Here is a 71,547-nt window from a genome sequence, read left to right as displayed (position 1 = left end):
TATTAATATATCCATAATATGATAATATAACTCAAAATTTACAATTAAAACGTTGAAAATAAGGTGTCTTCAGAGACACTCTCTAAGATGTTTGAGTTAAAATATTTTGATGGTTTATCATGGATAACTCCATTTTGTTTTAGTTTTTTTTATTTAGGTCCATGTCACGTTTTCTTTCTTGTCTTCTGGTCAATGCCAATCATCTCATTAAATAAATTCTCGCCACATATATAATGTATTAATTTCTATTGCTAGGATAATTGATCTTTATAAAACCAAGTGGTTTTCAACAAAGGCTTGTTCAGGGACAGCAAGTCTAAGCGGTACACTGCGTAAAATACCACACTATATCACAATTCTTATAAACAGGGGCGTGTCAAACTTTTCTACTGTCCGGGGCGTGTTTCCAATAATGATGTCCTTTATCCCTAACTTCAGTAATAATTCGGGGGATAAACAGATTATAGATGTCGTTATACATGACAATAAATCAATTAGAAGTCACGTAAGATAGAAAAGTTTGTTTTATTAAATAAATATTAAAACTAAGCAACAAGCTCACATGTATAAGTTCAAACTCATTTATCAAAAAAAAATAAAGTCACTTATTGCTACGTCCAATCCCTACTTTGCTGGCAATAAATTGAGTAGCCGATTGTGAGTAATAAACAGTATGCAATGCACAAAGTTTGCATGGTTGTAGACATTACCTCGTTTTCCTATATTTGTTGGTTTTTGGTTGTGTTTTGGAAATTTCAGAACGAATCAAAGAACTCGATAATTAGGTGATAGCACACTTGCACCCTTGTACTTTTGTACCCTCGGACATTTGCACATTGGATATTTTTACTCACAGACATTTGCACCCGCGGGTATTTGCACCAACAGACATTTGCACCCTGGTACAGTTGCACCCACGTACATTTGTACCCTGGACGTTTTTACCCATAGACATTTGTCCTTATTTCGGCTCAGATGGCAATAGAACCTATTTCACTTCAATGACGGGTATCAAAGGGTGTAACTGTTTACGGGCGCAAAATTCCATTGATGCAAGTGTCCATAGATGCGAATATCCGTGGGTACAAAAGTTCATGAGTGCAAAGGTACGTGAGTGCAAATGCAAGCGGGTGCAAATATACTGGTCGTAAATGTCCGTAGGTTCAAATGTATTTGGGTTCAAAAGAACTGGGCGCAAATGTCCGTAGATTTAAACGTATTTGGGTTCAAATGTACGTGGATTTAAACGTATTTGGGTTCAAATGTACGTGAATTTAAATGTCGTGGGTGCAAATATCCATGGGTGCTTATGTTCATGAGTGCAATCTGTATGTGGGTGCTAAAATCTACGGGAGCAATTGTTCATAGTTGCAAATGTCCGTAGCTTGAAAAGTACGTGGGTGCAAAGATAATGAATAGAACTCAATGATTATACTGTCTTCTCATATGGTTTAATTACAGTAGTCAAAAAATAACTGTGATAGACAAAAACTTTTCTACCGGTACTTTCAAATAACAGGGTTGAATTTTTTGAATTAAAAGATTGTTTAAAACATATAAACTAGTTTTTAGGCGCTAACACGCGAAACCACCCTTAAAATAAGCACCAAAATGTTACAATTGTAAAATAGGATAATAAGGATTTTTCTGGGGTCAATTGTCAGAGAAACATCCATTCTTGACTCACATTCACCAAAGTCAGTTACCAAGACTAAACACATAATGCAAGCTTTCAAATAAATAAAAACACATCGAGAAAAACATATGTAATAACGCCAACTATACAGCTTGGTTCTGCTACCCCCTACATCGTGCCCCACCTGTTTCGTCTCCTATAGGCACACCCCTGCCTATAAAGTATTGTATTTGAAGGGATGAGGGATACTTATGTACACTTCTTGCCGTTGTAAGGTGTTTCAAGTAACCGTCGGTTGGTTACAGCCTCCTCCAGCATCAAGTCTATGTATCCGAATCAAACAACTGTATGATTAACTATTTACATACTCTACGCAGACTGATAACCTTGAAACCATTGAGCCCTGGGCGACACCAATGCGGCTAATTGATTGATCGAGCTGAATTGGATTAATTAAATGCTTTTATTTTAATAGGGTGGCGAAAGGAGAAAAATTAACATTTCTTTTTCGTCTCCAGATAGCAATAATGTAAAATTCACACTAGATTTAGTATCTAAAAAAATAAGCAATTTTTGTGGTACTTAACAAGTAACATAAAGTGAACTGCAAGTAGCTTCAAAGCATATAAAATAGTTTAATAACTGTATACCTACTCTTGGGCCACCACCTACTTTTGGGCAGATATATATTTATATTTTATATATATATATATTTATGCAGTAAAGTTTGGTGATATACTAATATAACCAAATTGCACCTATAGCAATCTTGTAGCAAAAATGCTACAGCGACACTGACAGCGGGTCAGAGTTCACAGCTAACCTGAAAATATGACGTGACTTCACGCGAGTGTGTAAAATGACAAGACGGCAGATAATCGGAAGTCATTTACCAAAAGTCCGATATCAAAAATCAGAATGGAGAAAAGGAATATGTTCTAACTGAATTCACGGAATTAGTACCACCAGAGAATGGAAACGAAATATCAAAGACTAACAAAACAATCCATAGATAAATAGTGAATGAGAAAAAGTTTCTAAATTTATTGAATTGTTCTGAATTGTTTCTCTAAAAATTTTTCAATCTGGAGGAAAATTATAAACAAAAACAAAAAAAACTTTTCAGAGTTTGAGGCAATTTCTACCAAAGTATGAATCAATTTTGAAATAGCCCCCAATTATGAGACTCGCTTGGAGTCTTGATATGATAAGATGTAATTCTGTGAAAATTATGAAGCTAGTTGGTTAAAAATTGTCACCGACTTTGGTTAAAAATAAAATTTAATTTTTCATTCCTAAAATTTTTATTCCATAATTTACATATTACTGGATTGATTCTGATTTATAATAATTTCGGAGCATACGAAGTCATTCATATTCGGCGATAAAATGAAACCATGGGACATCAGTTAGATAACATCTGTATCAATAATTTCAGTCAACACGGACAGCAATGAAATCTTCAACCGTCCATTGTTCCATCAAGCAATCTTGGAGAACTATGGAACGAAAAAAGAATTTGATTTCAAAGCGATATTTCACAACGAGAGTTAGAAACACTTATAATTTTTTACGAGTATTAAAATAGATTTTAGGAGGAGCTTGTGGCCTTTCTTTGAGCAAAGTCACATCACTTCAGGTTATTTTTAAATAAACCGAGAATGATATTCACATTTTTATTTTGAATGTTGCTATTGTGTGATTTTGTAAACTTGGTTAAATGACCTAGCTTACGTGAAAATTATTGTTGATTTCATTAACTCGACTAGCGAGATTTGAATTTATAATATTAAGGTTGACACCGTGTTAGAAAAAAAATTGGGGCATTATGTGGATATGTGATAATTGGTAGAAAAACAAATTTTGAAAATAACCAATTTTTGTAACCATAAACCAATATTAACTGCTTCAAAAAGATATGATAATGTAGCAAAATTGTTTCAAACTCTTAAAACTAATTTTTAAAATCATTGTTCCAAAACAAAAAAAAGTTCGAAACAACTGGACACAGAAAATTATACTGACTGTCCTTGTTATCGCCAAATTACTGTAACGTGATACTTTTAAGCAGAAGATTGGCCCATAAAAATGATGAAACAATATCAAGGTAATTCCTTCACCGAGTATTATGAAGTTGGCGAAGCTGAATACAAGAAAATTCGTTTTATATTCCTCTTTACTTTTTAAAGTTGTCGACATAATGGACAAAGCCTATACACAATTGGATTACCATTTCTATTCTTCAGAGTATTAGGTTGGTTACCTGGCCGATGTTATTCGGCTCAATATTTGATTGAACATATATTTATTGGGGACGAAATCCGTGTGAAAAACGTGGAAACTGTAAGGTAGGCTGCTACCGATTAAAGTCACAGATGAACAACAAATCAATAATATTTACTGGGGTCTAATTAAATTTTTTATCCTTCACAACTTTTGAATATTTTTGCACAGATTTACAATAACAGTCTACATCGATTTCGGTATTATGGAATTATGATCATTTTTCAAACGATCACGGTACTTTCGTGTGTTGCACTTTTTTCGTGACTATGAAATAATCAAGACAGCAGGCGATCGGGAGTCATTTACCAGAAGTGCAATACTAAGAATCAAAATGGAAACAAGAATGTATGTCGAAAATCAATTGAAGAAATTAGTAACACCTATTAAAAATGGAAACGAAATATCAAAAACAATAAAAACAATCCCGCAAAATTATACCTGATAAAACTTTTTAAAATTTTACACAGCTTTCTGTAAATATTGCTGTGCCCAAACGTCTTGACTTTTTTCTGAATTTCTTCCTCTTTTTCAAAGAAAAATAATGAGAAAAATCATCACACTTTTCACAAAATTTGATGCAATTTTCATCAACGTACAAATCAATTATAAAATAGCCCAATAACTATAAGTTTTGGGCTCTTGGTGGACCCACTTGCAATTCATTTATTTCTAATATTTTAGGCTTTACGTGGGAATTTGCGACACAGTTACATTACTTAAGGTTGTTTGTGAATGAACCAACAATGTGATTGAAATTTCGATTTTGGTATTCACTATTTTTTGATCAAGTACGTAATTGTAGACACCCACCAATCCGCAGGTCATATCCTCCGAAAATCCCTTCATCGAATGTATGATAATAAAACCGGCCAAATTCTTCATCATTATGAATCGTGATCTAACTGGTAAATCTGATCAAATGAACGTAATAATAGCTGTAGCTAATCCGCGCAAAGATAAAAAGGCGTTTTCTATATAGATAAAATTACTCCTGCGAGTAGAACTGCATCAGGCCCCGGGCCATTTACATGCCAAACGTAAATCCCCTTTATGGACGTAATTTTCACTGTTTGGAAATTATAAAAAAAATATGTTTGTAAGTAAAATTATAAACAGGTTGACCATACACGAGCGAATGCATAGAATTTATTATTACAATAATATAATATTTCAGACTATATTCCGAAGTAAAATGATAGCAAATTTCATACTAGAAATAGCAAATATTCCATCATCGGTGCAGTTGAAAATCGCTCAATTTCGTTGTTAATTACAATAGTGTGCTCATTAATTTATTTTTCCACGACGCCAGTATCTTTTCAATAAACTAAGGAGATATATTGCCGCGGATATCTGCCTGTAGGCTACTTTGTAATTTGTTCCGAACAATTGACTGGTCATTATTATCCAGCGGGCGATACAACAAATAATTTAGTACAGGCAGTGAATCGTTAGAAAAGGATAGTAAAATATTTAGTTACCGTTGTTGTTGTAAGATTGTAAATATCCACCATCATGACGAGTATAGAAGCTTATTGATAAAAAATTGATGTAATTGAAAATTTATTTTTACCAAATAAGCCGAAATTATTAAATTAATGGTGACATTACATTATTAATCAATGACTGATGCTTCATCTTTGATTTTATTTTTTTTCACTGAAATTTTTTTTCTGCGGCTTGACGGTAAAGTTTACTTTCTACTTTCCCGATCCCTAACAAGGTATTGGCGTCGGTTGTTTTTTAATTAGATTCGCGGTTCGCTGTTTTTTTATTCAAATATGCAACGGACATTATTTGGATCGTCAACTCCGCGTTGCATCAGCAACATATTCCTAAAGAAAAGGGACAAAACAGGAGTTTTAGTGGTACAAACAAGAGAACCATTGCAATTTATTTAAAACTTACCATTAACTAAATCATTTACCTTTGATTCGTCATAATTTTTCACGTATTTTTTTTTCTAATTTTATGTATAATTACCGCGCGTGTTGACAGAGGAAGTTGAAGACGAGTCATTAGTGAGTATAATCATCGCAACAGCTCATGGTGTTATATTTCATAATATATATTTTTATTATAACCTACATATATTAAAGTTCAAAACTTGACACTATATCAACAGGATGACAAAAGTAACATACAAGCTACTGATTAAGGTGAGTTATAATTTCTAAGTCAACAATATTTAATTTATCAGAAGTGTTAATTGAAAAGACGCTTTGAATTTATGTTGAGCTTTCAGGTATTATGTCACGATATTTTTTCATCCCCTTTTTTATTTGTCCAATCTTAATTCCGAAGCTGGTTCTTAGAATTTTCTTCCATTTGCTTCTACTCCCAATCTTATGGTGACGACTATTGCTTGTGACTGGTCGATGTTCCCACCTACCGTATCAACTTCAATATAACTATTGATTTAAAAAAACGCGAGAATTTTGCGAAACTAATAAATGCTATGATTGGATCATATTCTCGACGCTTAAACATTTGTTTAACGTATGAATACTATGACTTTGACGTTATATGACTATATATATGTGAATTGTTTTCAACAACCGTCTCTTCAACAATTAGTACATAAGGCGAAAGCGTGGTGAAATGATTTGAACCGATCAAAGCAGAAAGTTGCCTGTACTTGATAAATAATAGTTTAAACTTAGCTGTTACAGAGATTTCCAATTTTAACAAAATAATTTGTATTTATATTGACGGACTTTATTTTACTTCTTCAACTCACTTCAGACATCAAAGTTGTATGCAGAAGGTGCGACAGATTCAACTGTCTCTGTTCAACTAGTTGGCGAAAATAAATCTCATACAGATTGGCACGCGCTTGACAAATTTTGGCGAGATGATTTTGAACAAGGGAGAACAGATGAATTCACGATAGAAGACAAAGAAGTGGGGAGAGTCTTGTTTGTACGATTTCGTGAGTAATCCAACATATTTGAACGTACAGAAAATATTGAAATATATTATATAAATCATTTAAAACTGGTAAGTCCAGGAATATTCTGAAATTTCCAATGTGATAAAACTTCTGCTGGTCAATTTTACTTTCGAGAAGGTTAAGGTGCGCGCAACTAGCATATAGCGACTTCAATAGAAAGATGAGATCGTTCACTTTCTGCACCCGCTGATTAGGATAGAGCAGAGAAACTAAATACATCCATAAGGCCATGACTTCTTGCCAGATTTGTGACTACTGTTATTCAGAAATGTTATAATCTGCAAAACAATGGTAGCCATAATACTGTAATATCCGTCCTTATCACATTTGAAATTGTATTTTATCATAAAATCATAAAAATAAAATAGTACTACAAATAAAAAATAAAAACATTACGGTCGTGTTGAATTCTACTTTGCGGGATATTGTTGATTTCATCATTCCATGATAAATGATATGTTTTGTTTTGTATTCAGATCTGAAACACACTAATAAAGAAAAGGATTTGTGGGCATGTGATAACGTAATAATCCATCATGGTAATTACGTTGATGAGTTTCCGCTGTACGATTGGGTTGTTGATAACTCTGTAATTGTAAGAGGTGAAGGTGAGTGCCAGTGCTACAAATATCAACCAAGTATTCATGGTATGCCTACAGGACCTGATTCGATGTGTCAGTACTATTGTGGCTTTCTCTTTCCTTAGCAGAGTTAGAATTCCATATTTCTTAGTAATTTCTTATTTATGACGGGATAAATGTGGCAGTGAATAATTATGACATTAATTACAATATTCAACGTTATATGAAGAAATCTATGGATTTCAATCACTCTATTGGAAATTGAGTTGAGAGTCTATTGTTTTCATTTATGGCATAGCTTCAAGGAAAAACTGTACGCTATGACGAGCATGATGGGATTGCTCCATGATATTGGCCTTTGTTTTCAGGACTGATTCCTCAAAAAATAAGGTCTGATGAACTGCTAAAGACTATTAAAGAAGAACGAGAAAATAATCTACAAAGATTTGCGTGGATTGAAAAGGCAAAACCAGGAGACCCCGGGTGGATGTTGCCTAGATTTCCACCTGCAAAAAATCTCCACAACGTGCCTCATCAATTGAAAATGGACGACGCAAGATTTGAACACATGTCTGAAATGAGGAACGTTGTGAAGTTTAACGCTCTTGTCGAAAAGTTACAAAGTAATCCATTCACATATTTATGTTTACTTTCATAATTCATCTCGAATCAGAAATGTCAAAAAATAAATTCACCAATGAGCATGATATTTTTGGAGATTCATAGGATAACGTATAGCTTTCGAGTTTCGACTACTCAGCATAATACAACGCTCCAAAACAAAACAACAATCATTGAAAATCTGTATATGATGTGCTTATTTAGTAATGTAAATTCTATTTATTCAGGTTATTTGTTCCCGATCAAAGAGTTGGAAGATTACAAGACTCTTTTCAGTGGATTCAGAATCTCTGGAGATTTGCTCCCATGTATGGAAAGGTAATATAAGATTGTTGAATTCGCTCTGTATTATGTTTCGACTACTTTTGTGACACACGATCAGCAATGTCCGAATCTCATTATCACTATTTTTATTATAATCTTCTCAAATCATAATTTAATGTATCACAAACTGGACACATCCATGTTTTCTAGTCAAAATGCCTCACTTTCTTCTTGGTATAGAAGTCAGAATAATATTTCAAACTATAATAAAATTCGCCAAGAGATTTGAAATTGAGACCTGCAAAATTTGTCTAACACCACGGAGTCGTTGCATAACAGGATTCTGGTACCACATGGTTAAAATTCTGTTTCTGTTTTCTTTGTTTAAAGATGGGAAGAAGATGAAGAACAAGGGCGACAGATGTTAAATGGTGCAAGCCCTTTTGCAATCAGTCGTTGTGGAAGGTTACCAGATTATTGTAAAATTACAAATTCTCATGTACAATCATTTTTAAATGAAGGAAAGTCGTTGGAAGACGAAATTAAAGTGAGTACATATGAATTTGATTAAAGGTTAAAGTTAAGAGTGATATTTGTTCTAAACACAATCTTCATAACTTACTGTCAGATATGTAAGGTGAGCTGTGATTTACAGTCCAATTTTTTTAATGATCATAAATAGCGAATAGATGTGTGTTTCTGAATTATTGACTATGGCGACATAAAACCATTAATATGTCATTATTCTCCCGCGCTCCTTACTTTCAGTTGCAACTCGTAAATAATCTAATTCGTTTTGTAATACATTTCTCTTTCAGCATAATTTACAATTCATTTATTTGCATTTATATAGGAAGGACGAATTTACATCGCCGACTACTCATACATGACTAAGGGTCTGCCAAGAAACAAGCAATATAAAACTGGAGATCCTCTCTATTGTGCGGATGTCACAGCGCTGTTCTATTCACCGGGCGACGGCAAATTTCGCCCAATCGCGATCCAGTTAGAACCAGATAATGCAGATTCCATTTTTACTCCAAAGGATGAGAGATATGACTGGATGTTGGCCAAAATGTACTTCCGATGCGCCGATACCATTGTGCACCAGGTTATATGATTATAAATTACTTTTTCATTCAAATAAACTTGCATATATATGCCAAATGATTTATCCAACATTTACACTCTTTAGTTTTATTGTGTGAAGTTGTTTCCCGCAACGACAGCGATCAAATAGCATTTTTTTTTCCAGTGGATATACCATTTCTTGTGGGGACATGCGTTGCCAGAAACAGCCGCTGTTGCAATGTTCCGAAATCTATCACGAACTCATCCAATCTACAAGCTTGTTCGTCCACATCTTCAGCATGTTGTTGTGATTAATCAATTCGCAAGAGATATTCTTATCTTTGATAACAGCACTTCAAACTATACCAGATCCATAAGTAAGTTAAATGATCCTGTTAGACGTTAGCTTACCTGATTTAAAGTTTATGTTATAGGCTGTTATTTTAGAGTCATACTTTTTAATCTGAACAAAAAATAGAAAAGTCTGTTTATGGAATCATTTTGTCAAATATTTAGTATCATATGTAAAATGAAACAAATTTATTTTTGTATCACAGATGGTTCTGCATTGGCGAGGCATGTTTTCAAAGATTTCGACTTTGACGACTTTGCCCTCCCGAAGTTGCTCAAGAAAAAAGGTTTGTCGATTTTTATTTAACAGTTAAAAAATTTCCATTAGCTTGTTCTGAAGTCAATATCCAAGAATTGATTGGATCCTAACTCATACCAAACATTCAATTTTATTTACTACCTCACTTTAAAATTGGAATTATTCTCTATTGATACACGCGCTTTTAAAAGTTAGTACCCTCTTTTATTCATCCGTTATAGTTTAAATATATAGTTCAAAATTTCATTTAGGTCTTGATGACTACAATCTTCTACAGAACTACCATTACAGAGATGACGCTACCGCTTTATGGAATGCAATTAAAAAGTATCTTTTGAAAGTCATCAAAATATATTACAAGACAGATGAGGTATTGTATTGTATTGCGTGGTCAATCATGAAAATCGATACTTGGGATGCGCAATGTTTAAAAATAGGATTTAAATAGTCTGAGTGAAGAAATAACGACACCTCATATTGTGAATGGAACTGAAGGAGGGGCATCATACTTCATTGTTTTAAATCATTTTTAACGTTTGTGACAGGAAGTGCTTGATGACGAACAAATACAATCGTGGATTGATGACTTCGCAACTGAAGGATTAGCATGGCCAGATGGGAATACGAGAGGGTGTCCGACCTGTCTTAACAGTGTTGATGAACTGGTTAGAGAACGCATTTTTTTCATTGCATCTCTGTTATCTTGCATATATATCTGTTATATTTTTTTGGTAACTCAGATCCACTGATATGAAACATAGAGTAACAGACAACAACCACTAATAGCCAAATAGCGTTAAAAGATGTAGATGTCGAAATAAGTTATCTTTGCAAGTTATGCACATAACTGCCTAGTCACTAGGCTATTAACCTATATGCCCCTAGCTGTGCGAAAGCGCTATAACGCATTCTATGACCGCCAATCGTACGTTTTTGTATTCGATCCCCTAAGCCTAATGGATTGACACGTAAAATCGTCACAGGTACAATTCTGCACAATCGTTGTCTTCAATAGTGCTGTTCAACATTCAGCAACACACAATGCTATGTTTGATTTGTACAAATTCATTCCAAATGCACCTGGCGGAATGAGGCTTCCTATACATAAAAGAGGCGAGGTGAATATATAATGTTTGTACTTTTGTAAACTTGAATGAATTATTGAAGTTGAAAAGGATAATAATCACAGAAATTTCATATAAACTTCATTCGAATCTAAACACTGAATTTCTACCTACACGCAGGCAACACTTCAGCGAGTGCTAGATTCTCTTCCTGATGTTACAATGGCAACGATTTTGTTTGGAAGTGCCTTCGTTTTGACAGAATTACCAGAAGAAGAGGTGGGTCTATCTTATGCTAACTGGAATGAAAATATTTTCATGCAGTTTATTTATGACTCCTGTATTTATGACTTCTTGCATTATTGATTCGTTAGGATGCATCATTGAATTAAAAATATGGAGAATTAGTTGTCAAGATTTCTTGTCATTCTTGTATATTATTCGGATTTCAAATAGCACTTTTGTCTTTTTAACAGCTGCAGTCTTTTATCAAATTAGAATAGCACGGCTATCAGCTAAAATACAGAATATAAAACCTTTGTTCATGTTGAAAAAAGAGTTCATGTCTTTGTGAAATTGATAGTTCACTATATACTAAGCCGACATTCCTCTGCATGTGATTAATCTAAGGTGTAACCGTAATCTCAAATTTTTATTTTATATATTATAGCATTGAAAAAGTGAATACTCCGATAATCTTCTTCTTTGGTGTATTTTTCAAATCGAATAATAATAATACAGTTTACGTACTAATTTGAATGAATAAGCTGAATTATATAATAATTGAAACAGGTTTATCTTGGAGAATTTCCAATGAATCTTTTTATTGAAGAAGAGCCAAAGAAAGTCTTGAAAGAGTTTGCAGATGATCTCAAAGTGGTTGGTGATAAAATGAAAGAACGAAACAAGAAATTGGAATACCCATACGAATATCTTTTGCCAGAAAATGTACCTACCGGCACTACGGCTTGAGTAGAACGACATGTGATTTTTTAAATACTAAAAATTGAAGGAGTGATGTACATATTTATATGGCTAAGGAAAAAACTGAAATTGTATGCCCTGAACTTGAATTTTTATTAACTCTATATTAAAAAGTATAAGAAATATTGAACTAGGAACTATAATATTTTATCTTCAAATATCCAACTAACCGTATGCTAAAATTGTCAGCTCATCTTTTATTTGTTTTCTGTTAATTATGTATCATGTATTATAACATTATGTAGTAGAGATTGGTGTGTTTTATGATTTACTGACATCACCAAATCGCGCCAATTTAAAAATTTAGAAAGAAATGATACGGCAGATGACAGCGCTAACTTTACCTCATTATTGCGCATTCTTTCACACAGAAAATCATCCATGTCTGTACCAGCGTACCGCCATTAACACCGTGAGATAGTTACAGACTAGAGTTAATTACGTTTTGTTGATTCATTTTTCGATATTGAATTTGATATAAATTTTTAACATTAACGCAATTTTATATGTTGTCACATTATTAGAGAAAATATAATAAAATGAGATTGCATCAAAATGTTTCAAACTATCATTTAAAATCATCGATTAAAAATTGGTAATCAACTAAGCATGCCATTTGTTCTTCTGCCACCAAATTACTGTAATGCGGTTTAAGTCGTACATCGCCACGAGAACCAAACGATAATCAGTTAATTCGCAAATCGAACGGTATGAATTTTATGACGCTAACTATGTCTCATTTCATATTCAGTATTCCTTTTAATGGTAGTCGACAGAAATAACAAAGCCTGAGCTATTGGAGTAACAATTCTAGCTTTCAGACTATTAGTTTCGCTAACTGACCCAATGTTGTACGGATCAATTAATTATTGATATAACGTGTATTTATTGGGGACAAAATCCTGGAAGAGAACGTGGGAATTATCAGGTAGGCCACCGAATAAAAGTCTGCAATAACAGACGATGTGAAATAATAATCACGTTTCGAACGATCACATTGGGTACGTGCGTTGCACTTTTGTTTTCGACAAAACGTGAAAATATAACGGAGAAGACGGTAGATCGGTAGTCATTTACCAAAAGTCTGATGTTAAAAATCAGCATGAAGGAGAGGAATTTTGTAAGTTCGGGCAATACGGACTTGCTCACGGTACACTCTTAATATCTCATAATGACATTCCCAAGATCAATCCTGTTGTGTCCTACCACAAAACAAGAGAGAAAAGCTCAAATATATGGACACTAAGCCAAAACGATGTACTATCAAATCTTTTAATGTAAAAGATAATATTCCTGTATAAGCACGCGTTTCAATGAATCGACAACAAAACTAGACTATCGCTGCAGATATGGTCCTCCCTGTGAGCAGTTTCGATCCTACTTTTGTGGTTTAATGTATTTGTTGCCTTCTTGAGCCTGGTATACGCCAATTTGCCAATAGCTGGTACCAATACAATCACTGATACCGTTACAACTCTAGGCGTAATCAGAGAAAAGGAAACAGTACCGGTAGATGAGAGAAGCGAAGTCTGCAAAAGCTTCAAACTACTCTTCAATGTGTCACGTTTTAATTAAGAAATGAGCATGTTCACCCGCATCTTCTGTGGATTAACTTTTTTTCAATTTTATTCCTTAATGTTTACATGTCCTAATGCAGCATTGAAAACAAAGAATTGTTTGTTCATTTGCTTCATAAAATTATGTCTCTATATAAAGACACCTAGCTCTGGATCGTACCCCTACACCATCACTGAGAACTCTCCAATAATTACGTCAATTTCCCATCCATTTGTTGGCTACTGTCTCCAAATTTTACCCCATGATAAACGTGGGTAAATTGGAAAATGAATTGCGATGTATATACACCAATCAAACTTTTTTGAACATCACATCAACTTGCGCGCTCTATGGGTTCCTCATAGATAACACTCTAGTAACTACCTTTGCGGCGTCTGCAAAATTTCTGGACATCATTTTGACGACGCCTATTTTTTCCGCCGACGCAGAGCGAACATTCAGCACGCTGAAGCGTATTAAAACGTATATCAGAAACACAATGAAGCACGATAGATTAAATTCCTTGGCTGTTTTATCCATTCACAGAGACGTTATTTCTGGGATGCATGACTTTAATCAGCGCGTTATTGAGCATTTTGCTTCCAAGAAACCGCGGCGTGTTGCATATATGTTCAAGCAGTAAAAGTCTAGCAGCATATATATCTATGAGTGAGCGACGCATATCCTTATCTTTGCATTAACTTTCCTTTCATTCATAGTAACGTTTTAAACCTTATTTTAGGTTTTGTCTACTTTCCCGAAGTTTCTGTTAATATGTCATTGTATTTATCTGGGTAAATATTGCCTTTCCTTTTGAAAGAGGTTTCAAAATAAACTATGTCTATATTTATTAATCCCTTGATTTTAACCGGTTGGACCGGTTTTAAAGACATTTTCTTATCGTTAAAAATTGTCGCTTTTGCCGATTGGTTGTTACCGATGGAATGATTTTTATACTCATAAAATGATGGGAGAACTTACAGCGCTCATCCTGTCCCCGTAGATGGGGGTGACTTGGTCCCGCAGTAGCTTGCCCCGGTTGTCAAAATGACCACGCGCCGCCACTGGATATTATAAATATATGTCCCATTATTACTGCATTGTGAGAAGGCTGTCCACGCTATCAAGTCTATAAGGTTTTAGCGTCTTCCAATGTGTCAGATGAAAACTTCAGTCTTCATTTCGCATATTCTTTTCATTAATGCCATTAGCATTTGAAGCTTGACTGATTCCAATGTATCTTTTCCATTGTTGTTTAATGTAATATCCTAAACGTGACTTCAAATTTTTTTCTCACTTCAATCATCACATGTTTGAATACCCGAGCTCACTTCTACTGATTTGTTATTAATTTACAATTTTTTTTTTTATAAATTTCCTGTCGTACTTGCTAAGTGTCCACTAAGTGAAAATCTACAAAAAAAGCAGTGTTTAATAATGGACTACATTTTTAACCGAATCCAAAAATATTCCGTAACTTAGTCAACCATTCCTCCGAGGAGTTTTTGTTAAAACATCTTAATTAACTGTTAATCTTGATAGCAAACATGGGGGGCAGGGGGTGTGATGGTCGTATCGCTCCCCAGTCTATACCGAATAACTGTGTGTTTTGTATATGATTTTTATTGATTCAATGCTTGTATTTTGGTTGACAAAATAAATCTCCCTCTCGTATTCGATCATGTTTTTAACCTAGTTACGAGACCGGTATTGTACCATTATAGGTTGGAGATATTCATCTTTTTTTGTATACCGGTACCGTACAACTTGTCCTGCCTATTGGCAAAATGGCCAACATTTTTGTTCGTAGGCCTATTTCATTATTTACTAAATAATTTAGTTTTCACTTCTTGCAGCCTTGGTACGGTACCGGTAGTTCAAATAACACGTCAGCATGCCTTCAGTAAATGATTGCTAGCTGTACAGGTTTAAATGCGTAAAACCAGTAAACAAACGTGATAGAAATGGTACGGGCTATAGATTGTCAATGTTAAACGCTTCCAGTACCGAACGGACACGGACCCAAAGCGACATTAGCGCCGCATTTGCAGCGCATATCCTACAGAGCACGGCGCGTTGGCAGAATCTCATGGTCTAGTGAGAATGACGTCATCGGAAACACCGCTCATTAAAATTTTTATGAACGATTATCAAAAATCTTGACCATGTTTATTATGATAAAAATATCAAAAAAGATGTAAAAAATATTCTATCCTCAAAACTGCTCACGTATACAATGAAAGATATCTAGGAAATTACAAAAAATGCAAATTTCTGCTCTGGTGATCACATTTCCCATAAGAGCTAATGTTAATAAAAAAAAATTTTTACATCACTTTTATTTTTTTGCGCGTAGGATGGGTTTTTAATGAATAAGGTCTATTACAGGACCCACCGACTTCAAATATTTTAGTTCAACGATATTTGATCCAAAATGTTGCTGTTTTCTACATAGTTATTGGATGCACACTTCCGTGACAATGTGTGCACGTGAATTTATTTAATGTGCCTGTTTTTATTTGTATTTATCCATTTAACCGTGTTTTTGATATAGATAGTAAGACTCTGAAGTGATTAACAAATTGAATTTAAATCTAAGACCCACTTCTCCCCACCTGCAAAATCGTACCTTTCCGAAAACATCCTGGCAAGAGCTGTAATAATTATATTATTGAATTTTCTCAAGCTGAATCGCACTTCGTTATGTGACAAACAAGAAGTGCAACCGCTGACGAAGCTCTCAAGGTGTCGCTGCATGACTGAATCCAGTAAATAAGTCCGTCTTCTTCTCGTCCGACTATATGTCGAAAATGAATTGAAAGAATTAGCAACATCTACAAAAGATGGTAACTTCTCATATTATAAATAACGTTTTTAAATTTGATAGGTAACTATAGAAATATTTCCGTAGCAAAATGTATCAACCTTTCTCGGAATTTCTTATTCTCCATTAGATAGGAAATGAAAAAAAAATGAAAAAAACCAATTCCATTACGCTTTACCAAAGTTTGAAGCAAAATTTTATTGAAATACCCCCAAAAATTGTCTCGAATCAGTTGTGTGTTTTGCAACAAGAAGAATACAGTACTTTACATGCTCAAAATACAATATATACATACGGTATTTTTGAGTCTAGGCAATCCCGATAAAGCATATTATCATTTAACAAATGCAAATTTTTTCGCTGCCAAGGTTTAAACATGAAGTGCCGAATATCGCATGTCTAGGAAAGCGTTGCCATATTGGCTTTTTAACGTCAAATTTCACGATTTTGGCTTTTTTGAAACACGTTTAGCGTCAGAATTTCCGTTTGGCCTTTTTATGTCCATTCTACTGTCTATTATTAAAATCATTTAAATTACAATACCGGTATTTAAGGTGCAACAATAGCAAGCTCATCTACTCAATATTTAGATTTTCCCTTGACCCCAATCAATCAAAAAGAAGCCAACAATGACATAACATGTGCTATCGATTAGGTTGAACTATGAGGAAGTCTGACCTTGGTCAGACGAAACGTTACAGAAATATAAATGTGTTGGTGTGCAGAAGGCTATTGAATCACTTAAAATGACATAACAATTGTAGTTTTTGCAGCCGCTCAGACAGATGTTCAAGCAGGCTTCGTTTTTATAGTTTTGCGTATTACAGTGTTATTTGTCAGTTTTTAGTTATGTTTCCAAAAAATAGTTGTATGCCTTAATTCAGTAATTGTCATTTTGCCTTCCGAGGAGCTTTAGTGGGGTTGCGGTAATCAAAATTCTCGCAAACGACGTGATTATCTAGGCTATAATCGTAAGTTATTGTAGGATCGTTTGTCAGACTAGACACGCGATATTTGGCACTTCATTTTTAAACCTTGGCAGCGGAAAAACTTGCATTTGTTACGTGTTCATATGCTTTATCGGCTTGTTGGCCACCTCGTTTTATACTTAGACATGACATTCAAGAGCGTGATTCATCATCATTGTTCGCATTTTATCTTCTAATTTTTAAAAAGGCGCAGTTGACGTTAAGTTGAGTTCTTTTTAAATAATCTTCGGAGATTGAAGTTCAAAACTTGACACGTATATCAGCAAGATGACAAAAGTGACATACAAGCTACTGATTAAGGTTAGTTATAATTTCTTGGTTGACAAATTTTAATTTGTCAGAGATGTTAATTTGCGTTGAATTTAATTTCAAATAGTCTATATCAATATATCTTCTCATCTCTGGTGTCTTATTGTAAAATCTGGATTTCCAGGCTGGTTCTTTGAATTTACTTCAAAGGCTAATTTTTCCGTGACGGCTATTGTACGGCATAAATTAACTTAAAAATATAACTAAAAATATTACGAGAATTCTTCTGGTCACGCTGTCATTTTAGTGTCAACCACACAGTTAGGTGTTCATCCTTTGCAATTGCCGTTATTGTTGGCATACTTTTATGCGCATCAAATGATGAATTCGAACTTCGGTCAAATGATCTTCGAATATTTTCTATTTTGAGTGTAGATATTCAGATCAAATTTTATTTGTTCAATCTTCTCCGTTATTTAGATGCATAAAACACCGCCTAAAAGTTTCATTCTTTGTCTGTGGCCTCTACGGTGTGGCTCACTTTTTGAATAAAATTTTATTAACACTCAATTTAATTATTTGTTCCATCTTCAACGGCCAGTAATGGAATGACCACCTAGAGGCGACTGGTAGATGTTCCGTACGTATTACCGTAAATAACGAGGCAACGGTCCTATAAACTTAATCTTTGCTATTGATTCAAGAAAGATGCGAGATTTTTATTGATAGAAAAAAAAAAACGAATTAGATAATATTTCCGACAGTTAAACTTTTTTAAATGCATGAATACCTTGACTTCTGGACTTGAAGTTGTCCAAGGCAACCGTAACTTTAATTATTAGTACAGACGGCATACACGTAATAAAATGATTTGAATCGACTAACTTCAGGTTTGTACTCTGACAAGCATTTAACCATCCCAATTCTACAACAATTATTTAAATTGAAAATGTCAGTTATTTAATGACTTAACACTAATGCCGCAACTCATTCCAGACATCAAAACTGTATGCAGAAGGTGCAACAGATTCAAATGTCTCTGTTCAACTAGTTGGCGAAAATAAATCTCATACAGATTGGCACACGCTTGACAAATTTTGGCGAGATGATTTTGAACAAGGAAGAACAGATGAATTCACGATAAACGACAAGAAAGTGGGAAGAGTCTTGTTTGTAAGATTCCGTAAGTAATTCATTTTTTTTTTCAATTCTTAATGACATTCTTAACATAAAAATCACACATCTTCAAATAACAGAAGCTGTTCCACAAAATCGAATTCAAAGCTCAAAAATAAAAAAATAGACCCATTTCGATCATCGAATACGATCTTTGAAATATGTCAAAATTTTCCATAAGTATACAAAACATGTATGTTTCGATAAAGCAAAAGTTAATGTATAGATACGCCCAACTTGCTTGAAATTGTATTTCATCATAAAAACGTAGTTACAAAATACTACACCCTAGCCAAAATAAAAGAGAGAATATTGAATACTACTTTGTGTGAGGTTTTGTTGATTTCATCATCTCATTTTAAATGAAACAATTCGTATTCAGTTGTAAATTGTATTCAGATCTGAAGCATGGTAGCAAAGAAAAGGATTTGTGGGCATGTGACAACGTAATAATCCATCATGACAACTACGTTGATGAGTTTCCCCTGTACGATTGGGTTGTTGATAACTCTGTAATTGTACGAGGTGAAGGTGAGTGCTCTTCAAAAAAATACCAACTAAATATTCATGGGCGTTATTTGTGGAAATTTGCAATCTACTTTATGGAAGCTGACACACAATTGTTTTTATTCTTGACAAAACTCTAATGAATACCCGTACTATATGAAAATCATCGTATGATATATTCGTAATATTGGCGTTTTTTTAGGACTGATTCCCCAAAAAATAACGTCCGAGGAATTGCTAAAGACTATTAAAGAGGAACGAGAAAATAATCTACGTAGATTTGCTTGGATTGAAAAGGCAAAACCAGGAGACCCTGGGTGGATGATGCCTAGATTTCCACCTGCAAAAGATTTACTCAATGTGCCCCATCAATTGAAAATGGCTGACGCAAGATTTGAACACATGTCTGAAATGAGAAACGTATCGAAGTTTAACGCTCTTGTCGAAAAGTTACAAGGTATATTATTCACATATTTATGTTAACTCTACCATATTTCTTCTTTATCAAAATCATCAAAATTGCAAGTTAATTGAGCAATACGCATGGTATTACTGGAGATCATGAGGTGATATATCTATATACTGGTCTTTTGTTTGTGATTCTCAACGCTATTCCGCATTTCCAAGTAAAACAACAATTACTGAAAATCACTATTTGATGCTATGACTCATGATGTAAATATTGTTTATTCAGGTTATTTGTTTCCGATTAAAAAGCTGGATGATTACAAGAATCTCTTCAGTGGATTCAGAATTTCTGGAGATTTGCTCCCGTTCATTGAAAAGTATAACAAAATTGTTGAATTTCTTGTTGTCTTGTCTCGTTGCATCAAACAACACGGATAGTCGCATAATGTACTTCTGGTATCTCATGGTTACAATTTTTTTTTTTTTTCTCTATCTGAAGATGGGAAGAAGACGAAGAACAAGGACGACAGATGTTAAATGGTGCAAATCCTTTTGCAATGAGTCGTTGTACAAGATTACCAGAATATTGTAAAATTACAAATACTCATGTAGAACGGCTTTTAAATGACGGTAAAACTTTGAAGGACGAAATTAAAGTGAGTACATATGAATTTGATTAAAGATAACAATGAAAATCCTATTTTACAGAATGGATGCGATTAGTTTTAAACGTATGCTCCGTAAATCACTGTTAAATATATAAAGTAAACTGTGACTTTTTAGATTAATTTTTAGTAATCATAAATAGCGAATATAGATTTGTTTTTCCCATTATTGACTGTGGCGATAAAAAGCTATTTTTCGGGGTATACTCCTGGCTTGTAGAGTCATTATAAAAATTTCACTATTGTGATACATCACATAATATCATTGGCAAAGGTATTTATTTATTACCAATATGGTAAAGATATTTAAACTAATTTTTAATCTTAATCGTCGCGTGAATATAATACATTCCATTATTTTATCCTATTCAAAACAATTCATTTTAATTTCCTTTGTAGGAAGGACGAATTTACATCGCAGACTATTCGTACATGACTAAGGGTCTGCCCAGAAACAAGCAATATAATGGAGATCCTCTCTATTGTGCGGATGTTACAGCGTTGTTCTATTCATCTGGCGACGGCAAGTTTCGTCCAATCGCAATCCAGTTAGAACCAGACAATGCGGATTCCATTTTCACTCCTAAGGATGAGAGATATGACTGGATGTTGGCTAAAATGTACTTCCGATGTGCTGACACTATTGTGCATCAGGTTAAATGGTTACAAATTACTTTGTTCCTATAAGTTTCAAAGCTTCGTAAGAAAATCAAAATCAAAGTCAGCTTGATTTTGAAAAACATTGTTATTCTTGTGCCAAATACCGGTATGAAGCACAACGAAAGGCAGTTTCATATTTTTCCTTGGCTTTGTAAAAACAATAAACTCATCTTCGTTCAATCTTGCATAAGCCGTTTCAATTATCGCATCAGTCAAAAATACTTTATTATATACTGCATATTTATTGTATTACCGTACGTTGTTTTAAATTTAAATTTGTCAAGGTTGGTGCAGAGTTTATTGCAATATTAATGGATGTTGTGTACCACGTGATAACACCGCTCAAATAGCATTTTTTATTTCAGTGGATATACCATTTTTTATGGGGACATGCGTTGCCAGAAACAGGCGCTGTTGCAATGTTCCGAAATCTATCACGAACTCATCCAATCTACAAGCTTGTTCGTCCTCATCTTCAGAATATTGTTGTGATTAATCAATTCGCAAGAGACATTCTTATCTTTGATAACAGCACTTCAAACTATACAAGATCTATAAGTAACTTAAATGATGGTGTGGTTTGAAATATATGGTATAGGTTGCAATTTTAGTTTCGTGATTTTGATCTTGCGAACTGAATTAGATACGAAAATTTCACGTAGATTTCAAAGCTAAATCATAAGGAATAATAAAGTATCAAAACCCACTTAAGGCTTTACCAATAACTCTTTAACTATCTGCAAGATGTAATACATCTCGATAATAATAAGAAATGGAAATGTTTGTTTCTGGCATCATTTTGTCAAACATTTAGCAATATAGTGATGAAAAAATGAAATAAAACGAATTTATTCATTTATCACAGATGGTGCTGCTTTGGCACGGCATGTTTTCAAAGATTTCGACTTTGACAATCTTGTCCTCCCAAATTTGCTGAAGAAAAAAGGTTTATTGATTTATAAACATTTAAACTTTTGCCGTTAGTTTGAACTGAAATGTTAATATCCTAAAATTTATTGAATCTGAAATTATACTGATCTTTTGCTTTTGTTTTCGATTGATATCTGCTCCGAAGAAAAGTAGTGTCATTTGATGTCAATGCCTCTCTTCTTCGGTAATAGTTCGAATAAATTTTTAGGTCTTGATGACTACAACCTTCTGCAGAACTATCATTACAGAGATGATGCCACCGCGTTGTGGAGCACAATTGAAAAATATCTTTCAAAAGTCATCAAAATATATTACAAGGCAGATGAGGTAATGCACCACTTTTTGCTTAAATAGACGAAAAGACTTGAAAATTTAGAGAATATGCATCGTAGTGTCCAGTAATATAGATATTGCTAATGTTCACGGAATGAGAATTGTAATGGAGACCCGAAAAATAAATGGAAAACGGAAGCAAAATTTCATTCTGTCGAGAGTTTCAACTATGAACAGGTTATCTTGATTATCAATTCGATGATACATTTTATTTGATTATTTCTTGTTTTCTATTAACTTTTCGTCTTAGTCGATATCAGAAATAAACCGATTAGAAATAATAAAAAATAACCTCCGAAAACTACTGTAAATGAGGAAAAATGACACTTTATATTGTTTATTAAATTGGGTAAGTGGCGTCATTGTCATGAATTATATCATACAATACAAATACCCACATATGTAGCCTACTTTGCCTTGCTATTATTTAGTAACTGAAGCCTCTTACATTTTGAGAGATACCATTTGCAGAGATCATAATCTTATGAAAGAAGTAGATTTGTTGTAGTACAAATGCAACCCGAATATATTTTGCATGTCGCGTATAGTGATGCTTTTTTTACCAATTTATCATTTTGCTAGGACGTGCGTGATGACGAACAAATACAATCGTGGATTAATGATTTCGCAACTGAGGGATTAGCATGGCCAGATGGAAATACAAAAGGATGTCCGACCAGTCTTAAAAATATTGATGAATTGGTTAGAAACACATTTTTTTTAATTGCATTTTTTTTCTTTCATATTTTTTTGAGGCAAATTTGTTGAAAATTAGCTTCACTGAAATAAAAAAAAAGGTACTGAACGAAATATTGACCCAATAGTGGTTGGTATATAATTTCGCAATATGGTATTCTCCTGCAAGTAACATACTTGGCAATAAGTTGTTATTCATGTCTCTGTCCAGCCCTGATGATATCGCTATAGCGTATTTTAGGAATGTCATTCGTCCCCGTATATTTGTCTCTCATATGAAGGAAATAAAGCGGCACTACTAAAGTGTAGAAACCCTCCATAATACAATTATTTCTTCTTTGGAAGCATGAATAGGATGAAGGAACATCTGTCACGATGGTGCAAAATTTTTAATATATAATAGTGTAATTTATTTTTAAAGATTTCAAAAAACTATTCACAGACATCTTGAAGCCTTAAAATTAAACCTTGCCCAAATCGACCGCAAATTAGTTACTGACGTATTGCTGAGAACTCATCGCGTGATTTCGCAATATGCATTCAGTGCGCTCCTTGTGTTCATTTTCATTAGTTTGCTAGTTTATTCTATTCTGCGTTGTCTTTGGCAAACGCTGCAGTAGGTTTAAATATATAGCAATGTATTCAAATAATATCATTGCATTATTCAAAATAAATGCAAAATGGGGTCAAAATATACTTGATCTCCTTGTGGAACCATTACGAGCGACGGGATCCAAACGTTTCTCTTATCTTGAAAACTACACAAGATTGGACTGGAAATCTTATCTTCCCCTAATCATACCCAGGCCTACCTAATCATTTACAAATATGTTCTTAATAGCACTGTAAATTGGAGACATGTCGTATACAAATTAATTGATAAAATTGGCATATATATATGAGTTCAGGATTAGATTGACAGACAGATAAATAATGTTTGCATGCAACATTGTATAGTTTCATAATAATGTGAATCGAATAAAAATTCGAAAGACTGCTTCATCGAGACACCAAACCATTACTGGGTGTCCACTTTTCCCTGGTAGTGGTATCGTACACTTGGGGTAATTTACCGATTTGAACTGTCCAGTCGTTCAATGTGTAACTTCTGTCGAGTATTATTCATCGCCAGAGCTGCAATATGTTCAGTGATATATTCTGGTTCAATCATTATCTTTTCCATAACATCTTCATTGTTGCACTTCATCTCCTGCAAAGTTACGTCAGTCCAAATTTGGTTTATATAACAGTCTAAATTGACAGTTTAGATTGAAAGTGTATTGTCAGTACTGGTAGTCTATGTTTACTGCATAAAACGTCATCGCTTGATTGCCCTGATTTATTGTCTTCCTATTCCTATGCAGTTTTTTCGACATACAATATTATTTTAATCTTTACGAAACTACGCGATGGGGAATCAGAATTAAATACAGAAAACTAAGGTCGAACACTTTACTCGGAAATATACCTGAAGTTATGGCCTAACCCTAACCTGGTACACATACTACGTTCCAGTGTCCACCATCTTAGTTCACATAGTTCGGGAGTACCATTTATCAAATAAATAATTTTGGTGATAACTCACGTTCTATCGCTTAAATGCTGAATGATAGTCGTTAACTAACACAATAAAACGAGTTGACTCGTATTGAAATCTTTACAGGTACAATTATGTACAACTCTTGTCTTCAGCAGTTCTGTTCAGCATTCGGCAACACACAATGCAATATTTGACTTATATAAATTCATTCCAAACGCACCAGGTGGAATGAGACTTCCAATACATAAAAGAGGCGAGGTGATTGTATAATGTTTGTTATCTTATATATCAGTGGTTCCCAAACTTTTCAGAGTTGGGACCCACTATTTATCACAACAGGTTATAGCTACCCATCTCGTGATTTCACAATGCAATTTTATTCTTGAGAAATGAACACAAAAGACCTTCCAAAAAAAACCCATAGTGTTATTCTTCAAAAGAAAATAAATCTAAATCCTGTCTAAATTTCGGGGAAACACGGTAGGAAGTGCTGTACAGTGTACAAAACTGCTATGCGTAAAAAAGCCACATGATCATTCTTCGCATAGCAAATTTATGTTTCTTTGAGAAGATCATAAAAAGGAAACTTTAACAGATTAGAATTTAAATTCAATTTAATTTCTTTTGTTTTTTTTAAGATTTACGTATTCGAGTCATCAGCGATCCTAAAAACCAGTATAATTAGTCAAAGCTTTCTACGTCTTCACGACCCACTAAGATTCCTTTTGCGACCCATAGTGTTGGAACCGCTGTTATATATCATTGTTGAAAGTAATAATTATAGAAGTTTCATATAAGATTCATTCGTCCGTGCACACAGGCAACTCTGCAGCGAGTGCTGGATTCTCTTCCTGATATTACAATGGCCACGATTTTGCTTGGAAGTTCCTTCGTTGTGACAGAATTGCCAGAAGACGAGGTGGGTCTATCATATTATACCTGTGGTATATAACAATATTTTTATGCAGTTTATTTATGACATTTATTAATGACGGCTCATGTTCTTCAGGAATTTAGAGTCTGTTGTATATTAAAACAATATTGCCTTGCAACTTGAATCTTTAATAAATTCGTAATTGTGCGATTAAAACATTGATAAAATTGATACTTTGAATTTCTGCATTCTACCTTGGTATATTTTCAAGTCCAATAACAGAAAAAATTTGCATATTGATTTAAATAAAATATGCTTAATTATATAATATTATGTACAGGTTTATCTCGGAGAATTCCCCATGAATCTGTTTACCGAGGAAGAGCCGAAGAAAGTCTTGAAGGAGTTTGCAGATGATCTCAAAGTGGTTGGTGATAAAATGAAAGAACGAAACAAGAAATTGGAATATCCTTACGAATACCTTTTACCAGAAAAAGTACCTACCGGAACTACAGCCTGAGTAGAACTGATATATGTTCATTTGGATGAAACAAGTCTTGGTATATATAATGCTTATGGAAAAACTGAAAGCGTTTATTCTAAACTAAATTGGCTGAGAGCTTCAAAGTTGAGTCTGAATCGCAATATTTAACTGTAAATATATCAGAAGGTAAAGCAAAATATTAAATTCAGGAAATGAAATATTCCATCTTCAAATATCCTATTCACTACTAAAATTGTCAGCTTATCTTTTATTTAGAATATTCATGTTAATCAAGATATCCTATATTAACTGTTTATTTTTCTGCATCAATGAATATATATTATGCTGATATCAACAAAATTGGGCCAGTTTCGACAAAAAATGATACGGTAACACGGGTGAGAGTTCACAGCCAACCGAGTTCAGAAGAACACAGTTCATTCTAATATCTGTAAAATAAGCACAGCGACGCACCATATATATTTATTGAATTTGGGTTTTCGTGCGATCACAGGATAGCCAGCGCAAATTTTTCAGCAGTGCTCCTCCATACAGAGACGTATCAGTGATTTGTACAGGTGAAGTATGCATTAACGGGACAAGCATTCCCAGCACTGAGGTGTTTCCAAGTGAAATGCTCGGAGGTGACGAGCCCAACTAGACGAAATTCGGGTGCTTTTGTGGGAGTTACTACACGTACCTGTTTCAACTTGCAATCAACCTTCAAATCCGCGGTACAGTTAGGCTACTTGTAATCGAGAAGATAAACAAGGGTATGTATAACCAGCTTCTGACCGCTGCCACATGCCACACAAAAAAAAAATGCAGAAAAAATCAATTGGCTGCCACTGAAAATCGTAGCAACAGGTCTGAATATATTAAAAAAGTCCAAATTGGCGTGGCCAAGATCTCTTCTATGATCGAGGAGATTGTAAATAGACTTAATTAAGATATAAGAAAAACGGCATGATGATTTAGTCTACAGCCGAAAAAAACTATTTGTCTTCATTGCTGTAAATCTGCTCCAGAAACCGAGTACAATAATTTGGGCAAACTTTCCGGCAAATAAATATTTTGTTGATGGTCCATGACAAAAAGTTTTTGAACACTACTCATTTGCACTTATTCATTTTCATGGAGTGTTGGATGGTATTTTCTTGAATAGCTCATCACATTTTAACTTTTGCATGCGCATGTTTCTTACTATTTTCTTGGTGTGGGATCTTCTTATTACATATGCATGGCCTTTTTTTTTTGTATGAGTGGCTGTGTCTATGCGGGTTGCGGGATTTTTAATTTGCTGTTAGGCATATGAATTTGATGTGGTTCGATCTTTTACGTAAGCATACATGTATGATACAAAAAGTGACCATGCAGTCAAACAATTTCTTTCCTGGAGCACAGCTTCATTATCGCATTTCAAACGATTGGTTAGAGCTTGTAAAAGAGTGCGTACAAGAAACCAATGTGATACTATGGTCAATTCATTATTGTGTAACCATCCCAAACAATTCTTGTCTCGTGCTAAGCGGATCATTTTAGAGGACAATAAGAGCCCACGCTAGTGTTGGGGGTGCCACTGGACAGAATGAAATTACTAATTTGGCATATTCTCATCCAATTCCATCAGTGCTTTTATGTTTGTACATTAACACCTGTATGAATCATAGGTATATTCCAGCATCCTCCCTTTCAAGTTCAATTCAGCCTATAATTGAGAACAAAATTAGTGACATTTGTAGCGCAAGTAACTCCAGACCTATTGTAGTAGCCTCTGTCTTATCTAAGATTTTTGAAAAACACATTTTAAATAACATTGGGTCTTACTTATATCTCACAACCAGTTTGGTTTCAAGCCTGGTCACGGGACTGACATGTGCATTTTTACACTAAAACAGCTAGCTACTGATTATTCCAACAAATCATCACAAGTTTTTATAGCTTTTTTGGATGCCACTAAGCTTTTGATAAAATTATTCATTGGACTCTATTTTGTAAATTAATCAACAGGAGAATTTCGAAAATATTTTTGTCGCTGATTGTACACATGTACTGTGAAGTTAGAACGTGAATTCCAATCCACTCAACGATGTTGTAGTGGAGTCCTATTTCTGTATTTTCACCCGCACCCGTCTTGAAGAATTATGCGCAATCTCCCAGCCTCTAATAACTGCACAACCAAAGTAGTAAAGAGGCAACGGCATCCTTAGAAAACGAACTGTATTCATCAATCCCCACATATGAGTGAAATGTTAGACCAACGATAAAACTAACTTATAACGGCACGGATGCACTATTACAAATAAGCAATGAAAGAATGATAAAATACCATTCACAATAACAAGCGCCCCCCCATCTGTCCATAATGGTAACAAGCAAGATAGTATCTTAAGTTCATATTTATATTCTGTTTTCATGGATGACCTGTCAAGTTGAATCAAGAGACCATTTGATGTTTAGCAACATGACATGACATCTTGTGAACATGACATCTTGTACAACTCCAAAAAAATCTGTTTGTATGTGTATCCAGAATAAATAGTTTAAGCTGAATATTTTGCCTGATATCAAACTTTGTAATTCTGTATTGACAAATGTTTCGTCCACTAAATATCTTTGTGTTTTCCTATCCAAAGATCTTAGAGATGACCTTGACTTGAAACGTATAAATCAATTTATTTTTTAGCCCATACTATTTTTGTCAATTGTTCCACTACTGTGAAAAATCGTTTATTTAGGACGTATTGTTGTAGCATTTATAACTGCCAGCTCTGGTTGTTTTTCAATAATTATAAAGTTAAGATTTCATATATATATAATAATGCTTTTCGCGTAATTCACTGTGTTTCTAGATCTGAGAGTGTCCGTCACAAAATGGTATCTGGGAACATTCCCTCTTTCGAAGCACTCCATATAAAAAAATATGTGATTGTTTATGACGAGATGCAGTAACTCTAATAACATCCTATTACAATCATTATTAAATTCTCAGATACTGTTTGTGACAGAATTATTTTGGATTTTATACTTCACTTTGGCCTCTTAGATTACTGTATTAATTCTTTTTTACATCTAATGTGAATCTGATTGTCGTATCAGGTGTCTTTATGTATTTATTGTGTAATTTTTGTATTTGCTTATGTTTATTTGTTTGTGTTATTTTTACATGGACCGCAGCGGTCTGGAGTAATAAACGAATTGAATTGAATTTGTATTTAGGTATGATATTGATGAGGAATAGCCAAAGTGTGGGTAGTGTGATATGGTCTTTTGCGTGGTGTGATAATTTCTCCTGTGTTCCAAACAGAATTTCCTCTTGGGTCCTCCAACCAATCAGTATATAATGATATTTAATTTCATGATCAAAACCTCTTTGAATCAGTTGAAGGAATTCTTTGTCTCAAAATAACAGTTCACCATGTTCCAGTATATGCAATCATTGAAACATCTACTTGCATATCTATTTTCCAGGTTGCTTCACAACGATCAAATGAAGACTACATCAAAAACATTTACAAAGACTGATGAATAATCCATGTTATTATTAAAGTTCATTAATCGCTGAGTGGAAAAGTCTTAGTTGAAATTACTCAAAAGTCCAAGACCAACTTTATTCTTAATTCACATAAACGATATTGTCAACGCTACCAATGCCTCGATGAAACTTTTTGCAGATGGAAAATAAATCCAATGCAAACTTACTAAATATATCAAACTGGCTATCTCGAAACAAGCTTACTGTGAATTCTGGTAAGACGTAAGTCTTGTTAAATATTCGTGCCAAAATTCATAATTCTTCAAACGTAATTCATAATTTACGATGGGCAATTCTATATTGACTACCTATTATTCTGTGAAAAATCTAAGAGTCATTCTTGATTACAAACTGACCTGGCAGATACATATGCACCAACTTACTGGTACGCTGTCAAGAGCACTTGCCAGGGTGCTATGATAAAAAAGAGTTTTAAAACCTGTTTATTTTTCTCTTGTCCACTCGAATCTTCAATATGAACTGTGGCATGGGACTCTGCCTCTAAGACTTATCTATATGGAATAGGTGTTCTATAAAATCGTGCACTGAGATAAATGACTAGCACAGGTCTGCGACGAAACCTAAGTCCGATCTACAAACACATGAACATCCTCAAACTTACGACGTAAACAATTTTCAAGTTGCCAAAATCTTATTCCGACCAGAATGTCCGTAAATAATAAAAAAACCTGTTGAAACTTATCCACTTCATTAGAAAAAAAAACGCCATGCGCTGTAAATAGTATACTTGTTTAAATTTGTTTGTAATTTTACGGGCTATGATGATATATGAAGTACCGTAGTAAAACGAGCAGGAAAATTTTAAAACTACCGGTCTAGCCCAGCTTTATTTAATACACAAATACAAATATATTGGTATTTGACTCCAACAAACATCAGCTTGACGTCATCTTTATTTAAATATTTAACAAACAATTTTTCACTGTTCCTTCCTATTGACAAAATCGATGTTTAATTTAGCAACCATTATGAAATTATTAATATAACGTGGCAGGTAAATTTTCATATTTTATTATTTCTTTGTTCATCAAGTAATTTATCTACTCTACAGTTTCTCGCGTTTTTTCTGACTTTAAATCCATGTAGTTTTGTGTGAAATACTTAAAAGTTTTTTTTAGGTTGGTGAGAACGTACCGCCACCTTAAATTTTGTACGCTTCAAACTACGGGTTTCCAAAGTTTATTGGCCGCAGTCAAATTCGTAGCAGAAGGATATCCGCGGGCCAGAGAAGGGGAGAGGCCAAAACGGCGCGACGGCACAGCTGGGGTTCAGGCGCGCCCAAAATTTTTTTGGAACGTAGGCACTAAAATAGGCCGCAAGCGTGATTTTAGATACACCTAGCATCGCAGTTTGTTATGTAATAAAAATTAATAAATATAATAGTTAGGTGATATAATACCAGAGGAATAACAAGCACGATTTCAACAAGGAATTTGCAACTGATAGGGACTAATGAAGGTACTTATTCATGTGACATACGGCCTCGTATGAATGGCTACTTATAATAAGATAATTTCTGGAAACACCGGACCCAAAGAATTTTGAAGTTTTGTTTGCGGATCTTCGGTAAGTTAGTAGCCCTAATGTAGGCTACAATATAACTGGCCAATAACGTCGATTCATTTTTTGAACATGTTTGGTTGACTTTTATTTGAATTTAGCTATGAATTAAATTTTGAGATACGCCCATCCACTGATCATAATTTGAGAAATGCTTCGTCCAAATATGAAGCCTAATGTCGTATTCCTTCGGAACTAGAATAGATTGTTGACAAGGAGGACAAATCGCTGAAGATTGATTCTTTTCAATAAAAAAAAAGAATGCTGCCATTTATCTAAAAACGTTTGTTTTCAGTGTCTAGTTTTCGTTTTTTGGCATCTTTAGGCTTTCTTAATATAGGGCAGACATCTAAAATAATGTTGTATGTAATCAAGTACGTATACGTACCGGTATAATTGAATTGTCTATATATATACAGTATTTCGAACTTTTCAACCCAAGAAAGATGTTCGCACTTTTACAACATTAGCAGCTGTGAACGAAGAAAACATCGGGGGAGCGTTAACCAAAATATAGCAGTTCCAGAATATAGCGAACAAAAGCCAAAAAGACAGACCGCAAAAGGTGTGAACTTGTTACCTTATAAACATGCCAGCTTCGTTCACAAATCATCATTCAACAGTTTTCTTCTCTACAAGCTTCAAGCAGAAAAGAGAGGTAAGTAATTCAACAAAATTGGTTTTGTATTTCATTCTAACTTTTTAATGTCATTCGGCATTCCAAATATATATAAAGACTCAATTAAGAGTATCCACATCATAATTTCAGTTTCTCTTATTATTAGTGAAAGAGAAAAATTACCTATAAGAATCACTTAGTGCCTAAATTGAAAAATTACTCTTCACATCCATATTATTTTTTCAGAAAACTTTCACCGAATAAATTCGCAAATCCACAACATGGAACACGCATTTGCGAAAGAGAACGAGGAGGTTCTCGAATTCTTCAACGTTTCCGAAACAACCGGTTTAAAACCAGAACAAGTCAGAGAAAATCGAAGAAAATATGGGCCTAACGAACTTCCAGTCGAAGAAGGAAAAAGCTTGTGGGAACTTCTTGTAGAACAATTTGAAGATCTTCTCGTCCGAATCCTACTGTTGGCTGCCATTATTTCCTTTGTTCTTGCACTTTTTGAAGACGGAGAAGAAACTATCACTGCTTTTGTGGAACCATTTGTAATCCTGTTGATTCTCATCGCTAACGCCGTTGTTGGAATCTGGCAAGAGAGAAATGCAGAGAGCGCCATCGAGGCTTTGAAAGAATATGAACCAGAGATGGGAAAAGTTTTGCGTCAAGATCGTGCATCAGTTCAAAGAATTCGAGCAAGTGAGATTGTTCCTGGCGACATCGTCGAAGTGGCAGTTGGAGACAAAGTTCCAGCTGACATCCGACTTATTGCGATCAAGTCCACAACTCTTCGGGTCGATCAAGCAATTCTTACTGGTGAAAGCGTCAGCATTATCAAACATACCGATGCCGTTCCCGATCTGCGTGCAGTTAACCAAGATAAGAAAAATATGCTTTTCTCCGGAACCAACATTGCTGCTGGAAAGGCCGTAGGAATTGTTGTCGGCACTGGAAGTAACACCGAAATTGGAAAAATTAGAAACGAGATGGCCGAAACTGAAAATGAAAAGACTCCACTTCAGCAAAAACTTGATGAATTTGGAAACCAGCTATCAAAGATTATCACGATTATCTGCATCGCTGTCTGGGCAATCAACATTGGTCATTTCAACGATCCAATTCACGGTGGATCCGTCATAAAAGGAGCAGTCTACTATTTTAAAATTGCCGTCGCCTTAGCTGTTGCAGCAATTCCTGAAGGACTTCCCGCAGTCATCACAACTTGTTTGGCCCTCGGAACGCGACGTATGGCAACCAAGAACGCAATTGTCCGTAGCCTTCCATCGGTAGAAACTTTGGGATGCACGTCCGTGATCTGCTCTGATAAGACCGGTACCTTGACTACAAACCAAATGTCCGTCTGTCGCATGTTTGTCTTCAAAGCCCTCGAAGCTCAACAAGCAACTTTCAACCAATTCACAATCTCTGGATCAACCTACGAACCTGTTGGCGATGTTATGCTTGATGGAAAGAAAATCAATCCTGGCAGCTACGACTCACTCGTCGAACTCTCTACCATATGTGCACTGTGCAACGACTCATCTTTGGATTACAATGAAGGCAAAGGTATCTACGAAAAAGTCGGAGAAGCCACTGAAACTGCTCTCACTGTACTTTGTGAAAAAATGAACGTATTCAACACCGACGTGTCTAGTCTAAGCAAAGCTCAACGAGCCAACGCTTGTTGTCAAACCATTAAAAACATGATGAAGAAAGTGTTTACTCTTGAATTCTCCAGAGATCGCAAATCGATGAGTGCTTATTGCACACCAGCCAACTTAGATTCTCCAATTGGACCGAAAATGTTTGTCAAGGGAGCACCAGAAGGTATTTTAGATAGATGCACTTACGTTCGAGTAGGAAACCAAAAGATGATGATGACACCCGCTATTCGTGAACAAATCATGTCTGTTGTAAAAGAATACGGAACTGGAAAAGATACTCTCCGATGCATCGCACTAGGAACCATTGATAATCCAGCCAATCCTTCAAGCATGGATTTGACAGAATCAACTAAATTTGCCAGTTACGAAACAGAAATCACATTTGTCGGAGTTGTAGGCATGCTTGACCCACCTCGTACTGAAGTCTACCAAGCGATCCAAGAATGCAAAGCTGCAGGAATTCGAGTTATCGTCATCACTGGAGATAACAAAGCAACCGCTGAAGCCATTTGCCGCCGCATTGGAGTTTTTGGCGAGGACGAGTGTACTGAAGGATTGGCTTACACAGGTCGTGAATTTGACGATTTGTCCAAACATGAACAATTTAAAGCTTGCCTTCGCGCACGACTTTTTGCTCGCGTTGAACCATCACATAAAAGCAAAATCGTCGAATACCTTCAAGCGAATGGAGACGTTACTGCAATGACTGGCGACGGTGTTAACGACGCCCCAGCTCTTAAAAAAGCTGAAATCGGAATTGCTATGGGAAGCGGAACTGCAGTCGCTAAAACCGCTGCAGAAATGGTTCTTGCTGACGACAACTTTACTTCAATCGTAGCAGCTGTTGAAGAAGGACGTGCAATCTACAACAATATGAAACAATTCATCCGGTATCTAATTTCATCTAACATTGGCGAAGTTGTTTGTATTTTCCTCGCCGCCGCTCTCGGCGTTCCTGAAGCTCTCATTCCAGTTCAACTTCTCTGGGTCAACTTGGTTACCGATGGTCTTCCAGCCACTGCTCTCAGCTTCAACCCACCAGATTTGGACATCATGGACAAGAAGCCACGATCCACTAAAGACACCCTTATCAACGGCTGGTTGTTGTGCAGATATTGCGTTATTGGAGTTTACGTCGGAGCTGCAACTGTAGGAGCATCCACATGGTGGTTTCTCTACTCCGAAACAGGTCCACAAATGTCTTGGTGGCAAGTAACTCACTATATGTCGTGCCATTCAAGCCCAGAATTATTCGAAGGAATCACTTGCAAGATCTTCGAAGATCCTCATCCAATGACCATGGCTTTGTCTGTCCTCGTCATCATCGAGTTGTGCAACGCTCTTAACTCCGTTTCTGAAAACCAATCGCTTCTCGTCATGCCACCATGGCAAAACCTTTGGCTGATCGGTGCTATCCTTCTCTCACTATCTCTTCATTTCGTTATCCTGTATGTCGACCCTCTTCCAATGGTGTTCCAGATTTGCCCACTGAGCTTTGCAGAATGGATGATGGTTCTCAAGATCTCTCTTCCAGTCATTATCATCGACGAAGGACTGAAATACGTTGCTCGCAACTACGTTGAGGTTGAAAATAAGAAGAAAACTGATTAATTTCTCAAAAAACTAATAATATACCTGTATTATGATAATATAACTCGAAATTTACAAATAAAACGGCCAGAAGTGGGTGTCTTCAGAGACACTCTTAAAAATGTTTGAGTTAAAAATATTTTGATGGTTTATCATGGATAACTCCATTTTGTTTTAGTTTTTTTATTGAGGTGCATGTCACATTTTTTCCTTGACTTCTTGTCAATGCAATCATCTTATTGAATAAATGCTTGTCACATATATTGTATTAATTTATATTGCTATGGAATTTGAATCTTTATAAAGACTCGAATGGTTCCCTACAGAGACTTGTTCAGAGACTGTAAGTCTAACCGGTACACTGTGTAAAATACTACACTATCATAATTCCTATACGAGTATTAGGTATTCTACATCTCCACAACAAATAAAATCAACTGCTACTAATTTCAAAGTTTTTATGTCAATTTCAGTACATATATATACGACATTGGGGGTCTAGAAACTGATAAGTCCGGTTGTCGATCAACGGTTTGAATTTTACTAGTTTTTTAGGATATAGTAATTCAATGTTATATTTGACGTTCCTTTTTGTGGTTTCACGAGTAATTATGCTCCCCCAAGTCTGTTAAACACTCGATGATTTTGTTTATACGATTCTGACTTATAGCATTGAAATATTGAATATTCAAATGTCGATGTTTCAATAATATTGAATATAATAGCCTATAGAAAGAATTGTACCGAATTTTAAAGTTTTCGTGATTTAGTGCTTTTCCTATGACTGTTTTAATGTTATTCGATTGATTGAAAAAATTGTAAGAACTATATCCCATGTCATATTAGCTACAGTAATCGTCTAGTCGTAAACAGATTGTGTCTGATATGTGTGACATCATTTTGCATTGGACAAATGTTTATCGGTGAAGTAAGAACCTACGTTGTAGGTGTCAACTTGGAAAATATATGCCCGTTGTGGAACTGGAATGAGCTACTTTGAGAGTTTGTGGTAATCGAGAAATATCAGTCTACAGTTTCTTTCAGTTATCCTGATTTCTTTTCATTCTGGCTAGTGGCTAACTTTTTACAATACGATCTATAGAAAGTCTGATAGTGTAAGAGTCCTGAGAGTTTAAAAAAGGGAAGTTAGCAGGAAATGCGGACTAATATCTATGGATATTCAGCAGATTTGGACGGATTGGCGCATCGTATTTAGATCATGTTTGTCATTGTACCGCTGATAAACTGCGCGGGATGGGGGATAGTTATGTTCACTTCTCGCCGTGGTAAGATGTTTCAAGTAACCGTTGGTGGTTAGAGTCTCTTCCAGCCTCAAGTCTATGCATCTGAAAAGAATAACTGGTTAACTAATAACCACTGAGGGGCCGTGATTTGTCATATATATGAATAAGCACGAGCCCTCCCCAGAAGAAATAGACGCATCCTATCATAATATTTCACGTTGACAGTACATTATCGAATAAAAGTTCGATTTCTCACCCGTCTAAATTTAAGCTATCTAAATTTAAGCATCTGCCTGCACATGGACCTTCTAACATTTTTAAGAAGTGACAAAATATAAATACCACGTGATATTTTTTGTTGAGCATGATATCATAAATACATTCAAGCTGAATAATAGATTAGAAAAATGTCGGATTATTGTTTAACAATGCTTATGACTGGAGTAGTTTTGTGAACTTCGCATTGGCGCTTATTAAAGGAGTAAATATGTTGAAATAGTATTGGACTCTTGTTTTAGTCGAAGTTGGCAAATGGAATAAATACTTAATCTTCTAAATTCGAGAAACGCCAGTACCCTTTGTGATGTATTTGCATCAAATTAACCTTAGTATTAACTCTTTACCGCTCGACCATTAAAAAAAAACGAGTTACCGTAATGATGTGTTTGGTGTTCTGGTTGTTTAATGTCAATATGCACTCGAGTAAAATAGTTGTTATAGCTTCGAAACTTTACCCCAATGTAAAATTTTGCGTACTGTCATATTTTATGTACTATGTCGCTACTTTGCCCAAAACGTGTGTGTCTTTTGAGTTTGTTTTATGTGCGAGAATATTGTCGTCGCCTAGTTGGGATTGATGTTGACACGGAATAGTTCTGGAGAATTCGGACATTGCATATTTTGTTATTTACAGTTTGGAATTTAAATGTAGTTTAAAGTAAAATACCTTGAAATGTGAAAACAATACATATATGAAGTAAACTTATGGCATGTTTTGTATTGTCATGTTATTGAGTAAGACATATATTTGTGTAGAAATGGTTTTAATCGAGAAAAGAGGATATTTAACTGCGGGTGGCTCGGCGAATGGTGAAGAGTGCTTTTGGATACTTGTCAATCAATGGATGGCGTTACATACGGAACACTTTAGCAATGCAGATGGGATGGTAAGGGCTGCTTCTCGCGATGGAGATAAATACAGACTGGTAGAGATTTTTTCAATATATATAATTTAATATATAATTTTAAAACAAGTTTTTTTGGCCGTTTTGTTTTAAATGGCTGTATTATTTCATTTTTTGTATTGAATATGTTGAAACTAAAACAAGAAAAATGGATGTTGAAACTTGGCATTTACTTGCCAGTGGCTTTTTATTCGCAATAAGAAAAAATTCGAAATGCAACAAATATCGATGACTTGCCCAACTTGTTGCGACCCGGCAGGTGGTCACGGGACAAGCAACAAAAAGCATGGGCCATTGAGATCTTTCCCATGTAATGCACAGCAGGATTTTGAGCCTGGTACCAAGTTAGCAAGGACTTTATCACTGTAATATAAATTCATTTTGAGGTGTTGATCAACTGCAGAGAGATGATATGATGAACCCAATGAAACCTTTACTTTACAGTCCAGATTTATGTTAGAATTACTCTCACACTTCATTCTTGTGCCCTGTTGATAACGAATACCCGTCGCTAAGTAATCAAACTGTTGTCCGAATTTGCAACTAGTTACTTCTAGCTTTAATTAAAACGAAGCAAATGAATCGACTATGAGCCGCTGTAGAGCTACGTGATGCAAAACCTTTTTTGATGTCTCGTTTGCAATCCTGTATTAGAAACGAAACAGTAGCAAAATTCTCATTTGAGTTAACTGTGTTTGTACATTATTTGGCATGTACATGTTTTTTATGTGATATGTGTGCCTTTTTTACGCATAATGGGTGCCCAGCACTGCATTTTATTACCCAAATATATGTTATTAATATTTTATGTTCCACCCATTTCAATTTTTGTCCGGTACATTATTTGATAGTTTTACCTCATGTGATCGGTTTTTAAGTGTGCCTTTTTTTTCTCAAAGCATAGTGATTGCCCGACATTACGCAAACATATGTTATTATTTTCTGCTCCACTCATTTTAATTTTCACCGGTCCGCCAGGGTAGAAAGGTTGGGTGGGAACCACTGCACTAAATGAATACAGAATGTGAATAAAAAAGCAAAAACGGTAATTAGGGGTGAAAGGAGTCGTGAGAAACCAATATAGTACTGGTTATCGAGCGGAGACGCCTGCGTTAAAGTCGAACAGTAGTTAAAATACAATGAAAAGTTAACCACACAACTGGTTTCCTGCTTTTGGTGCCAAAAGTGCAGTACGGAGCATGTCCTAAATTTGCATCTGATTGTAAAATTACTTTTGACCTTATAATACTGAAGCATTTTTGCATAAACTTGCTTTGATGATGCCCGAAATTGTTATGGTTGCTCACTCTTGTAGGAAATATATTTTAACTAATTTGATTCTTTTTATTCAAAAATTAAATAAGAAGAATGCCACGATCTTTATATGACACAAATGCATGAATGAACATATAGACTAACTCATTCCAACCTAATGACAAAATACTACGTTATATAGAAGTTAATCAGAAAAGACAAATTCCATACAACAATTTCGCATATTTCATCTCCCACAGTCTACACCATAAATTTCAATCCAGAAAAACCAAAGTAAACCATGTACATATAACCATGTACTCTCAGTATGGCCAACACTGATGTGAACATATTTCCATTTTCGAAGAGGTATTATCTTCTGCCCTTCATGGGTTTATTTGGAAAAACGAGTGGCAGTTGCAAAATAGCAATAGTTCTTTTCATCCCTTCTTGCATATCTACTTTGATTTTTCCACCCAAAGCACGCACAATTAACGACAATCTGAAAGAAAAATAAATCTCAAAAGATATGCCAGAAAGCCCTGAATCACTAAATTATTAGTTCCAGTGATTGTAGCATTCCAAGATTTCAATGTTCAGCCCGGTCGAATAGTTTATTCTATCACAAACTCACGTTCTCTCAGAAATTCCAAATCCATCTGCCAACATTTGAATGTCGAAACTAAATGAATTAAGATGCCAAGCCAGCACAATAGAGTATGATAATATCTTGTCCTTTACTGCACCAGCCAGTCTCCTGATAAAACATATGATGAAAATAGTTTGGCAAAGAAATTGACAGAAAATAACCTTAATACAAGGAATATAACTTTATAGTGCATAAATAACAAATGGGAGATAATTGTACTTTGAGAAAATGGTTTGAAATGATGAATGATTGGGTTTTACTATTAGAATTAAATTTACCCTGATTAAATATCCCACAATTTACTTGTATAAATACCCTTACATGTTGAGGATAAGCTGAGAGTAGAGAAAAAGCTAAGAGGAACCTAAATAATGGAGAATAGAAATTTTCTTGCAAAGAATAGATAATTTATAAATTGTAAAATAATTTAGCACTTTGACTTTGAGCGATTTTTCTTCAGGCTTAAAAATACCCTGATTTAAACATACGACAATCTAGTTGTAAAAAGCATAATGCTTGACCAGTTGTATTATATTGTACTGTCTAGTTTGAAACGAAGGTGATAAGCCCACCATGAAAATTACGGTAAGATTATTTAAAGCAAATTTTCTGACAGGCAAATCTCATTCTTTTTTATAAAGCATTTACCAAATGGCATGTCTAAAATATTAAGAGTGATAATGATTGCAGTTTAAAGACTTGAAACTATAATATTATGAACCATACTTCTTTAAAGTAAGGGCTTTTTCCAGCGGCATGAATTCACGAATAATCCATGATTTGATTGTCTCATTTATATTCGCTAGATACGTAACTGAAAAATAAGAAATAACCATTTAAAGGAGTACACATGTACAAAAACATAGATTTGGAGAAAAGGCACTAAAATAATAAAAATGCTCAAATAATAGGAAAGGAAATGTCCTTTATTGCCAAATTGTAACAGAATACCAAGAATTTCCTAAACTGGTCCAACAGTAGACCAAGGATCAAATACACAGCGAAAATGGTACCAATGGTCCAACATCAGTGAACATTTATTGTTCATCGACCACTTGTTTCACAGTATCAATTGCTGGAAAACCCTTGTATTACAAAAATTTCAAAATCAGCTGAATTTAGGGTAAACAACCCTCCCAATAGCCTTCTATGAGGTACTTCTATCTTTCTCTACTGAAAATATGAATGAAATTTGTTCAATAGTTAAAAGCAACAGAATTATGTTGTTCCAGAAATAGGTGTAGAAGACTGAACGGCCTTTGGAGTGCCAAAAGCTACTACTCAAACCCTGAATACTGGACTATTAATCTAAATAATGTAATCAATGTATCTTACGTTTCTCTGGACCAGAACCAGTAGGATTGTAGACTTTCATAAAATAAGCAAGAATTTGTAAATTACAAACATAATCCTGCCATGCTTCAACATCATTCCTTATACTGGGATGTAAATTTCGTGCTCGCCAGGCTATGTAGCGACATCCTAGAGGACTGAAAACGTAATAAACATAATATTTATCTTTACAAGTATTCAGAACTTGAAATAAAAAAAATCAAAATTTTCAAAATTAAAATGGAGAGAAAACTGGCACTAACGGAAATTAAGTCTCATCATGATCGTTTATGTGCCAGAAAAAAAATTATACCTTGTCGTTATTTTATGTTGAAAATCCAATTTTTTCCCATTGAAGCACGATTTGTATCGCAGGAAGCAAATGCTTCGATTTTGAAAAGATTGGAAATATCCAATCTGTTGGGCTATTTCCACCCATAAATAGGTGAATATTTTCGAATCTATACAAAAGCAATTTTTTGTTCCTATACATCCTCCAGACCTAAATCTTCAGTATTTACAATGAAACTATAATTTACATACTTTTTCTCTTCTCTCCAAGATTTGATTTTATCGGCAGTCGGTGTCAATAATTCCTGAAGAAATTCCAATCAAGTTATTAAAGACAGCAATGATTACAACAAGATGGAAGAACTTTTTTGTTGAAATCATTCTAAATACCTATTTTCCTGATACTAACAGTGCATTGTTGCTGGCTAGTACATGAGTGAGAGTTCGATAATAATAGATGTTCAAGAGATCTGCTTTCACAAAACCGGTATAAGATGCCAAGGCTGTATTAAGTAAGACAATTTTGAACTAAATATGCGACAGCGTACTAAGGTGGGAACTAGTAACATACGGTACTGCATTAACCAAGACATTAAGTAATATATATTGCACTATTGGAGTCATTTATACGAATGTCCATGCTTTGATTTAGATTTTAACATTGGCTGTATCATTTTTTCTTACAGTGTGTTAATTTATACCTTTGCTGACTCTAATGCAGCTGTTCTGATATGCTGTGGAATAAAGTTATTAAGTGGATAAACATCTTCTTCTGAAGTTGCTTCTTTGTCGTATGGTAGAATTGACAAATTAACATTTTCGGATTGACTTTGACCTGCCATAGAATACAAGATAATTGCATTTAATAACAATATAAAATGCTCATATTGTTGTGTAAACTAATATTTCTATTAATATATTTTTTTCTGGTTTTCAGTAACTAAAATATTTTCTTTATATTCCAGCGCAAAATACCATATTTGCCAATTTTTAGCACTAAAATGAGGGTTTTCCTCTAGTAGCCCCACAAGCAGAGGCAGATTTTCTCTGATCTCATAAAAAAGCAAAGAAGCCGAGCTGCTCAAGTAGCGACATCAGAAAATTATGCCAGAAAATCGGGTTATTAGCAAATATGGTATACGCAATACTCCTATATGCCTATTTCAATCAGATTCTCATAATAAAATATATCTACAGAGTGAATTCAGTATAGTGGATTATTAGTTTTGGCCATTCCTGTCCCAAAGCTGGAATTTTATGCATAAATAACGATGATAGATGAAATGTATATACAAATGATTTAATTTTTCTACCAGATATTCCCTCTGCTTCCACAAGATTAGAAACTGCCTCTCTCACAACTTCAGTTGTGTCAGATACTTTGTTACGTTGCCGCGCATTCATTGCTTGTACTTTGATTTTGCTACCAAACTCCCCAGTAAGATCATCTAATCTTTCATCAAACGTTCTGAGAATCAAAATATATTTCTTATAATTTTAATCAACGTTCAACTATTCGCTAAACAGCTAGAGAAATTTTGTGACATTAATTTGTCTTTTGTGACTTCAGAAAATTTGTTAAATGCAGAATAATATCAAAACCTCATTTTTTGTTACTTTTTTTATATGATGTATTTATACGCATTTTACTCTAAACATGGCTCTGCACACATAGTCACTAATATATATAGAGGTACTTTATTTTTGAACGACCAGAATCCAGTATGGCATTTCCTACCCAACTTATTACACCCCTAATGAGATCAGAACGTAGTTGAGTCTAACATTTTAACTACTCTGACCACGATTAATTAGCAGTTCATATCTGTCTTCAAGATTTAAGCATTAATCGTATTATAGGTACTCTTCTAGTATGTGTACCAGGTTAGGGTTAGGCCATAATTTTATTCCGATCTTTCTTATTTTAGTTCTATTACGAGTTCGGGGACTGTCTGTGTTAGCCAAATGAATACCTCCCTGCCCATAGGTTTCAGTCCCTTCACACAACTTGATGTAAAACAGGCGAACAAAATAAGTTACCTCCATATTGGTACACATAATGAAGCGCCGTGTTTTTTATAATATTATACAATTCCAACAATGCTATTCTTTATCAGACTAGTTTGCGCCATTCATCAAAGATACAAAGAGTGTATTGAAATCAGAGAGTAGTTGAACATCACCTTGTTTCATTTTGTACTTTATCTATTGCCTGTCTCCTTTCGTCATCACTGTCAATTTCATTGTCTCTTTTCACTATTGGATATACCTGAAAATTTTATTAGACAGGATTATTCGATAAGAGTACTGGCTGAACAATTGTCGAAATTGCCTTCAATGATTTATTTCTGGTTCATTTTTATTCCAAATATTCAAATCTGATCTTCTATGCAGCAAAATTGTGGAAATTCGACACAAGTATTGATCTCAATGATATATAAATCACCAACTGCTACAGAAAACTTGATAGGGTGGGGATGGAGAACTTTGTATATTTGGGAAAGGAAAGCCTATCGGGCAAATAGATTATACGGCAAACAACGACCTCTAGTCCAGTCTGATAACAACATCATATTTTTTAAATTTCTGATTTATATGTAAAATTATTACCTTGTAATTCTCTGTCAGAAATATTTTTTTTTCTCCTGTTTTTTTATTCTTTAGAACAATATAATGATTAAGGTAATCACGAGATGGATTGTATCCAAAGTTGCTACCAATATGTTGCATCCCATCGGGTGTATCACAAACCTGAAAAAATAAAAGTTTGTTTTCTATTAAAGATGAAGAACTTTAGAATAGGGACCTTTAAGTGACTGTATATGTATAAAAAAAATCTCAAGAAACAATATGAGTAGATGTTCTAATTTGGTGGAAAAGTTGAAAAAATTATTGAAAATCACCATATGCTCCATCAACAGCCGCTATACTAATGATAAGATGTATCAATTTGAACTTTCCATAAAAAATAGAAATAAAACATACCATCTTTTTCTTATTTTCATCTTCATCGCTCGTGTACCAAGTGACATTCACTTTTGTTCCATCTTTCACTCGACCATGGCTGAATTCAACTGGAAAAATAGGTTCACTGATTAACAATATCCTTTGATCTATACGTCTGTATGTTAAAAATCAGTGGTTCGAAGCAGCAAAGCGCACGCCCAACACATAACAGGTCCTTTAAAAAAAATTGGCTTCTCATGATCAGTGACTGCATATACAGAGGCTTTTTCTGAGTGAAATTGTAAAATTTTTGTTTTCACTGATGTTGTTCAACAGTGTCTGTCCTTCCATCCACATATCATACCGGTACTCCACACCTACGGTAACCCATAATGTAATATATCTGTATCAAAGTATTATATTCAACTCTATTATAATAACTCACCCACAGGTAACACTGTTTTTTCAAGAAACTCTGTCATCGTTAACGCCGGTCCGCAGGTAATAAATAAGTGAGTATTCCAGCTAAATTGGCCCTGCTCTAAATAGATAAGGCACATTGTTGTTTAGCATCATGCTACCGAGAAATTGCGAAAATATACGGTGATTTTGCTGTACGCCATACCGACACAAACTCATTTAATAAAACAATCACGATGAATAACACGCGCGTATCATAACAGTAATATTTTATTTGTCAACAAAAAAAAATTTTAACATCGTGTTGACTATGAAATTTTGAAAACGGAATGAAATACCAAATGAATTACCTTAAAAACACAGTGAATTTAGAGTTTTCTTCGATGATAAATTTAATTCTCATTTTGACCTCTTTAGTACTGTGTTCCGTGAACACGAGGTAGTTTAGCCTTGTGTTTCTGTGGAGTAGGTTTTTGAATTTAGCACAACATGCTCGTGCCAATTTTGTTTTGTTTGCTGCTATTTGCGATTCTACGATTAATTTGGATTCTTAAACATCTTGGAAGTGGACTAAACTTGAGTGGTCGAAAAGTTAAAGTACTCGCGATTGCAGGGTCAGGTAAGGGTCAAGTGGATATAATATTATTTGCTATTTTTGTTTCGATGGTTTTCATGAATTACGCGAATTTGCAGGTGGACACACGGCAGAACTGCTGCGATTGCTATCAGCTCTTTCTTCGAATTATCGTCCTATCTGTTATGTAATTGCGGACACTGATAAAATGAGTGCAAATAAAATACAACAGTTTGAAACGGACAGGAAGGTTGATGAGAATGACGAAGGTTATTGCATAGTAACAATTCCAAGGTGAGAGGCTGTCATATACGGTACCGGTATATAGCATAAAGAAATGTGACTTTTTGGTAAAAGCTCATGCTAGATTAGAATTAATTAGATCTATTACAATTGTGCCAATTTGGGGTAAAAATAACAAATTGCTAGCCTAGACCTTTTAAATTTTTCTTTTGCAGAAGTCGAGAAGTTGCCCAGCCATGGTTAAGCAGTTTATGGACAACACTCGTTGCCACTGTTTCCTCATTTTCAATTGTTTGGAATAGCAATCCTGACCTACTTTTATGCAATGGACCTGGAACCTGCATTCCAATATGTTTTATAGCATTTCTATACAAAGTGGGTTTTCATCATAATATTTTAGCTGAGCTAATATATGTATTTATCTATATATTAACGCACTTTGCCTGCTAATAAAACCCCTCTTATTATTACTACAGATGCAATATGTTTAATGCCTTGTTATATTTGTATCAACTATGTTTTACTGTGGTGTTCAACTTATTAACCACAAAGTATTAAACATCATTCTACATAGAATAGGGCCTAAATGGTCATTTGGCAATCTCGCAGAGCCCGAAATAAAGTATCAAGCACACATATAAGCTCTTCTTGATTGTAGCTCTGTTCGATGCGCTTCTACATGTCATTAAGAACTCGAGTCCACATTGCTTGCAGTTTTTTATTATATAATATTCTATTTTTAATTGTTATATCGATTATTTTACAGTTTTTAGGTATTGGTCATTGTCAAATCATATTTGCTGAAAGCATCTGTCGAGTAAAGTCACTTTCACTATCGGGACTGATTCTGTACCATTTCTGCGACAAAATGTTTGTGCAGTGGAAAGAACTTCATGAAAAATATCCTAAATCTATGTATGTTGGAAGAATCGTGTGATGTTGGCTCATTGATATGCTGGGTAAAAGTGTTGAGGAGCAGCCAAATAGTTTTATTTTCCTACCAATGAAGCTACTTTATACACAATGCCAGGCAGTTTGCATGTGGAGCATTCAAGAATATGTACAATTGAAGTAATAAACTCTGCAATGAAATGAAATGGGAAAACCCAAATTTGTTTATTTGTCGCCAACTGCAACGACTTCACTCAATCTGAAAAGATGCTGGCGTTATTTACTTATTACACACACACACATATATATGCAAAGAAGTAGAGATTTATTATGAAATAAATAAAAATGAAACATCTTTTCAGTCCTTGTATTAACCGGATATAAAAATAAACATTGCTTCAGCAGAAAGGCATCAGTGTCTTTCCTCTGCATCACTATTAACCCAATTCCTGTCATCACAGAAGTTGAATAGATAACCGCAGTTTTTTACTACCTTCCATTTTAGAAAGTTATATGGAATGAATCACGCATTAAATAATAATTCTGTCATCTTGGTCGTATCAGAAACTTTCCCCTGATGAGTTGTTGTACATGCATCTTTATGATTGTGCTGTTGCTTTGTCGTACTGTAATTTCACTATTACCGATAGAGGAGATGGTGGCACTGAAAATAGCATTAGACAGATACTTGAGGTTGCGGCTAAAGGTTACGCATAGAATAGAAAGCAAAAAACTATCAAATATTATAGTGTCAACTGTCAACACAGGAAAGGAAAATGGTAAATGACCTGTTATTGCCAATCTATGATCATGCAGTAAGGAACTCCATTTAAAACTTTGACATCAAGGCAACTTATAGAGAAGACCATGGGAAATTTAAAAACTTTTTGGGCTGCCCATTTACCAAAAAGTATATTATCAGCTTACTTGAAACTGATAATGTTATATGAATCAAGATTGATTGTGTCATCATGCTATACAATACATACTGAGTGTTTCCAGTTTCTTTACTTTTCATCGTAATTGTTTGCCCTCTGGAAAACCATCTTCCATCATACTGTAACTTATGATTTTCAATCCGACACGTGTGCTTCAATTTCGGCAAATGATCTGTTAAATACAGATAATCGTCTTATAATTGCACGAATTGCAAAGATTTTCATTTTTCGAAAATCCTACACATATGACACCATCACGACCAAAGTTCAAATAGGGTTGTATAAATAGATAGATAACATTGGTAGGTTTGGTAAGCGCTGATAGCCTACAACTGCTACTAAGTATTCTTAAGTGCATGAAAAGGGAATAACGGTTCATCAGACTTTTCAAAGCATTAACATTTAATACCTCTCGATCCAGATTTTCTCCTTTTACTCGCAGTTAAGGCTCTCTTGATTACAGTCCAATCGTCAACTATATCTTCTTCTCGTAGCATATAAATGATATAGGGGCGTTCAAAGTGCTAAGGAATATGTATGTTATATATATAAGCTGTTAATTAAACAAGCAAGCACAATGTAAAATCAGCATTTGGAAATTTTCAAAAAAATCATGGTTTGCCACCTTGTTGGTGTTGCAGCACACCCTGGCTATTCGAAACTTCCTAAAAACAACACATTTCGAAATTTAAATCACATCTAAGTATAATTCTTTCTACTCGACAGTAAGACTTTCCATTTTTTTCAGCACTGAAAATACTCTATATTCCTACCATTATTAATGCAATATATGTGTATATAATTTCAAAAGGATATCTGACACAGTAACTGGTTTCTTTTTCCTCTTTGCTGTTCCATTTGTAAATCCAAATTGAAACGGTGGTTCTTTTTTTGATTTCTTGTTCGACTTGATCCACGAACTAGATTTTGAACTGCCATTGCCACCAGATGTCGACCTAAATTTTTGTCCGTTGCCTAATGTGGCATCAGTCCATAGTTCAGTAGAAAAATCTACATTGTCTCTATCTTCTTCAAGAATTTTGATTTTCTCTTCAATCTCCAGTCGAATAGAATCAGACATAATCATTTTCTCATTCTGACGTAATGAGAAACACAATTTAAGAAATTAGTAAGAATATAATTTTAACAGGCTAAATGAAAATCAGGAACTGTGTTCATGAAATCTTTACAAAATGTACTGAATATCACTAAAAAAAACAGCATTTGAATTAGAATTTACTTATAACTATCACACTATTCAATTTTATAATCGATTATTTGGAAGCAAGATTTATTTGTAGGCAATTGTCAAGAAACCTAATGATTTTTACTGTTCAATTTGTCTATCTCCAGCACATGTACTGTATTGAGGAAACCCTACATTAATTGTGTAAAAATTACACAAAAAGCTTTGCATATTTTATCTATTTTATGTCTGTATATTTTATTTATTAGTTTATCCTATTGAAATGAAAAAAGCAGTCATTTCAATGTAAGAATAAAAACTGGCACCTCAAACTGTTGATTGTTTGCTTGTCTCTGAGACTGATACCATGATTTGATAGAATCTTTTCGCAACTTCCGAAGTCGTTCACACACCTATAACATATTGAAGGTTAAACTCAATGGATAAATTAACGAATATATGACAGCAATCTAACAAATTTGGGATGTCCTAAAGGAATTAAATATTCACATATATTTGTTTGTTAAGTTTCATATATTTGATATTATAACTTCTTGTATTAATGTAGGAAACTCTTATAATTAGGCCTGAAACCTTCAATTAATCTTCGAAAACTGTATATATAGAATTCCCCATTTTTAACTCAACTTCTATATTGCCAACTTAAAACATGCTGATTGTACATCTTCTCATGAGCCAATCAAGAAAATATATTGAAAAATATTATTTCAGTTGCATTCACAAATGTAGATTCAATGGGGCATCACTGACTTATATGACGAGGCTTGTCAGGACGTATAAATCAGGTTATCAAATATTTAATAAAATATCAATTACTTACCTCTATTCTATTTTGTTTATTTTTGCTTAAAATCTGGTATGGGTTTAAATATTCTACTGCAATTTCTGATTCCACTTCTTTTAACTTGCTTGTTATTTGGCTGTGCCTTTCTTTGTATAGTCTATAACAAAATATATATGACAATTGGAAGAGATAAAATATTAAACATTGATTCAAGAGTATTGAAATTATCACAGCATTCAGAACATTCCCTTTTACATTGAATTTTGCTTCATAATTACATAGAAGATTTTTCAAAAAATACATTACATAAATATTTCTCCGATATTTATAGACCAGCGTTTCTCAAACTGTGTTCCGCGAAACATCGCTGTGCCCTGTCCCGTGAGCTTTTTCGGAAATCCGCAGGACAGTGATCGAAACTGGAAGCCTCAAAAGATTTCATGATAAGCCAGTTGTGCAAGTTGAAGCACAAAGTAAATCCCTCACACAATTTTTTTATAATCAATTCTAATCAACCTTCTAATGTTTTGGTGTTACGCGAGGCAAGATAAAAAGCGTAAGTTTTCTGGGGCAAAAAATGTTTGAGAAAAACTGATATAGAAACAAGAATGACATACTGGTCTCTGATATCTGTAAATTGTTTTTCAATTGTTGACATTTCATCTAAACATTGTGATCGAATTCTATCACAATCTTCTTCATCAAGTTCAGAACTCTCAGCATCAGAATCATCATCCTGTGATATTAATAGCACAAATTTAAGATTTATGTTGGAGCCAGGGCTGTGGAGAGTTTAGCATGTTTTCACTAGAGTCAGTTAAGCTCGCAGTAGTAGAAATTCTGATTTCCCCAGAATTGAAGTCAGGATTTCATACTTTCAATGGCGATAAAAGAAGTCGGCAGTTTCCACAGAAACTCAAAAAGCATCAGGTTTACAAAGCATTCCTAATAGTTTATTTACGAAAGCTTGCATTCATGTTATCAAACGTTGTATTTCTTAGAGTTCAGAGCTGAAAACGAAATTTTTTACAACAAAGTGGAAAGTTGACAATTTTTTCAACCCCGAACCCCGTTATTTCAATTTCATTTTTGCGTGGTATTATTGAGCCTATTCTAAAGGATATTTCGTTACTCTGCCATAACTACCTCTTCATTGCTTGATGAAGATGAAGAAGAAGAGGAAGTACATGATGGAAGATTCTCTCGTATTCCTTGAGAAACGCCTTTTTTTGCCATTTCTTCAAGTTTCTTTGCTTTCCTTTCTTGTTCAGAGTTTGCGACCGATGATAGCAAAGAAAGCATGTTGGTTTCTTGTCCATACATTCCACTAGCCACAGTCTGAGCTAAACTAGAAAATTGATCACCAATGGTATGGTGTGAAACATTCTTTTCATTTTCCGTTTTTTCAAAGGTGGTTTTAGAGCTTGTTGAAGCAGTAAAATCACCTCTAAAATGGGTGGTTCCGCTTTCTGCTACGTTCAAATTTTCTTTGGCATTAGCATCCATTACGAGGTTGAATTAGATATGTAAGTCACAATAAACTCCTAGCCCTATATTCATAACTGCAAAAAGGCAGATCTTAGCCTGAAACAGTAAAAAGCAGAAACAAGCTTAAATACTGAATAGATGATTTCGTTCATTTGAAAATTCAAGAACATCCTGTTGATGCCGGTACTAATGTCACTGTCCGACTGACTTTAATGCTGTCGGGTCTCGTGTAGCAATTCTAGTGAGCGTAGCATAACAATTGGGTCTTGTGTAGTTTCGGGGTCTCATGTAGTTTTGTACCTAACCTACTTCTAGAGGGCGTAGCATAACAATTTCTCATGTGTCAATCCTAACCCCCACCTGACTACGCCATCCAAAAATGACGTCACTACCAGTATGACCGAGCAAGCTATTCTTCACATTTTCTCGCCGCAGCGATCCCGAAATGAGAGAGCTGTCGTTAGTAAGTTTTTTATAGCTGGCGCAAATGCCATTTCGGGCGATCGTAGGTATACTTTGATAAGCTCTATGACATGATTGTGACGTCGTAGTGACGTAATTTTTGGATGGTGTAGTCGGTTGGGGGTTACGATTGACAGGTGAAAAAATTGTTATGCTAGGCTGTTATTGTTATGCTAGGCCCACTAGAAGTACATTAGGTAGGTACCGTAAAAGCGCCTAACTTCGGACAAAAATTTTGAACAGTTATATCTTGACTAAAAGGCGTCGGATATTGCCAATTTAAAATATTATAGGTAGCGCTGTTATATATAAATCTATTCTTAACTTTTTTAATTTTGCATAAATATTTTTTTGGTCAAAAAATGAAAATATTACTAAAAAATGACTGCCCGGTATTCAACGGCGCAGAGCGCCGCTACTACTTGAGCTATCATCGTCAAAAAACCATTATTCGGGAGAGGGCGATAACAATGTATATAATTTATCAGAGTGATCGCAAGATGTCGTACGAGATTTGAATAAAACCCAAAGTTTGAATTATAAATCTCGTAAAAATATTAAGATTTCACGCTGCGTCGAAAGTTACGTCAACCTAACGTAGATCATTTTTCGCTCACTTCCGTGACGACGTCACACTGCATCGCGGAAATGAATTTTGACGCCCGACATAACGGCGCCAACTTGACAATTTCCGTTTAGATAAGGGCGTTCCAGTCTGGTATTTTTGTATTTTGTTCGGGCCATGTGTAAATGTATGCCAAAATAACATTAATGAGAATATATGTCTTACTTAATCGACGACGTCAAACATCGAATATATAAAAACTAGAAAATTCCAACGCCCATATGGCACTGTATACTGACTTAACAATTATTTCATGCCTTGAAATCTAAATGACAGGTATTGAATACAGCCTGGGTGAATTTTATTCACTCGAAGTGAAAAATTAATTTAATTTCTAACAAAAATCCTGCGACCTATTTCAATGTTAATTAACAAGATTAAGTTAACTTTACAATTGAGTTCGCCGTGTGTTTGATATAAATTTATCACTAATAAAGATAACAACGTAACATCAACAAAGCTATCCTCGAGAATATTAATATTTCAAAGACTTACAGTACAGTTACAATACAAGCCCGTTAAAAATATTTCATTGTAGATTAAAACGATTTGCATCAGATATATTTACGTATATGTATTTCCTGATTGAAAGGACTAACGTGTTGTGTTATTATACTGATCTGATGTAATGAAAATAACGAACAAAGATGTTACGTTACGACGCCGATCGAGCGTCTTATCTTCACGCAGCGACGTGAGTACGCCACCCGCGTCGGAAGCCTCTTTCTCTCTGTAAGTCGCGTTACGCAGTAAGGAAAATGACTGTCCAAAGTTAGGGCAGGAAGGATAACAGTCAGATGGCAAGAAAAATAGATTATTTCAATAATAAAAATAGTCTAATTGACCCGAAATTTGCAGGGAATGTAAATTACCGCACGAATGTTTTTACCGATCAATTTTGCTGTCGTTTGGACAATAAATTGTCGAGTTATTGTTGAAAATATGGTAATTTTGTCCAAAGTTAGGCGCTTTTACGGTACTATGTACGGCACACTATCCAATTTCCAAGAATTTCACACTACGGTATCGATATACAGATTGAATGACATTGTGTTGTTTCAGAGAAACCCATTCAGCCATTTTACTAATGATCAGACACCCCTCCTTTGGGAGACGTCTGAACAATGTTGTCCCTCGATATGGGTAGTTATAAAATGGCTATGTCCCATATGTCCGCTATGTCCCTACTAAAATGGCTATGTCCGCTATGTCCCTACTAAAATGGCTATGTCCCATCTAAAATTGCGTCTCCGATATTTTCCTACTAAAATGACTATGTCCGCTATGTCCCTACTAAAATGACTATGTCCGCTATGTCCCTACTGAAATGGCTATGTCCGCTATATCCCTACTAAAATGGCTATGTCCCTACTGAAATGGCTATGTCCGCTATATCCCTACTAAAATGGCTATGTCCGCTATGTCCCTACTAAAATGGCTATGTCCCATCTAAAATTGCGACTCCAATATTTTCCTACTAAAATGACTATGTCCGCTATGTCCCTACTAAAATGGCTATGTCCCATCTAAAATTGCGAATCCGATATTTTCCTACTAAAATGACTATGTCCGTTATGTCCCTACTAAAATGGCTATGTCCCATCTAAAATTGCGACTCCGATATTTCCCTACTAAAATGACTATGTCCGCTATGTCCCTACTAAAATGGCCATGTCCGCTATTTTCCTACTAAAATGGCTATGTCCCTACTAAAATGGCTATGTCCCATCTAAAATTGCGTCTCCGATATTTTCCTACTAAAATGACTATGTCCGCTATGTCCCTACTAAAATGACTATGTCCGCTATGTCCCTACTAAAATGGCTATGTCCCATCTAAAATTGCGACTCCGATATTTTCCTACTAAAATGACTATGTCCCTACTAAAATGGCTATGTCCCATCTAAAATTGCGTCTCCGATATTTTCCTACTAAAATGACTATGTCCGCTATGTCCCTACTAAAATGACTATGTCCGCTATGTCCCTACTGAAATGGCTATGTCCGCTATATCCCTACTAAAATGGCTATGTCCGCTATGTCCCTACTAAAATGGCTATGTCCCATCTAAAATTGCGTCTCCGATATTTTCCTACTAAAATGACTATGTCCGCTATGTCCCTACTAAAATGGCTATGTCCCATCTAAAATTGCGACTCCGATATTTTCCTACTAAAATGACTATGTCCGCTATGTCCCTACTAAAATGGCTATGTCCGCTATGTCCCTACTAAAATGGCTATGTCCCATCTAAAATTGCGACTCCGATATTTTCCTACTAAAATGACTATGTCCGCTATGTCCCTACTAAAATGGCTATGTCCGCTATGTCCCTCCTAAAATGGCTATGTCCCATCTAAAATTGCGACTCCGATATTTTCCTACTAAAAATGACTATGTCCGCTATGTCCCTACTAAAATGGCTATGTCCGCTATATTCCTACTGAAATGTCTATATCTCTACTAAAATGGCTATGTCCCTACTTAAATGGCAAAGTCCTAAATGGCTATGTTCTAAAATTGCGATTCCGATTAGTTTCAACTAAAATAGCTATGTCTGGAATATCGGATCAAAATTGATAGATTTATATCGAACATGATCATCACCACAAAATCAATTGTGACGTAGGGTTAAGAAGAGAGACTTTGAAATTAACATCAAATCAACTGTTACTTTGTATCTAGATTCTAGAGTCTAGACTATAGATGCAATTTTTCAAGTTCTAATTTTGATTTAAAATTTGCACATTTTTAAAATCAACTATTCTAGAATGTCAAAATAAATTGAATGGTAGTAGTTAATATTTTGTTTAAAACTTACCTATAAGGTCGATATCAAGGTGATCCAAACCCAGGCACGCAAGCCACATGTGGCCCGCCGCTTTATTATCTGTGGCCCGCGTCACATTCGGAGAGTAATCAAAAAATCGCATTTCGTGTTGTTTCGTAATAAAATTAAATAGAAAAAACTTTTGACATTTTGTTACATCAATAATGTCACTGAATTGACTAGTGTTATGGCTAGCTGAGGCAACTAGCGAAGTTGAATGATGTGCTTGGCAGTCTAAATCGTTATCTGGCTTTCTATCTTTTTGTTCGGGAATATATGCTAACAATATATATACCGTGTTTCGCCGAAAATAAGACCTACCCTAAAAATAAGACCTAGCCTAAATTTTAGGATTGATTTTAATATAAGTCCTCCCCAATAAGACCTAGTCAATAACGCGAATTTTTTTTTTACCTGGTCGATAGCAAGAAATCTCTCCCATACGTTATAAATGATTACCTAATCTAAAACGTGTGGGAGAGGAAAACGTGTCATTTAAGTAAATGGATATCGGTTTCAATATTTTTTTTTTTTATTTGAAAATCTCCTAATTCTGTACTTTCTAATTTTGTTTTTGATGAATAAAATTATAAGACATTCCCCGAAAATAACCTCTAGTGATATTTTTCGAAAGAAAATTGAAATAAGACACTGTCTTATTTTCGCGGAAACACGGTAGGCATCATAGAAAACTAAAAATCGAATGCGGATTCTATTAGCCTGTGATGGCTATGTCTGAGTGATAACTATGTATTTGCACAATAAAAGTGTTTGTTTTGTATTGCACTGTTTACCTATTCGTGGCACTATTGTGGCCCGCGAACAATGCAAAAGTAATTTTGTGACCCGCGAGGCGACAACCTTGGACCACCCCGTAAATATATATTCCGTATTAGTGACGTCACAAAGAACATTTCCAAGCTAGTTTTCCCAACGTTGCCACATAGTATGACTATACCGTAAAGAAGAAAGAGACAAGGAAATTATCAAAAATTAAGATAGCATTTTTAAAGTGCTTGTTGGACTGCGTATAATTTAGAATTTATTTAGCAAAACACATTTATTGTTTATGCTGGGAAAATTCATGAGTGTGGTATCTTTTTATTGCGAGTTGGCACCATGTTGTATTTGTCGACGCTGGCACAACGATTTTTTTCATTTCTGCCGGATCGAGGTATGTATCAGTCATCATACAAATGCTTGTTTTGCGGTTTGGATTATTCAACTGGTTGCATTGAATGTTCTGGTTGTGAACGCTGGTGCCATTTCGATTGTGCCCGGATAGAAACCGAATTACGGCAACAATGGGGAGAAAAACATCTATCTTACTATTGTAAATCTTGTGTTTTTCTTGACCATGGCTATGATTTCGAGGTGTCGATGAGAAGAGTTATGAAAAAAATTGATCGTGTGAGTTTTGATACCAAAAATGTATATAAATTCCTGAAAGAAATAGCTGAGCAGGAGCAAATGCTGACCAAAACACTGTAGACGAGGGCTGGCATAAGCTTCCGTTTGGTATTTTCTTGGGTATTTCAGAATTGTTGAAAATGTTCAAAAACAAAACCGTGAAAGTTAGTCCTAGAATACCAACGGGGGAGAAAAACAACTGTTATTTCATAGTTGATCACAACGAAAACATACGCAGAAAAGAGAAAAAAGTGAAGCAAATTTTCGAAGACGATTGCGGAAGCTGGAAACAAACCAATTATACCTCCGCTCTGTATTTACTTCAAAATGACGAGGTTAAATATATTTATGAGAAAGGGGGGAGATTTTGCATAAGATCGCGCCACGGAAAAAAACTGTCATATCCAGTTATTGAGCCACAACCCAAAACGAGTGAAATATGGAGAATTGGACGTTATTATGCTCGGCAACCGACTGGCTATGAACGACGAATCACTTGGATCGATGGCCACATTGGTATGAATGTGGCAGTAGTGGAATACAAGGGCATATTTCCTGGTCATACACCCCATGGAAATGCAAAGATAAACCAACAGGCGTACATAAGAACATCAACAGACGTTATGGAAAATATTATATCTAAATGTGAAGGCGTTACTGCAAAAAAACTTTATGTTAATCTTCAACAACATGCGGAGGAAAACCCCAGAAATCTAAGACAAATCGAAAATGCGAGGTTCAATCAAAAAAAGAAAAAGCAGGGAGCAGGAATAAAAATATATCATAAAAATTACGCTGACGAGATATTAGAGGTCATTAACATGACGCAAACAAACGAATTTGTACAAAAAGTAACCCACAGTAAAATGGAATCTGTTAATGTAACTTTATTCTTTGAAGAGCAATGCTTGGATCTGAAGCGGTTTTGTTGCTCAGGTAAAACTATTCTTGGGATTGATAAAACTTTCAATTTAGGACGAGTCTACGTCACAGTTACAGTTTTCAAAAATCTTTCCTTGCTGTCATGTAAATCCGGTGAACACCCATTGTTTTTCGGTCCTATATTTTTACACCACAAATCTGACAAATCCACATTTACAGAATTTTTTACCAACATAAAATCCAAACTTGGTAGAAAGTTGGATAACTTGACCGTTGGTACTGATGACGAATCGGCCCTACACGGTGCTTTCACATCTTCTTTCCCGGATTCAACTCATGTCCTTTGCAGCAGACACATGAGGGAAAATTTAATAAATTATCTTAAGGATAAGGTCGGTACCAGTGAAAACCTCCGGAGATCAATTGTTAGTGAAGTTTTCGGTTTGTTTCATTGCCAAAATGAAAAAGAGTTTGATTCAAAGACTGAAGAAGTCGTATCGTACTGTAAAACCAGGTGCAAAGGTATTGTTGGATACCTCAAAACAAGATTTCTTCCGTTATTTAAAAATAATATTTGGCAAAAAAAGTCACATACAAATGGATACCTGTGGACAAATAACAACAACGAGTCCTTAAACCATGTATTGAAATGTGTTGCCAATTGGAGACAACATAAACTTCCTGATTTAATTCACATGCTTGGTGATATAATCAAGTCGTCGTATACCGATGTGAGAAAGGCACTGTTGAAGCAAGGGCCATACACGTTGTACGGACCATATGCCCAATTTTCGTTGTCCGTATACACTTGGATGCTGATGACGGAAGTCGAACGAAATAAATATTTTAAAGATTTTTTACAACGTGTTCAGTTGTCTTCCCCTGATATATGTCCTCCTCGTCTTTGTTCATCAACTGATGGTAAATTGCAAACAATAACTCCATCACAAACAGCTGGATTGAAAAAGGAAGAGAAAGACTCGAAAAATATAATTTTTCATTAATGACTATTAAAAATATGTAGACCTTGATAGAGTCGGCCCTTGACACAATTCGTTAATATGCCTAAGCAATAAACTTATTTTAATTGCATCAAGACATATACTAGCTTTTTTTCTCAGATATGCATGGCTATATTAAAAATGTAGTAGATGACATAGCCATTTTAGTAGGGACATATCGGAAATAGCCATTTTAGTAGGGACATAGCCATTTTATTAGGAAAATATCGGAGTCGCAATTTTAGATGGGACATAGCCATTTTAGTACGGACATAGTCATTTTAGTAGGAAAATATTGGAGTCGCAATTTTAGATGGGACATAGCCATTTTAGTGGGACATAGCCGTTTTAGTAGGAACATAGCGGACATAGTCATTTTAGTAGGAACATAGCGGACATAGTCAGAAAATATCGGAGTCGCAATTTTAGATGGGACATAGCCATTTTAGTAGGGACATAGTCATTTTAGTAGGAAAATATCGGAGTCGCAATTTTAGATGGGACATAGCCATTTTAGTAGGGACATAGCGGACATAGCCATTTTAGTAGGGACATAGTCATTTTAGTAGGAAAATATCGGAGTCGCAATTTTAGATGGGACATAGCCATTTTAGTAGGGACATAGCGGACATAGCCATTTTAGTAGGGACATAGTCATTTTAGTAGGAAAATATCGGAGTCGCAATTTTAGATGGGACATAGCCATTTTAGTAGGGACATAGCCATTTTAGTAGGGACATAGCGGACATAGTCATTTTAGTAGGAAAATATCGGAGTCGCAATTTTAGATGGGACATAGCCATTTTAGTAGGGACATAGCCATTTTAGTAGGGACATAGCGGACATAGTCATTTTAGTAGGAAAATATCGGAGTCGCAATTTTAGATGGGACATAGCCATTTTAGTAGGGATATAGCGGACATAGCCATTTTAGTAGGGACATAGCGGACATAGTCATTTTAGTAGGGACATATTCATTTTAGTAGGAAAATATCGGAGTCGCAATTTTAGATAGGACATAGCCATTTTAGTAGGGATATAGCGGACATAGCCATTTTAGTAAGGACATAGCGGACATAGTCATTTTAGTAGGAAAATATCGAAGGCGCAATTTTAGATGGGACATAGCCATTTTAGTAGGGACATAGCCGTTCTAGTAGGAAAATATCGGAGTCGCAATTTTAGATGGGACATAGCCATTTTAGTAGGGACATAGCCGTTTTAGTAGGAACATAGCGGACATAGTCATTTTAGTAGGAAAATATCGGAGTCGCAATTTTAGATGGGACATAGCCATTTTAGTAGGGACATAGCCGTTTTAGTAGGAACATAGCGGACATAGTCATTTTAGTAGGAAAATATCGGAGTCACAATTTTAGATGGGACATAGCCATTTTAATAGGGATATAGCGGACATAGCCATTTTAGTAGGGACATAGCCGACATAGTCATTTTAGTAGGGACATAGCGGACATAGTCATTTTAGTAGGAAAATATCGGAGTCGCAATTTTAGATGGGACATAGCCATTTTAGTAGGGACATAGCCATTTTAATAGGGACATAGCGGACATAGTCGTTTTAGTAGGAAAATATCGGAGTCGCAATTTCAGATGGGACATAGCCATTTTAGTAGGGACATAGCCATTTTAGTAGGGACATAGCGGACATATGGGACATAGCCATTTTATAACTACCCCTCGATATCGGTAATAATAATACAGTACCGGTACAATGAAGTTGCGCAAAATACTACAAAAAAGGTCAATCTAATAACGTCATCATTGAATTCCTCCGGAGAAAATAATTCGATTTATCAAAGGAAAAATATTTCAACCATGGCATTGGAGAGATTTTAGCAAAAAACTCACGATTAATTTAGATTATTATTGAGACAAGCATGACGCGATATGAAGCATCTGCCGAAGATGCCGAAATATAATTTCTGGAAAGACCGGACCCAAATATTTTTGAAGTTTTGTATGCGGATCTTCTTCGTTAAAATAGCTGAATAGCCCTGCACTACGGTACGGCTTCCTTCCCCAGACTAAATGCCGTGGTTCGCCATATAACTAAGCCATCTTGTGTCTTTCTTTTCCCCGGGGAAAATACAGAAATATTTAAGCTAATTCTGTAAATCCTATGTTTGCGCTAACAGAATGCGGCTGACGATGAAGACTGTTTACAGATTTTTATTGATCCTTCAACTTTCCTGACCGCTTGGTGGCATGAGATAGTTTTAGTTACGACTTTGATTTCACTTTCCTTGGGAGTTGTTTAAAAATAATAATATATAAATGCACAAATATATATATAGATTTATTCACAGATATTTATAAGCACAGTAGCGACATATTCTGGTAATCTGCAACAAGCGGCACCAACAAACCATGCAACCCCCTGATCATACCTGCCGAGGCGCCTGTAATGACAGGATAGGATTTACATATTTATCCCCGGGGAGAGGAAATCCGATACGACAGCTTAATCATATGGCGAACCACGGCCTGTCGTCCGGTTACCAGTCCAGGTCAGGTATGGGATTAGTCAGCCAGTTATTTGTTTTTTTCGGAAGCATGGACTTGATAGTGGAGGAAGCCGTAACCGACCAGCGATTACGTGAATCACCCTACGGCGGCGAGAAGTCCTGCAATCCTCTCGCACATGATCATCCCCGCATGGGATTCGAACCTGCGATCTCACGAAGGGTAATCAAAGATGCGGCGGCGAGCGTATTCCTAACGCTTAGCACGATGCGCCACATCGCCGAGCCATGCGCCACACTGCCGAGCCGATGAAATGACATTACTCAAACCGTCTTGTGGTTGGACTATTGTAGAATAGTTTTGAGTGCTTTTTAAAAATCATACCTGTTGTGTTTTACTATACCGCACCTAACTTATCTCAGGCTAATACACATCAAAAAATATCAGAGTTACCACAACCCACACTCGTTGAGTCCACACTCCACACTTATGTTGCGGTAACATGTTATTTATTTAATTCATACTTAAAATTCAGAAACACAACTAAAAACTAACAAAGCACACGAAAACGAGGTAATGTTTACAACCAAAAAATCTGTCTGAGAAAAATTATCTGAGCATCGATACCTTTAACAACCATCAGGCATCAAGTTTATGCATCTGAAGCAAATAACTGACTAACTAATCCCTGCGGGCATAACCCAATGGTGGAATTCAAATTTTTTGTCAGCCGGTTCCATCACAAAAGTCATATTTTTCAGCCAGTTCTGTAACAAAATTTATTTAGCAAATAAATCAGTAATGCTAACCGGTTCGCTGATCTCATAAAACTCCGTGAGACGATTCTATAAAAACCGGTGCGAACCGGCTGAATCCCACCATTGGCATAACCCATACGGTATGTTAATCGTTGGGCATAACCGACACGGACTGGTAAACAGACGAGAAGCAGTGGTTCGCCATGTAACTAATCCGTCTAGTCGGCTTTCTTCTCCACGGGATAAATATTTAAATTTCTACCTACCCTATGTTAAATCTAAAACAAGAGGTTTGTTTAAATTTAAATTATGAACTTTTAAGGAATTTCATTTTTTTTTACTTTTGCCGATTTTCATAGGATGATCGAAAACGTTTTATCTTATTTTATAATCACAATTAGCCTTGAAAATTATCTTTCACACGATATAAAACTTTTTCGATTATAATATAATACGAGATATGAGGTTTCAAAGAAGCGTAGCCTTCTCCATAGGGATGCCGATATCGAAATACTGTACCGGCTTTCAGTGTAGAAAACGTTTTCCAGAAAGCCGTAAAACAGTTTTTAGAGTTCAAGGAGCTAAAGATAGCTTTCCAATGGTACCGTTGGATTGAATTTATGATGCACCAGTAAAATTTCATTACCAATTTAATTCAATAGTTCTTTCGTTGTCACATTTACGATGTTATGGAATTACTTCGTCAGGCTATTAATCCGTGGCGTAGCTCCATTATGTAGCTTTAGTTCCTTACGAAAACAACATATTGCTTTCGCTCACAAGCGTGTAACGTCATTTAGCCCAGGTAAAATCATACGCTTGAAGCGGCCAACGACTTGAATGTGATATACAAGCGAATTTACACAGAACATGTCGCTTCTAAATTTATCTGACTAACAACACACAATATGCAGTGTTATTACCGTTTGATTGCATAAAAATATAAAAAACAGAAAAAATAGAAAATACAGACATTTAATAAGGACTGGCGATATATGTCACGGAACGCGCATCGCCAATATTGAACTTTGGTGTGCCTGATTATTCTCTTCGTTTCCTATGCACAGGAAGTCGCCGCAATGAGTGCATTAGAAGCATTTGCTCTGCCTCGGGAAAATATTTTTAGGAGTAGCGGTTTAGGCACACAACGCAGCTGTAGTTTGAACTGCCATTTTTGGACATGTACAATTCATACCGAACGTCCATTTGTTTTACATTTTTTATTTCCGCTGCAAATTGAAAGCTTAAAATAAATTGCAAACAAGAACAAAAGCGATACAACATACGTCCGTGCATGTCAACGATGTCGTCCGAAATAGTCGGAATTCAATGACCCAGAAAATTCTCCGTAGAAAATCTTGCCGCAGGAAATTTCACCGCATAGGAAACAACGCAAGAGCATTTTTCTGTAAAACGATTTGCGAGAAAAAGAGTTAGGTTTATAGGGCCAGTGTTAAAGTACGCTCTCAAACAGGGTTGTCCAATCTTTTTGGCCAAAGGGCCACATTTAGTTTACAAATGATTGCGCGGGCCACTTGATATGGTTGTTGTGTTCTAGTTTTCCCTACACCAACTACAGATTAATGAAAAAACAAACCAAACCCTCACACCAAAATTATAAAAACAATAAAAATACGAAGATACAGTCAAGTCGAAAGTTTTTTCCACACGTAGATATTTCAATGTTAAGTATGACACCGCTTTCATCCAATAAGTTTGTCAATGTTCGGTGCAATAGCAATGCATAGCGAATTTTTCATATGACTGTCAGAAATTATTGATCCTACGGGGGATTTGACATGGTTCATTTGCATAAAAACTTGCTCGTACAAGTAGTCTAAGTGCAGTAAACTATTGAGGTCATGAAAACTGCCTTTTTCTAGCTTCACAGAAAAAGACAAAAAAAAAAGATTGAAATGGATGGTGCTTCTCGCGCGTTTGAATGACGAGAAATAATTTTTTTTATTAGGGGTTTTAATAAAGGCCCAGATTTGTGAAATACATTGGGATCGAATAATACCGCGCGGGCACTCAGAAACCTTCGGCGGGCCACATGTGGCATGCGGGCCACAGGTTGGACGACCCTGCTCTTAAATAACGAATCTTTTTAAATAAGGCGATTTATCATACGGCGATATTTCCTATGCGGCGAAATTTTCCTATAGAACCGATTCTGTCAAACATATGGCACTTCAAACATTACAAAAGTACAGTATAAACTCCTGCAATATTTTCTTGTTATGAATCTATGTCTTAAGGTGTGTGCCTGATATAGTGCATTTCCCGCTATACATAAATTTATTAAAATCACGTTTTGAAAGGAAGCGTCATTTATGATTCTGAACTTATAATATTGGCAAAAAAAGGGGTATTATGTATGCTTTTTTGATAAGAACAAGTGTGATTCTCTCTATAAAAGAATTTGCATACCATCGTACAGAATTTTGCTATTATCTGATAAAATGCAATATGTGGCAATTCGTCAAAATGTCCCAAGAAACAAGGTTCAAATACCAATATAGGAAAAACAACAAAAATTTGTGAAACGATTCATCAGCCCACTTTGTATCCGAAATTCCTTATCTTGGCATGTAAAGCCAAAGCTTATTACGGCATGTAAAAATAACTCTTACGTAACTAGGAAACCACATAAAACTGTCTGGTCAGCGGAAATGAAGCAAAGCATTGTATTTTGTTCGTGAAGCAGATAGGATTTACTATAGCTGAAAGTTGAAAAACTTTACTTGGTGTCTTTTCTTGAATCCAAACCGAACTGAGAACCATCGGTGCATGCATTCTCTCAATTATTATTTTTGCATTTGCAGGAGCGAGTTGTTCGGGTTTACCCTTAAAGTAGGTAATCGACTGCAAACTTCTTTTTTGAAGGATCTCGTGAGCAATTTTCAAATGTCAGTTGAAAAAGTTGATTTGAGAGACAGAAATTGAAATCGGTAATATTGAAACTTGCTCTTCTTTTTGTTGCTATTTTGATTGTCGGTGTAGCTTTTACGTACGAACCTTTAGATATACGAGATATTTTGATAGGAAAACAATACTTAGTTTTAGCATTTATGATATTTTGACCCAAAAGGTTCAAGCACTTCATAGCCTTTTCTATTTGCTTTAAATTTTTCCATATTTGTCATTTGTTGTTAGTGATAGATTATATTATTAAATGATAAAGTATTGGAATGGTTTATGCAAAATCTTACTTTGTGAATTTGAAATAATTGCAATTTTCATTCAATGATATCAATGTATTGTATGTTGCAATATCTAACTGATTATTTATCTAGCTATACTTTAGAAGTTGCAGCTGAAATAATGCTATTGTATTTGTAACATTTTACTTTGCTTTATTCAGCTTAAAAATATTGTTCTAAATTTTTCTATGAAATATATTTCAGGTTCTTTCATTTTTTATTTGTAAAAAGTTATTTATTATGACGAATTCCAAACTTCCGACTTGAGCGTATGACAACATGAAATAACTGGGGACGGTGTATATATATATAAATGTTTTTGTTCATTTTAGGACAGCCTATTATGGCTTCATTTCTTTCTACATTTGTTTGTATTCAAGTTTGAAGGCTCGGTTAGTACGGTTAGTGAGCCCAATTTCTTCTACCCGTAAAAAAATGGCTTCCAAATGTGGAGTGAACTTCTAATATATTATGTGAATGCGTATGTATTATTTTTTATTTTGAACGAACGACACTTCTGTGTTATTTTTTTTATTGTATTGGTATTGAGCCAATGTTGCACCATGTTGTTTCACGTATCAAATCTAAATTATTCCGATTCACAGAATTTCGAGTTCTGGCTCTACACAAACAATTCTGTTAGCTACAGTTATTAATTTTTTGAAATTATTCACATTTTATTTTTAGTCACAAATGTTTCGCAAGTTCATTTGTTCCCGGTGACTATATAAAGCAATCGTATAAAACACAATAAACCGCTTTTTTACACAAAGAAAGTTTGTTTGACACGTGTTATCTGTCATATTTGTTCGAATTTCTGCCCTGTTCGACTTGCCGGGGCATTTGAGGTGGCCGCAACAATGTAATGTACTTACTATTTGAATGTAAAAAAAATATGCCCAATTGAGTTAAAAATTTGTCCTATTGGAAATATACCAAGCCAAGTCCTATTGGAAAATGTCATTCCACATTGCGATAACTGTAAAGGAATAATCATCGTAGTATTTTTGTGATATCTCTATCAAATATTTAAAATGAAGTGACGTGTTCGCCATGAAGACGCAAAATATTTTGCAACCAAAAAGTACTTTTGAAAGTGTTATAAGCGGTAGTAAATATATATGGCATCACTTAAGAGTCATTTACCGAATTACAAGTAGCCGATAAAAGATTGCAAATATATTTTGCAAAGTCGAGTCGAATAATATTCGCAACAAAATTGATAGTTTATTTTGGATTGTATTATATTTCTAATAAAATTCCTAGAATGGCTGGAATATAAATTTCGTTCATGAACAGATAAAGAAAGATTCGTCAAGATTCGTTTTGTCCGAAACAATACTATACGTAGGTAACATTTTTCATAGTTTGATTTGGTCGGTGACAGTATACAATATATGGCGGTTTCGTTTAAAGTCGTTATGCAGTGCACATGACCTTTGATTTTTATGATTCTCTAATTTATAATACTTTCTTTTTCAATACAGTTTTGTCCCAGAATATAGTTCTAATTAATACATATGCTTCAGACAAACATGGACTCGTGCATTTTGTTTCTGCTGTTCATGTTTACTGGTTTATCATTTTCTTGCAAACAATCTTCTACCACCCCCACGAAAGAATTTGGTAAATCATCGTTTACTGACAACTCTATTAATATTCTGTATGTATAACCCATTGGTGGAAATTCAACTTTTTTGGCTATAATAATTAACATTGTTCTCCTGTAAGTCAATACTTTTTGCTGTTTAATATGGAGCAGTTGTTATTCATTTTGCGTTTAGAATGTGGAAAGAGAATAAATGAAATTTTTATTAGCTGCAAACTTATTCACACACCAAGTGATGAAGTATTATCCGGCACGGAAAAGCGGCAGTTCAATCTGTTAGTTATATGCAAAGGGTTTGGGTCAATACTCTATACCCGTTCTTGGTTTCAATCGTCTTCTAATCTCTTTAGAAAATGTGATATTTCATGACGAATTTGACACGTTGAATCTTGAAAACTGGCAACATGAAATTACGGCAGGTGGTGGAGGGGTAAGTAGTTATTTAAGAAAAGACTTGGTTTAAAACATGTACGCATTTTTTGAGAAATTGTATCATTTGGCGTTAAATACAATATTGCAAATAATTTGGGTTTGATCATGCTCTTATAGAATCTTGCTTATTTTGGTCTTATTCTGTAAAACGTATTTTCAGTTTGGCAAAACAAGGTTGTCTAACAATATTCTTGGATCACTTCATAAAATGATCTTTAAATAATGGTCGTTTCTAATATATTCACTATGGACAAAGTTTCATATTTGTGTAAAAAAATTAATCTGATGTCTTCGAAATACACAGTTTAAGAACTTGAAAAACTATTTTTGTAAACGCTGTGTTCTCGTGATCTTTTTAGTTACCCTGTTCAACTAAAGTTTAATGTTTTTATGAATAATTTTTAAAACATTGTTTTGACAGAATTGGGAGTTTCAGTATTACACAAACAACCGCTCAAATAGCTACGTCAAAGACGGAGTTCTCTATTTAAAACCGGTACAATTAATGACTAATAATTGAAGATTATGTTTTTGTTCAGCAAACGTTAAATAAAATCTGGAATATAAAAATTTTCTAGTCTTATTTCTTGAATTAATAATTTAATAAATATTTAATGCATACCAATGTCATTAATTGAATCCTATTCAATTCAAATCTCTCAAAAATTGGATTTCTGCTAACACATGACGTTACCGCGAGTAACTGAAATATTGTATTTCCTTATTCTGTATTTGCAGACTCTAACTTCAGATAAATACGATGAAAATTTTGTCAAGTACGGAACTTTGTCTCTGGAAGGTAAACTACTACTGTAAATTTAAATGCAGTGTCATAAAACGGACATAGTAAAATAAACAATTAGAATAGACACAATATGGTTTATTAAATGCAAGTTTTTATTTCTCGATACTAGATAAGATTCCAATAGGATTGTATGTATTAAAACTAGCGGGCATCGCAATGTTTTTGTCCAACAAAAATATAGGCCTAATGATTATTATTGGACGCGTTAATGAAATGAAGTTTGTAAGTATATATATTGTGTGATTTGTTTCATGTTCCTGAGGTCCTGTAACGTCTTCCGCAAAGCATTATTGACGATTGTCTTTATTTTGGAAATTAATGGACATAGGCCTATAAGTTCTATATTGCCTAGGCTCATCTCCAGCAAACACGTGTACCGGACGTCAATGGTATGGATGCGAAAGAACTGGCAACTATGACGGGGGAACTATCGTAAACCCGATTCAGTCTGCTCGTTTGCGAACTGTCGAATCTTTGAATTTCAGGTATACTTAGACTTCGCAAATAAGTAAATCTTAATACATCGCTTACATTAGTAAGGAATTTCGTTTCGACTTAAGATTATGCTTTCTGAGCACATCGTTCAGTTACTTTGCAAGAAATGTATAATTTTTACGTAAAAGTTTCAACAAAGGAAGATTCTCATTCTAAAAGACCAGAATGTTTTTAATGAATAAATAAATAATTATTCATTGAGATTTGGGAAAGTCGAAATTGAAGCACAGTTACCAGCTGGAGATTGGATATGGCCTGCAATATGGATGCTTCCAACGACGAACGCATACGGTGACTGGCCGGCTTCAGGCGAAATTGATATTGTTGAAAGTAGAGGTAAGAAAATAGAACAACCTGTAGTTTTTAAACTCTGGGTGTAAAATATCATATGAACTGACTGATACCACGAAATTCCCCTAGAATCTGATTATCCTGTTTAGTGTGAGCTATTAATGCAAGAACAGCCTTAAACTTCGAAAGTCAAATGCGATGGTGAAATTCCCACTCAGTCATTTCTACTAATGCACATGGAGAATATTGGAAGAATGTCTATCAACCTTCATCATTCTGTATAGGAAACATGAACTTGTCTGATGCGTCCGGAAAGATGATTGGGGCACATACTTCTGGTTCTACTGCACACTGGGGACCTTATTGGCCATGGAATAATTGGCTCATGACGCATAATACAAAGTAAGTTTGCTTTCATCTGTATGACTGTCTTATGTAGAGTAGATTTTTTAATCATCTAATCTAATGACTAAGAAATGAAAAATCAAATTAAAGGGGCATCAATATGCACAAATGGTCTTCTATATCACATTGACAAATTTGTACTGGTTAAATAAACAAGATCTTTTTTTGATGTATAAAAATGCTTGGAGACTCATGAAATTGAGAAAAAAAGATTGATTGCGCAAAAAACATCAACAATAAAATGAATTGACAGATTTTCTATGTAAGTAAGTATCGTAATAGAATGTGAGGTTGCATTTTGAAATATATGGCATAAGAGCTATTTCGCGGCATCTTGGACAACTCATAAAAATAGTATACAACAGTCTGAACTATAGTTAATCTGATATTTCAATTGATTCGAACACGGTACGAATAGAAATTTCACGTCAAAGTCAAAGTTTAGAGCTAAATAGGTCAGATATTTCATTATTATTTTATTATATTTCGTGATTTATCTTACGAAATACCACTTTGTTCTGTATGATCCTGTTAACATGATCAAAACTCAATTATGTGACGTTTTTGTTGCGACGGTCTAATTCGCTCAACACACATATATTTATCCATATATGGGTGTCTCAAAAATGTCGTGTCCCACTTCTCCCACGTGCCCTACGTGTCCCACTTGTCCCAGGTGCCCCACATGTCCGCTACAGATCCGATATCAACACGCCAATTTCCAAACGAAGATTTCCTGATATTGATATTCCGATAATATTTATTACTTATCGATTTTAATCGGTGAGTATGTTGATAGGTATTTGTCCGCTTGTCTGTCTGTCTGTTAGATGCACGCGATATCTCACGAAAGCAAGATTGAATCTGCTCCAGATTTTGCATGTGCATTCATCATATGTCGGACCAGAATATATACTTTATATATACTTTTGTTATTGATGAATCACAATCAATCAAGAGTAAAACAAGCAAGTCGACTTACTTGTTTTACAGTTAACTTATTTCTTTCCGTTTTAGAACTTTGACTGACTCTACATTCGCAGATGATTTCCACAAATATACTCTGGAATGGAGGCCCAGCGGCTTAAAGTAAGTTTTAACAATATACAATTAAATATTATTTTCGAATGTCAGTTCTTTCGTCCGTACTTGCAATCGGTTACAAAAATAATTAAATTGTCAAATTTAAGTATTCCAGCCGTCTTTTTTCACTCAAAAGCTACACGAGTCACGGTTAATACTTAACCAAATACGCATTTCATATATGAGACTGTGGAGAAGAATGGGTTTGGCAAAATGTAAAAGATGAAAAACACCTTAGTGCTTATCAGAATTCAAAGTACAGCAGATGCCATTTGTGATCAACTTCTGAGCGTCCTTTGGCAGCCAATTTTAGTCGTTCAGCAAGATATATTCAGATGGAAAAGTATTTTTGCCGTTGATGTCAACGATTTCCAAATAAAAATTAAACAGTAATTTCACTCAAATAATCAATCTTCAATCAGCCAGAAATTTATTAGATTATACTTTTCAACAGATTTTACATTGACGATGAAAATATTTTGAACGTTGCTCCTAACGAAGGTCAATCAATGTACGAGTGGGGAGACTTCGCAACGAAAACCAATAACGGTGACAATCCTTGGATTGCGGGTTCAAAACTTGCTCCTTTCGACCAGAAGTACTATTTGTTAATGAACGTCGCTGTTGGTGGAACGGCAGGATACTTCCCAGATGATGCCAATAATTATAATGGACAGGAGAGAAAAAATAAACCTTGGGCTAACACCTCACCCACCGCTGCAAAGGTAATTTTTTTTACAAGTTTTTTTACAATAAAAATTAACAAAAAAACTTTAATGGTGTTTCTATTATTTAAAAACTTTAAAAAAGTGTAAAAGTAAAAAGTTATTCTTTAAAAATGAATAGCTGTTTGACAAATTGTCGGTTTTCAGTGACCACCCGGTATATCGTTAGCTATAAGAGAATACATGGCATTGATTGGGGCAAAAGGCGCGAATAGGCGTCGCACATATATAAAAAAAATTGCCAAAAAAAAACTTCAATGGTGTTTCTATTATTTATCAAAGGTTTAATTTACATATTTTCCAGGATTTCTGGGACAACAAAGAAGACTGGTATCCAACATGGCAAGGAGAAAAAGCGGCAATGAAAATAAAATATGTCAAAGTTACTGAATATAACGGAGCTCTATGAATGATCCAATTTCTGATTTCTGCAGAATAACCAAAATAGGATTAAAAAAATTATCAGTGCAGGTATTTCAATTCTGACTTTAATTTGCAATTTCGTAATACACTCTATAATAAATTCGTAATGAGATAATCGTGTTTACTTCTTGTTTCTAGCAGCAAAATGCTTCCGATGTAGGTTAGTTATACCCGATAATTATAAGGCCCGGACACGGCTAAGCAGAGAATCAAAACACGAAATTGACAATCGAATAATATTGACATTGTTGCCGTTTGTTTCCGTGTTTTTTCACAGTGTAGTTATTAGATAAACAACGTACTCTCGATTACCCCAGTTCTGTCATACTGCATTCTATACTGTTAGCGTGTTATTCTATTGTTTACAGCCGTGGTTCTCAAAGTGGGCGTCATTTCAATTTTTCTAGGGCGTCGCAACACTTTCCTCTTTTGCGAAACTGCATTCCGTAGAAAAAGTCTAACTCTCGTTGCAATCACTTGAGAACTGAAGAAGACAATAAATTTAAAAACTGTAACGTTCAACTTTAACTATTTGACCTCACTAGTGTCACGGGTCATTAGATACTGTTCCAAATACGATATCCCACACACTTGGATATGGTTGCGTCATGCATGTCGTTCATTTCTAATCCTTTTATGAGCAAGGACACATCGAGCATTGTTGAGCAACGTTCAGCGCTTTGGCTCAAGCAAATATCCAATATTGACACCACGGCATTTTTACTTCAGGATAATTTAAATAAAACTCATTGCAAAAGAGGGGAAATTGAAAAGTATTAAAGCGTTTTTCAGGGGGAGTCGCAAGAAGAAGTAAATGCCGTCAAATATTGAGGTTATAATACTGCCTCTTCTATAGCTTCACAGAAAAAAGACAGGAGAACAGATTGAAATACATGGCAGACGATAAAAATAAACTCAAACATGTCTCACTGGCAATAACGACCACAAATTTACATAAAAGAAGCTTTCGATAGATAGGTGCTTCTCGCGCGTTTGAACGACAATTTTTTTCATTAGAGGTTTCAATAATGGCTCAGATTTGTGAAAGACGTTGGGATTCGAAAATTACCGAGCGGGCCAAATGTGGGACGACTCTGTGCTAAAGAATACCAGAATGAATATATTCGGTACACCTATAGACGTGGCTTGAATTCCACTTGGTTACGACAACGACTACTGGAAAATAAGAAAGTGACATTGGACGAAATGGTTGATCAAC

General features: G+C 35.0%; 6 protein-coding genes and 2 pseudogenes across 9 annotated transcripts in view; 6 read left to right on the top strand and 2 right to left on the bottom strand.

Moving 5' to 3' along the window:
* The window catches only part of LOC120339735 (sarcoplasmic/endoplasmic reticulum calcium ATPase 1 pseudogene), a 3,613-nt pseudogene extending 3,379 nt beyond the window's left edge, over positions 1-234 (top strand). Inside the window, exon 2 of the transcript XR_013477812.1 lies at positions 1-234. This exon is cut by the window's left edge and continues 3,051 nt beyond it. The product of XR_013477812.1 is annotated as a sarcoplasmic/endoplasmic reticulum calcium ATPase 1 pseudogene (transcript).
* Positions 235-5,425: 5,191 nt separating this feature from the next.
* On the top strand, positions 5,426-12,319 carry LOC120339739 (allene oxide synthase-lipoxygenase protein-like). Its single transcript, XM_039407930.2, has 14 exons — positions 5,426-6,081; positions 6,668-6,854; positions 7,352-7,483; positions 7,825-8,079; positions 8,305-8,395; positions 8,732-8,888; positions 9,195-9,452; positions 9,597-9,789; positions 9,970-10,050; positions 10,274-10,392; positions 10,568-10,687; positions 11,006-11,140; positions 11,267-11,365; positions 11,879-12,319. The coding sequence occupies exons 1-14, from the start codon at positions 6,049-6,051 to the stop codon at positions 12,056-12,058; spliced, it is 2,040 nt and encodes a 679-aa protein (XP_039263864.2). The 5' UTR covers positions 5,426-6,048; the 3' UTR covers positions 12,059-12,319.
* Positions 12,320-16,283: 3,964 nt separating this feature from the next.
* On the top strand, positions 16,284-26,272 carry LOC120339932 (allene oxide synthase-lipoxygenase protein-like). The gene is made up of 15 exons (XM_078116162.1): positions 16,284-16,473; positions 17,628-17,740; positions 18,686-18,872; positions 19,265-19,396; positions 19,575-19,829; positions 20,067-20,157; positions 20,280-20,436; positions 20,845-21,099; positions 21,471-21,663; positions 21,971-22,051; positions 22,244-22,362; positions 22,951-23,070; positions 24,728-24,862; positions 25,425-25,523; positions 25,819-26,272. The coding sequence occupies exons 2-15, from the start codon at positions 17,708-17,710 to the stop codon at positions 25,996-25,998; spliced, it is 2,037 nt and encodes a 678-aa protein (XP_077972288.1). The 5' UTR covers positions 16,284-16,473; positions 17,628-17,707; the 3' UTR covers positions 25,999-26,272.
* Positions 26,273-31,633: 5,361 nt separating this feature from the next.
* Positions 31,634-35,221, top strand: LOC120339930 (sarcoplasmic/endoplasmic reticulum calcium ATPase 1 pseudogene; annotated as a pseudogene). Its single transcript, XR_013477811.1, has 2 exons — positions 31,634-31,736; positions 31,944-35,221. The product of XR_013477811.1 is annotated as a sarcoplasmic/endoplasmic reticulum calcium ATPase 1 pseudogene (transcript).
* A 3,469-nt stretch (positions 35,222-38,690) lies between these two features.
* On the bottom strand, positions 38,691-44,661 carry LOC120339748 (DNA-directed RNA polymerase I subunit RPA49-like). Of its 2 annotated transcripts, XM_039407940.2 has the most exons (12): positions 44,631-44,661; positions 44,306-44,401; positions 43,900-43,988; positions 43,525-43,665; positions 43,098-43,183; positions 42,228-42,382; positions 41,616-41,749; positions 41,167-41,219; positions 40,627-40,781; positions 40,018-40,105; positions 39,277-39,399; positions 38,691-39,144 (listed from the first exon to the last, which is right to left on the bottom strand). In XM_039407940.2, the coding sequence occupies exons 2-12, from the start codon at positions 44,340-44,342 to the stop codon at positions 39,015-39,017; spliced, it is 1,191 nt and encodes a 396-aa protein (XP_039263874.2). In that variant the 5' UTR covers positions 44,343-44,401; positions 44,631-44,661; the 3' UTR covers positions 38,691-39,014. The 2 variants fall into 2 exon arrangements, with proteins under 2 accessions (XP_039263874.2, XP_039263873.2); XM_039407939.2 differs by lacking the exon at positions 44,631-44,661 and having other exon boundaries at positions 44,306-44,472.
* A 48-nt stretch (positions 44,662-44,709) lies between these two features.
* LOC120339762 (UDP-N-acetylglucosamine transferase subunit ALG14-like) lies at positions 44,710-46,343 on the top strand. The gene is made up of 4 exons (XM_039407955.2): positions 44,710-44,899; positions 44,974-45,148; positions 45,313-45,472; positions 45,864-46,343. Exons 1-4 carry the CDS (start codon positions 44,770-44,772, stop codon positions 46,032-46,034), a joined length of 636 nt encoding a protein of 211 aa, XP_039263889.2. The 5' UTR covers positions 44,710-44,769; the 3' UTR covers positions 46,035-46,343.
* On the bottom strand, positions 46,295-50,504 carry LOC120339012 (breast cancer metastasis-suppressor 1-like protein-A). The gene is made up of 8 exons (XM_039407050.2): positions 50,064-50,504; positions 49,535-49,653; positions 48,954-49,074; positions 48,439-48,525; positions 47,743-48,022; positions 47,336-47,440; positions 46,978-47,098; positions 46,295-46,652 (listed from the first exon to the last, which is right to left on the bottom strand). The coding sequence occupies exons 1-8, from the start codon at positions 50,421-50,423 to the stop codon at positions 46,535-46,537; spliced, it is 1,311 nt and encodes a 436-aa protein (XP_039262984.2). The 5' UTR covers positions 50,424-50,504; the 3' UTR covers positions 46,295-46,534.
* Positions 50,505-65,546: 15,042 nt separating this feature from the next.
* On the top strand, positions 65,547-70,423 carry LOC120339208 (beta-1,3-glucan-binding protein-like). The gene is made up of 10 exons (XM_039407292.2): positions 65,547-65,686; positions 66,020-66,099; positions 66,523-66,597; positions 66,840-66,900; positions 67,259-67,391; positions 67,604-67,737; positions 67,977-68,094; positions 69,115-69,186; positions 69,635-69,905; positions 70,210-70,423. The coding sequence occupies exons 1-10, from the start codon at positions 65,581-65,583 to the stop codon at positions 70,312-70,314; spliced, it is 1,155 nt and encodes a 384-aa protein (XP_039263226.2). The 5' UTR covers positions 65,547-65,580; the 3' UTR covers positions 70,315-70,423.
* The last annotated feature ends 1,124 nt before the right edge of the window (positions 70,424-71,547 follow it).

Source organism: Styela clava, chromosome 9 (genome assembly GCF_964204865.1).
Source record: "Styela clava chromosome 9, kaStyClav1.hap1.2, whole genome shotgun sequence".
Taxonomy (NCBI): Eukaryota; Metazoa; Chordata; class Ascidiacea; order Stolidobranchia; family Styelidae; genus Styela; species Styela clava.
Note: the sequence above shows the minus strand (reverse complement) of the source record. Positions and strands in the feature narration are given on the sequence as shown.

Coding starts and splice junctions, on each gene's coding strand:
- LOC120339739 (XM_039407930.2), top strand. CDS start 6,049: ATGACAAAAGTAACATACAAGCTACTGATTAAG. Junction 6,855..7,351: donor AGTCTTGTTTGTACGATTTC/GTGAGTAATCCA, acceptor TTTTGTATTCAG/ATCTGAAACACACTAATAAA. Junction 11,366..11,878: donor CAGAATTACCAGAAGAAGAG/GTGGGTCTATCT, acceptor TAATTGAAACAG/GTTTATCTTGGAGAATTTCC.
- LOC120339932 (XM_078116162.1), top strand. CDS start 17,708: ATGACAAAAGTGACATACAAGCTACTGATTAAG. Junction 20,158..20,279: donor TTGCTCCCGTTCATTGAAAA/GTATAACAAAAT, acceptor CTCTATCTGAAG/ATGGGAAGAAGACGAAGAAC. Junction 21,664..21,970: donor AAACTATACAAGATCTATAA/GTAACTTAAATG, acceptor CATTTATCACAG/ATGGTGCTGCTTTGGCACGG.
- LOC120339748 (XM_039407939.2), bottom strand. CDS start 44,420: ATGTGCCTTATCTATTTAGAGCAGGGCCAATTTAGCTGGAATACTCAC. Junction 41,220..41,615: donor CTGCATTAGAGTCAGCAAAG/GTATAAATTAAC, acceptor GAATTTCTTCAG/GAATTATTGACACCGACTGC. Junction 40,106..40,626: donor TGGTTCTGGTCCAGAGAAAC/GTAAGATACATT, acceptor CTTATTTTTCAG/TTACGTATCTAGCGAATATA.
- LOC120339762 (XM_039407955.2), top strand. CDS start 44,770: ATGCTCGTGCCAATTTTGTTTTGTTTGCTGCTATTTGCGATTCTACGA. Junction 44,900..44,973: donor ACTCGCGATTGCAGGGTCAG/GTAAGGGTCAAG, acceptor GCGAATTTGCAG/GTGGACACACGGCAGAACTG. Junction 45,473..45,863: donor TTATAGCATTTCTATACAAA/GTGGGTTTTCAT, acceptor ATTATTTTACAG/TTTTTAGGTATTGGTCATTG.
- LOC120339012 (XM_039407050.2), bottom strand. CDS start 50,423: ATGGATGCTAATGCCAAAGAAAATTTGAACGTAGCAGAAAGCGGAACC. Junction 49,654..50,063: donor CTTCATCAAGCAATGAAGAG/GTAGTTATGGCA, acceptor TTAATATCACAG/GATGATGATTCTGATGCTGA. Junction 46,653..46,977: donor AAAGAAACTGGAAACACTCA/GTATGTATTGTA, acceptor TGCTATTTTCAG/TGCCACCATCTCCTCTATCG.
- LOC120339208 (XM_039407292.2), top strand. CDS start 65,581: ATGCTTCAGACAAACATGGACTCGTGCATTTTGTTTCTGCTGTTCATG. Junction 68,095..69,114: donor CTCATGACGCATAATACAAA/GTAAGTTTGCTT, acceptor TTTCCGTTTTAG/AACTTTGACTGACTCTACAT. Junction 69,187..69,634: donor TGGAGGCCCAGCGGCTTAAA/GTAAGTTTTAAC, acceptor ACTTTTCAACAG/ATTTTACATTGACGATGAAA.